At 40.5% G+C, this 56,592-nt stretch overlaps 5 protein-coding genes across 6 annotated transcripts; 2 read left to right on the top strand and 3 right to left on the bottom strand.

Moving 5' to 3' along the window:
• Nucleotides 1–11,539: 11,539 nt before the first annotated feature.
• LOC308388320 (uncharacterized protein) lies at nt 11,540–14,574 on the top strand. The gene has a single exon (XM_080868937.1). The coding sequence runs from the start codon at nt 12,061–12,063 to the stop codon at nt 13,753–13,755; it is 1,695 nt and encodes a 564-aa protein (XP_080725063.1). The 5' UTR covers nt 11,540–12,060; the 3' UTR covers nt 13,756–14,574.
• A 250-nt stretch (nt 14,575–14,824) lies between these two features.
• On the bottom strand, nt 14,825–18,660 carry LOC308388321 (zinc transporter ZIP9). The gene is made up of 7 exons (XM_080868938.1): nt 18,359–18,660; nt 18,079–18,184; nt 17,698–17,856; nt 17,534–17,602; nt 17,119–17,204; nt 16,901–17,035; nt 14,825–16,786 (listed from the first exon to the last, which is right to left on the bottom strand). Exons 1-7 carry the CDS (start codon nt 18,452–18,454, stop codon nt 16,526–16,528), a joined length of 912 nt encoding a protein of 303 aa, XP_080725064.1. The 5' UTR covers nt 18,455–18,660; the 3' UTR covers nt 14,825–16,525.
• Nucleotides 18,661–20,225: 1,565 nt separating this feature from the next.
• Nucleotides 20,226–43,900, bottom strand: LOC308388157 (CSC1-like protein 2). 2 transcript variants are annotated; one of them, XM_080868698.1, is made up of 24 exons: nt 43,551–43,899; nt 37,008–37,219; nt 36,650–36,729; nt 30,883–30,927; nt 29,681–29,771; nt 29,538–29,575; nt 29,299–29,441; nt 28,685–28,736; nt 28,467–28,575; nt 28,303–28,373; nt 27,759–27,836; nt 27,559–27,679; nt 27,018–27,151; nt 26,774–26,911; nt 26,138–26,291; nt 25,857–25,963; nt 25,651–25,737; nt 25,497–25,562; nt 25,137–25,299; nt 24,647–24,752; nt 24,286–24,453; nt 24,058–24,173; nt 23,868–23,939; nt 20,226–22,877 (listed from the first exon to the last, which is right to left on the bottom strand). In XM_080868698.1, exons 2-24 carry the CDS (start codon nt 37,197–37,199, stop codon nt 22,698–22,700), a joined length of 2,511 nt encoding a protein of 836 aa, XP_080724824.1. In that variant the 5' UTR covers nt 37,200–37,219; nt 43,551–43,899; the 3' UTR covers nt 20,226–22,697. The 2 variants fall into 2 exon arrangements, with proteins under 2 accessions (XP_080724824.1, XP_080724825.1); XM_080868699.1 differs by lacking the exon at nt 30,883–30,927 and having other exon boundaries at nt 43,551–43,900.
• A 217-nt stretch (nt 43,901–44,117) lies between these two features.
• mrpl14 (mitochondrial ribosomal protein L14) lies at nt 44,118–45,772 on the top strand. Its single transcript, XM_080868701.1, has 3 exons — nt 44,118–44,202; nt 44,399–44,501; nt 45,310–45,772. The coding sequence occupies exons 2-3, from the start codon at nt 44,422–44,424 to the stop codon at nt 45,674–45,676; spliced, it is 447 nt and encodes a 148-aa protein (XP_080724827.1). The 5' UTR covers nt 44,118–44,202; nt 44,399–44,421; the 3' UTR covers nt 45,677–45,772.
• Nucleotides 45,773–45,912: 140 nt separating this feature from the next.
• LOC308388158 (calpain-1 catalytic subunit-like) lies at nt 45,913–56,044 on the bottom strand. The gene is made up of 22 exons (XM_080868700.1): nt 55,880–56,044; nt 53,878–54,124; nt 52,119–52,188; nt 51,913–52,031; nt 51,697–51,830; nt 51,422–51,590; nt 51,241–51,324; nt 51,055–51,140; nt 50,054–50,128; nt 49,400–49,560; nt 49,110–49,279; nt 49,000–49,011; nt 48,636–48,847; nt 48,505–48,544; nt 48,334–48,399; nt 48,092–48,149; nt 47,867–47,931; nt 47,689–47,757; nt 47,534–47,612; nt 47,070–47,183; nt 46,908–46,966; nt 45,913–46,821 (listed from the first exon to the last, which is right to left on the bottom strand). The coding sequence occupies exons 2-22, from the start codon at nt 54,121–54,123 to the stop codon at nt 46,795–46,797; spliced, it is 2,115 nt and encodes a 704-aa protein (XP_080724826.1). The 5' UTR covers nt 54,124; nt 55,880–56,044; the 3' UTR covers nt 45,913–46,794.
• Nucleotides 56,045–56,592: the final 548 nt, after the last annotated feature.

Genomic DNA, 56,592 nt, shown 5'->3' with positions numbered 1-56,592 from the left:
TCTACCCGACTACCACAGGTAAAGAAAAGCCTGAATCTGTAGATCTTTTTCTTTTCTTTTTGTCTAAAACACAAGAAATAAAAAAGGCAAAAAAGCCAGGGAAACATAGGAAATAATGTTTTGTCAGGCAATGACTTGTTGGCACAAGAAGAGTGGTCGTTGGTAGCCATGACAACAAGGAGGTGTGTTTGTTGCTGGCAGGTAAATGAAAAAAAGCAAAGCAAAGAAAAAAAAGTCAGGGGAAGCCCAGGCTACGAGGGGTCATCCCTTGGAATTTTCACTCCAAGATCGCCCGCCTGGACCTCCCCCTAGCAGGTGAACATACAGAGGGAAGTGAGCCGAGGGCTCGAACCCGGGCCTGTATGTTGCTAGCCTGCTAGCCCGCCACATGTGGCCACATGACGGGCGAAGAGAATGGGGCAAATTGTTCTATTTAAAGAGCACTACGCGCACATCGTGCGATCAGCCTTTTCCATTAGCTGGAGACCACACATTTTTGCACTCAAAAATAGCGGCGGGGCCTCAGTCTGTCTGTGGGGCATCGGGTATACCGGCCATTTGCCCGGTGGGCCATGCTAATTTTGCCTTTTAAATGGCCCAATGTTTTGTTGTTGTTGTTGTTGTCTTTTTTTCCTAACTGTGTAAACAGTGAAAGGTGGCGGATTGGACAGATGCTGGCAGACGTGTAAAAATAACTCAGTTGTTTGGTAGTGGCTATGGTGGAGCTTTCACACATTCAGTCAAATTAGCAAGTGGTGGAGGCCAGCAGGTGGATGGGGGAAAGGACTGGAGGTGGAGAGACCCAAGGCGGCCGACTGTCAGGTGAAATGAGCTTCAGGTAAGAAGTTATGACCTGCAGTCTATCTGGGTCAAACCAAGTTTAGGTGGAGTTTATTTTCCTTGTGCTAACTTTTTACAGTCAGTTACAATAACTCGTACTGTGTACTAGCTAGCATGATGGAGTTTCTGTACAGTTGGGTGGGTGCTATGATGTTACTGGTGAACTTTATTTTATTCATATGGTTAGTTAGTAGAGCCAACCGTGCCATAAAAAACAGAATCCTCTGGTATTCAGAGTTAATATTATGCGTTTTGTATTGAGCTGAAAATAAACGCGATTTGTCCCGTACTTCAGCTACAATAAAAAAAAAGACAAAAAGCTGGAGTTATTCTGTGTCTTTGCTGCACAGCTGCCTCTTCTTCTCTCGTTCTCCCTCTCCTGCTGCTACTTCAATCATGAAACTGATCAATGATCAGCTGATCGGCGTTTCTGCCACAAGTCCCGTCTCTCTTGCTTGTTTATCTCCCGCTTTGCGCCAGAAAGAGGAAACTAGCAGAGGTCGTGTTAAACAGCAGAAGCGCCTTTAAACTTGATAAGCTGTTGTTAGAATTTATTTAATTCGGTGCAATTACTTTTTCATATAGGACCAAGTATGTTTGGATAGCTTTTTCCCCTTGAAAACTGCCGTTTAATATTAGACATTCTTGTCTAATATTAACATTTATTGATCTGAAACGTGTAAGTGTGACAAATATGGAACAAGATACGAAATCAGAAAGGAGGCAAATATTTTTTCACAGCGCTATAGTCTGTAAATGATCTTTTGGCTATAGTAGATCTTTGACTTGTTCCTTTTTTAATTGTTTGTTTAAAATAGTTTTCTCTAGGTTAAGGCGTACGGTCCAGGCCTACAGAGCAGTGGTCTGGCTGTTGGAAAACCCAGTGAACTCACAGTTGATGCCAAGCAAGGAGGAAAAGCTCCTCTGAAAATTATAGCCCAGGTATATCTGGCTTTGTATATGATCACAAATATGTTAAATATATTGTATGTACCGTATTTTTCGGACTATGAGTCGCACTTAAAATCCTTTAATTATCTCTCAAAAATCGACAGTGCGCCTTATGTATGAATTCTGGTTGTGCTTATTGACCTTGAACCGATTTTATGTAATACACGGCGCTTAAAAATCTGTCAAAAAATGTTTTAGTACGACTTTGGTAAGCTATGAAGTCGCACCGCTTGATGGATTGTCGGAGCATTACGGCTACGTAGTCAGGAGCCTGGCGGAGTGATACGTACTGTGCTGCAACATAATATTACTGTATTGTGTGTGGATCATGACCCCAAAATGCCACCTGTTAAGAGACATGCTGACGAAGCGGATTTCAAACTCAAGGCTGTCAGTCACGCAGTAGAACATGAGAATAGAGCAGCTGCGAGAGATTTCAACATGAATGAATCAATGGTACGGAAGTGGAGGAAGCAAGAAGAAAGAGTTGAGTAAAGTTTGACTTATCTGGCTGTTTTGTTTCGCTTAATGCGTTTTATAGTCCAGTGCGCCTCATGTATGAAACCAGACCTGTTCATCGACAGTGCGCCTTATGGTCCGAAAAATACAGTGTGTTAAATCTGATTGAACTATAATCCCTTGTCTTCTGCACAGGATGGTGAAGTCAATTCTGTGGATGTCCAGGTTAAGGATAATAGCAACAGCACATACACCTGCACCCCACGTAAGCCTGTGAAGCACACTGTGATGGTCTCCTGGGGAGACGCTAACATCCCTGAGAGTCCATTCAGGGTGAGTATGCACTCACACACTCTCTCACTTTCACTCTGGCATGCAAGGTTTGCCTTTTCTTCTCACTGAAAAGTCTCTTGAGTTTTGGTGTTTGTGCCCACAGATGAATATCAGAGCAGGCTGTCATCCAAACAAGGTGAAGGTCTCTGACCCTGGAGTGGCAAAGACGGGCCTGAAAGCCTTCCAGCCAACATACTTCACTGAAGGCGGGCTCTGCTGCAGATATTCCACTGGACATAGGCGAGCTTGACCTCAGCCAGCTGACAGCCCCTCTTACAACACCCTCAGGCCCAGAGGAGCCCTGCCTGCTGAAGATGCTGCGTAACGCTCACATTGGTGAGTGTCCGTCTGATAAGTGAGAAGTTTGCTAAACAATGAGACTCATCAGAATCCAAATACTTTATTAACCCTTAAGTAAAAGACAGAGGGGGAAAGTAATAAAAGTTAAAGCGTGGAGAAAGAAGCAGGAGCAACTGAAACGGGCTGCATGCACACACAAGAATAAGCGTTGTTAACATCTGTTTTGTCGGTCTGTCTTAGGAATCTCGTTTGTTCCCAGGGAGATTGGTGAGCACCTTGTTAACATCAAGAAGAACGCCCGTCATGTTCCCAGCAGCCCAATTGCTGTTATGATCAAGCAGTCAGGGATTGGTGACGTGTGCGTGTGCGTGGACCGTGGCTGACCAAAGCCAGGACTTTTCAGCCTTGAGAGTTCATCATTGATGCAGGTATATGCTCAGTGAAAGCATAAATACTGTGATATTTTTCTTTTTAAACATTCAAATAGAATATAATATGAGAATTTCGATGTGAAATTTAACCTTTAAGTGACTAGTACTTTGAGAACTGCCATCAATTACACAATGAAGTTCATTTACATACAGGTTCTTGTATTAGTAATGCTATATTGTACATAGAGACAGAATATGACATGAAGGGCTACTGACCACAGAAAAGTAAAAGGTAACTGGGCCTAAAGACTAACGGGAGAGAAACACGCTTTCTGTGATTCTATTTGTGCTTTTGTGGTAATCTTGGATATCTTAGGTTGTCTCATTACTGTCATATATGTCCTGTCATTAAAACACTGGCTTCTAACAACTAACAGTGTCTCGAAAATAATTTAATAAATAAACAAATAATATGGATGCATGACTTTTAACTTGTCTATTTTTTAGGCTGAACACTGCTGCTAATGTCACTTAGGTAAATGGTTTCAGGCTCTCCCCTCCTGAGTTTGACAAACGTTCAGGATCAGAAAATGTGTGACTCACAGGTGCTGTAGCGTATGGCCACAGCTTCACTCTGAGCTCCATCTCCATAGAGTGCAGACAGTGATATCTCATACTCCTTAAGACACAGGACAACAGTTTATTGAGATATTGTATTTTTTTTACTTCATAATATGTACTCCAACAATCCAATAGTTCTTCCCCACCTGTCTCAGGTCGCCTCCACTTAGTGAGGTAAGAAACATCATCATCAGCTGCAGCTTCCCAGCGCACTGTCATGTCACTGTCTGAGAAATTAGTTACCCTAAGGTCAGAAGGAGGAGGCACCTTCACTAGAAGATTCGTGCAAATTTGATATATTTGACTTCTCTGTTTTTTTTCTCTCTGAATTATTTTTGAAAAGGAAAAATAATAATTTGAATGTGAAGCAAAACATGTATGGTGCTCGGTAAAGATGACACACCGACCCACTCCTTTTTTGTTTTTGTTTTTTGTTTGAGAAAGTTTGTTTTCATATTAAATAGTGTCAGTGACGTCATTCTACCCGACTACCACAGGTAAAGAAAAGCCTGAATCTGTAGATCTTTTTCTTTTCTTTTTGTCTAAAACACAAGAAATAAAAAAGGCAAAAAAGCCAGGGAAACATAGGAAATAATGTTTTGTCAGGCAATGACTTGTTGGCACAAGAAGAGTGGTCGTTGGTAGCCATGACAACAAGGAGGTGTGTTTGTTGCTGGCAGGTAAATGAAAAAAAGCAAAGCAAAGAAAAAAAGTCAGGGGAAGCCCAGGCTACGAGGGGTCATCCCTTGGAATTTTCACTCCAAGATCGCCCGCCTGAACCTCCCCCTAGCAGGTGAACATACAGAGGGAAGTGAGCCGAGGGCTCGAACCCGGGCCTGTATGTTGCTAGCCTGCTAGCCCGCCACATGTGGCCACATGACGGGCGAAGAGAATGGGGCAAATTGTTCTATTTAAAGAGCACTACGCGCACATCGTGCGATCAGCCTTTTCCATTAGCTGGAGACCACACATTTTTGCACTCAAAAATAGCGGCGGGGCCTCAGTCTGTCTGTGGGGCATCGGGTATACCGGCCATTTGCCCGGTGGGCCATGCTAATTTTGCCTTTTAAATGGCCCAATGTTTTGTTGTTGTTGTTGTTGTCTTTTTTTCCTAACTGTGTAAACAGTGAAAGGTGGCGGATTGGACAGATGCTGGCAGACGTGTAAAAATAACTCAGTTGTTTGGTAGTGGCTATGGTGGAGCTTTCACACATTCAGTCAAATTAGCAAGTGGTGGAGGCCAGCAGGTGGATGGGGGAAAGGACTGGAGGTGGAGAGACGCAAGGCGGCCGCCAGTCCGACTGTCAGGTGAAATGAGCTTCAGGTAAGAAGTTATGACCTGCAGTCTATCTGGGTCAAACCAAGTTTAGGTGGAGTTTATTTTCCTTGTGCTAACTTTTTACAGTCAGTTACAATAACTCGTACTGTGTACTAGCTAGCATGATGGAGTTTCTGTACAGTTGGGTGGGTGCTATGATGTTACTGGTGAACTTTATTTTATTCATATGGTTAGTTAGTAGAGCCAACCGTGCCATAAAAAACAGAATCCTCTGGTATTCAGAGTTAATATTATGCGTTTTGTATTGAGCTGAAAATAAACGCGATTTGTCCCGTACTTCAGCTACAATAAAAAAAAAGACAAAAAGCTGGAGTTATTCTGTGTCTTTGCTGCACAGCTGCCTCTTCTTCTCTCGTTCTCCCTCTCCTGCTGCTACTTCAATCATGAAACTGATCAATGATCAGCTGATCGGCGTTTCTGCCACAAGTCCCGTCTCTCTTGCTTGTTTATCTCCCGCTTTGCGCCAGAAAGAGGAAACTAGCAGAGGTCGTGTTAAACAGCAGAAGCGCCTTTAAACTTGATAAGCTGTTGTTAGAATTTATTTAATATCACTTTCTAGTAACAGCTGATGTTTGTTGGAGCCACAGCTGTAAAAGCTGCTGGCCATGATATCGGTTTGGTTATCTGGTGAGAGGGAAACATGAAGATGAAACCAGGAGATGTCCTTACTGAATCATCAGCGCTGAACAGGTGATGGAGAAACAGGTTTACCTTTTAGGTGACATGAATGGGTTGAAGGAAAGCCATGAACTGTTTCTGAGAGACAACTTACACCTTTTCTATATAGCTGACAGCTGGTAACTGTGCAGGGGCGGGTCTAGCAAAGTTTTGCCATGGGGCCAGGTAGAGCATTAACAGGGAAAGGGGGCACAAAGAAATACTTTTCTTTCTTATTCTCATTTAAAATTTCTAGCTTTCAACAAATAATTATCCGAATCTTACAACCAAAGTTTTCATCCGATGTCAAATTTATAGAAATCCATTATTGTACATAGTAAGTTTTTTTCAGGGTCCCAACATAATTTCTTCAGAAGAAAGTACTGTACATGATGCCAGTATTTTCCCACATTTTCTAGATACTGTACTAGTACTTTGTGTAAAATGCCATCGAAAAGTCAGTTAAGTTTTATTCTTTCTCACCTGTCTTTCTGTCTCCTTTCACTTTTAAAAGGTTGCCATGTTAGAAAAAATATTTTGCCCTGCCATGCTGTTTATTGATGTGGTAAATAAATAGTTTATGAAAATATCACTAAATCTGTCATTTATTATTTTTAATATTCAGTAATGGTCATGTCTCACCTCTAGTCTTCTCTGTCTTAATTTCAGGTTTCCACCATATGTTGTAGATAGTTCAGGAAGTTAACTCAACCAAGCAGTCTTTGGGTTTCGGCTAAGTACTGCTTAGAATACCAGAATAGGGAGGATGGTGTAGGTTTAAGTTTATTAGATTGATACATATGTACCAACAAGACAGTGTACATCACTGTCACAACGACGTTTGTTTTCATTCAAAGGCTTTATGGTTTTTCCTATAATACCTGGTGGGCCGGTCTCTAGTCAAAATGCCCGGGCTGATTTTTTGTCCCAGTCCAGCCCTGCCTAAAATTAATGTATATTTATTAGGGAAAAAAACATAGATTTTTCCATGTGACAGTGAGAACATTGAGCTTAACAAGTAAGGTCCAGTTATTTGTTTTAACAAACATTTCTGGCACATCCTCCACATCCTAACACCAAGACTTTAATATTTGAGACTGCTGTTAAGCAGGTCAAGTCAGAAATGAAATTTCATGCTCATCTGAGGCTACAGATATACAAAACCCAATTTACTTCACACCAGCTCATTTCTCATATGTAGGAAAAGGTAAGTTCATTAAATGAAACTTAAAGGCTCTTTGGCTCACGTCTTCATCTGGATGGTACAGCATAACCAGGTTAAGACAAATGCGTCATCTCTACAAAATATATTTGTGAGTGTTTTTCAGTGTTTTCAATTATTTGTTTTAATTTTATTTTTCATTGTTCACTGTGGCCTGGTAAACATTTTATCAATATATATTTCACAAGGCCATCGTTAAATATTTACAAGAAATCAGGCATTATACAGTGTGTAAACCTCAATCCAGTGTGATTTGGATGCTCACCAGAAAATGTAGCCAGATATCAGCTGGGTTTAGATACATTTCAGATAAGATAACCTTTGTTAGTCCCAGAGTTGGGGAAATTCAAATTATTACTGTAGCAGAGTACACAAGGCAGGAACAAATGAACACATGCAGCATACCTGACATCAATAATGCTATGCAAAAATAGAAGAAATATAGACTAAGAAATAGATATGTACTTATATATTTAAGTCTATATATCTATATCCATCTATCTATATATATCTGTATCATTGATCTGTATACATACATGTACATATATATGATGCAATAATACAGATTACTATTAGAAGAAGAATGAAACATTTCATAGTGCAGTGTTTGGGTGTTAATAGTAGCAGGTATTTAGTATTGCACACTGATATATGTAAAGAGCCCAGTGTGTGTGCATATGTGGTGTACATTCACTGCTGTTGTGCAGTGTACAATTTGACAACAGCTAGAGGGAAAGGCCTCCAAAATGTCCCCTTTGCACACCGTGGGTGCAGCAGCCTGTCACTGGAGGGACTGCTTAGTGTTGTCAGAGTGACCTGTATGGGGTGGGAGCTGTTATCTGACAGAGATAACTACCTCCACTGGGTCAAGAGGGCATCCCAGAACAGAGCTAGTTTTCGTGATCAACCTTTTCAGTTTCTTCCTGTCCCCAGCAGACCACACTATAAAACATGGACAATACCACCAAAGAGTCCTAGAAGGTCTTCAGGAGCTCTCCCTGCTCCCTTCCAAAAGACTTCTCTGTTGCAAATACAACCGTCTCGTCTCTATCCTTTTGTGTACATGGACTCTCTGTTGTTACTCCAGATCAGTTTATTGGTCAGATCACTTATATGAGTCAGCTATCTTAATGCCCATTCTCTGGATGTTCACTGGTGTAGGTGGAGTCCACTACCTGCTCCTTGGTTTTCGGAGTGTTGATCTGGAAGTGGTTCTGCTGGCACCAGTTGGAAAAAGTCCTCAGTCAGTTTCTCTGTATTCCCTGTTGTCCTGTTGTCAGTAAAGTACACAATGAGGAGATGCTGTCATTGCCCACTCATTGTTTCAAAATAGAGATAGCCTACATAGTTCATACATATGAGAGACTGTTATGAGTCAATTAGGAGAAAGCGTTAAATGAGCTGTGGGCCACTGCTGGCACTGTCATCACATTGGAGGGTCACTTTAGTTTTCAAGTAGTATAAAAACAAACAAGAAAAACCCCACAAATATTTCAGAAAATGTAGTGTTTTGTTTGTTTGTCACTGAATAGTGTTGGAATAAAGTGTGAAAATTGTGAAGGATTAAAATATTCCAAGAGCTCAAATTACTTCACCAAAACATGTTTCAATCATATTTTATCAACACAAATTTCACAGGTTTATTGAATATGAATAACTCGTGTAATTCAACTCAATTGTTCGAGCTCGTGCCAAAGCAAAACATCTGTGTGCAACCAATGTCGACTATTAACGGTTGGCGCCGCTTTGGAAGCAGAAACTGTTGGTTTGAAAGCCTTTAGTGTCTCCTTGTGGCGGGACTCTTATACTGCACTGCAAGATGTCGAGCAGTGTCAGCCGTATGCTAGAAAGTGATACATTAAAATTTCTGGGGTCACCATGAAGAGCTTATGTCCTTTCTTGGTCAGTGTGTAAAATGTGGCACAGCAGAATGAAGAATACTGATGGGCAGGGCTGGACTGGGACAAAAAATCAGCCCGGGCATTTTGACTAGAGACCGGCCCACCAGGTATTATAGGAAAAACCATAAAGCCTTTGAATGAAAACAAACGTCGTTGTGACAGTGATGTACACTGTCTTGTTGGTACATATGTATCAATCTAATAAACTTAAACCTACACCATCCTCCCTATTCTGGTATTCTAAGCAGTACTTAGCCGAAACCCAAAGACTGCTTGGTTGAGTTAACTTCCTGAACTATCTACAACATATGGTGGAAACCTGAAATTAAGACAGAGAAGACTAGAGGTGAGACATGACCATTACTGAATATTAAAAATAATAAATGACAGATTTAGTGATATTTTCATAAACTATTTATTTACCACATCAATAAACAGCATGGCAGGGCAAAATATTTTTTCTAACATGGCAACCTTTTAAAAGTGAAAGGAGACAGAAAGACAGGTGAGAAAGAATAAAACTTAACTGACTTTTTGATGGCATTTTACACAAAGTACTAGTACAGTATCTAGAAAATGTGGGAAAATACTGGCATCATGTACAGTACTTTCTTCTGAAGAAATTATGTTGGGACCCTGAAAAAAACTTACTATGTACAATAATGGATTTCTATAAATTTGACATCGGATGAAAACTTTGGTTGTAAGATTCGGATAATTATTTGTTGAAAGCTAGAAATTTTAAATGAGAATAATCTGTTCAGCGCTGATGATTCAGTAAGGACATCTCCTGGTTTCATCTTCATGTTTCCCTCTCACCAGATAACCAAACCGATATCATGACCAGCAGCTTTTACAGCTGCGGCTCCAACAAACATCAGCTGATACTAGAAAGTGATATTAAATAAATTCTAACAACAGCTTATCAAGTTTAAAGGCGCTTCTGCTGTTTAACACGACCTCTGCTAGTTTCCTCTTTCTGGCGCAAAGCGGGAGATAAACAAGCAAGAGAGACGGGACTTGCAGCAGAAACGCCGATCAGCTGATCATTGATCAGTTTCATGATTGAAGTAGCAGCAGGAGAGGGAGAACGAGAGAAGAAGAGGCAGCTGACAGAGTAAAGACACAGAATAACTCCAGCTTTGTGTCTTTTTTTTATTGTAGCTGAAGTACCCAAAGTGTCGGCTGTAGCCCCCTGGGTGGGGTCACGTAATAATAGAAATTCTGTTTGAAATTACTTACAAGTTTGCACAGATACATGTTTAAATAAATGTATTTTATTTATATAAAAAGTGAGTTAAAAATTAAAAAAATGGAGATGGTTAAGATTGTGATGTTTCTCTTTACTCTGACCTACATTTACTGCTCTTGTAGTAAAATATGTGTCTCAATGATTGGACTTAACACTTTGCACATGACTCGGTAGCATTAGCGCTTTATACCGACCAGCCTGTGTTGTTTGCTTTTTGAATAAATTTTCAAGGAAAAGCATCAGTCTCTCTTGTATTGATTGCAGATTGGGTAGGTCCTTGCAGATTCTCTGGTTTTTAAGTGGACTTTTTATGTTTTAAAAATGGAGTTCATCATTTGGTTTTCTCTTACATATTTACACTGACCTGCTTACTATTGCTCAGGTTATCTGTTGGGAAAATCTGCTAATAGACTGGTTGTCTTTTAAAAGATCCTGGGAACTTCTGCAACTTCATGTAACGGTAAAAAGTGTGACAACCAACCCCAGTCTACCCCATACAAATGTGTGTTTTTTTTTAAAGATATGTAATTAATTAATTATTGGGATGTTTTTACTTTTTTTTTTTTTAATGCACAAGAGTCCATGAAATGCTTTTAGCTAATGCAGCATTACATGTCATTATTAAAAACCAAAATGCAGGTGAATAATATAACAATGGGTAGTCTGCTAGAGATTCAATAAAATAAGACAGGCGCACACATTTATAGCTTGGTATGTGAACGCAGAACAAAGAGGAAGTGGCACCTACCTGGCAAACTAGAAAGAATGAGTCTTGTTAAGGATAACCTTTTGCTCAGGGGGAAATTAGTATTTTATGACAGCACCCAATCCAAAATGCCTTCTGGGATGTTTATTCAAACTGTGGTGTATTTACCACAGAATATAAAAATCTCCTATATTCTTCAAAATCAAAAAGTCCAGGTTACAACTCACAAATAAAAAATTAAAAACTAAATAAGTCAACATGTATAAAGACAATAAAAAGTTCAAAATCGAATCTTACCCAACCCAGCACTGCTGGATGAGCGCATGAACAGCAGGCATGTAACTTGAATAGCTCTAATGTATTTCTACTTGATCTAAGTAGGTCTAGGTCATGCTATTTTCAGTTTTGGCTGTATTTTGTTGAAAAAATTGTTCTTTTCACTCCATACTAATTATTTGAGCTTTCCTTACTTGTTATTTTGCAGATAAACTGCATTGTCATACATACAGCGACGCAGGGATATATAATCATTTAAACTCATCAAAAGCAAACAGCAACAGCAAATTCAAAAGCCCATGAGCCACGCATCCGAGTCCCAGTTATATATAGTTTAGCATTTTAAAAGCTTTCTCTTTTGATAAACATGGTGGTGATTTTAGTTTGTGGCAGCAGCTAAAGCTTGGCTGAAGCAGACAGTGAGACTGGAAAAGAAAAAAAAAATCAAGACGTTGCAGTGATCCAGGGAAAGTAAACCTGAATGAAACGCTCTGGTGGGATCCTAAGTGAGCTGTGCATAAATAAATCCCTGTAAACCTCAACAGACTGACCCTTTTTTAAATCCATGCTTGACTGCAAGCGTTTATTTAACACGTTCCCGTCTGCTTAAATAAAGTTGGGTTTTTTTGTTTATTATTCGGCCTGTCATTGCTCACAGTTGAGGTAAAGACGGTTAATGAAATACCGACTGTTATTTGTCCGCGAGGAAGTAGCTAATCCCCTGCTGACCTCTCTGTGCTGCAGACCGTGCGGAAGCGCTGCTCGGTGTAGCACCTGTGAGCCTCAGGACCTCCGTATCTGGCATCCATTAATTTAGCTTTTTAGTTTTAGGATGGAGGAGCTGAGGTGCAGCTCCCCTGTGCTTAAGTTGGACCTGAACAACTTCGACTCTCCCGGAGCAGAGAGCAACCGACACGTCTTAACGAACTCTCGTTCGCTTGAGTCTTGCGCTCGGCTGGGTGTAAAACCGGTTCAGCTTTTAATTAAATCTCTAAACGACTTCACTGCTAAGCAACAGGACACGCCGTTTGAGACAATGAGAGTCATGCATGAATCTTATGAAAAGGAGAGGCTGAAGACTTTACAAAAGTGCGGCCAGGAACGGCGGAGGATTATCCAGGCGGCCGGGGACAGGCGGCCATGCAGCAGTAAAGCCTCGGGCTTGGAGGTGTTGCCTGACACCAGACTGGAAGAGCGCTCAACAGAAATGCCCTATGCAGATCTCTGCTCTGAAGAGAAGGCTGTTAGCAGGTCCTCCTGCTCTGCTCCTAGTAAAAGGGATCCAGAGAGGAGCACATTGTGCAGCTTCAACCTGGGAGACCTCATACACTCCCCAGCTACCGAGAAGAAGCTGAAGAGGCTCACCAAGAGCATCCAAAAGCAGATGTGTGTCACAGTATCGGAGAGAGACCAGAAGATAGCTGCTCTGATGCTGGTGAAGCATGAGGAGGAACAGGCTCGTTTGAAGCTCAGCCAGCAGGAGGAATGGGAGCGACAGGAGGCCCGCAGGCAGGAGGAGGCCCAGCAAGTTCAGGCAGAAAAAAAGAGGAGGAAGAAGCTGAAACGGAGTATGAAACGCTGGAACGAGGAGCTGGAGGCCCGCAGGAGGCTGAGGGAGCATCGAGAAAAAGAGAAAGCAGAACAGCTTAAGCAGGAGGTGCTGCTGCAAGAAGACCGATGGAGAAGTCTAAAAGAGGAGGTGGAAGTGTACCGCAGGGCAAAGATGGAGGGTACACAGGAGGAGGCGGAAGAGCGCAAACGCTACCAGGAGAAGCTGCTGACCGAGAAGGAGGAGGCGGGGAAGAGGGAGCGAGAGAGGGAGAGACAGGTGGCAGCGGAGAAGGAGGAGAAGGTCCTGAGGAGCAAGATGCTGAAGGAGAAGGAGGAGCGGAAGAGGCTGCAGGAGGAAAACCATAAAGAGCTGCTGAGACACATCTTGCTGAAACACCAGGTTGAGCTGCAGGGGGAGGAAGAGGAGGCGCAGAGGAGGAGCACACTGGAGAAGAAGTTGCAGCGCTCCTGCCAAAGGCGTGCCAAGTCTGTAGAGGCACGACTCGAAGAGCTTCGGGAGCGGGCTGCCCGGGAGGAGGAGATGAGTCAAAGAGTGCAGCTGAGGGCCGAGCTGCAGAGCGTCCAGCAGCTCACACACAAGCAGATCCTGGTCCAGCTGAGCCAGAGACGCATGGAGAGAGCCGCCCTGCACGCCTCAGCGCAGCACAGACGCAGAGCTCAGAGAACCCGGCAGAACAACAAACACAGGCAGCTCTGCCACCAGAGGCTCAGAGAGGAACTACAGAGAGAGGAGGAGGCGGCGAGGAGAGTCAGAGAGAGCCGCATTTCCACAAAGGAGCAGAAGAGGGAGCAGCTGAGAAGGCAGCGAGAGCAGATACAGGAGGAGGCACAGAGGCTGGCTCGGGCCTCCTTTCACATGAGGGAGAGAGTGAGGCAGCAGACGCACAGCCGGACCTTTGATCAGATGGCGCTTGAGGCTCAGCTGACTGCGTCTTTAAACCGCATGAATCTGTGAACTCTATTCAGACTCTGTTTTGCACCTGTACACTCACCCAGAGCTGCTTAGAAAAGGATCTGCAGTCAAATAATAGCTCCAGAGACTTGCAGAAATACTGAGACACATCACTGTTCTCTGCACTTTGAATGTAAATGAATTTAAATTCATTATAAATGGTCCCCGAGATGCAAGGGCCCTTGAACATCATATCAGAGCTGTTCTTAAAAATCATTTTTGGCCATTGTAATGACAGACACATGAACATTTGGTGATTTTAATAATCCAAAAAGTCAACTTTTTATTTGATAGAGTGCAGTAGCTGGGATACAGTTTCAAAGACTTCCAAACGGTTTCATTTCATTTTATTTAGTTGAGGTTAACTGCTTAGATCAGCAAGACCTCTGAGTGACCTCCTGTCAGGGTAAACTTTACAGGCACCATTGTTTCCTCAACCATTTGTGTTCAGTACTTCACAGCAGTGTATTCATTTATATTTGACCCCTGGCTAGTTCTTAAGCCTGAGATGAGATTGATTGTGTAGCAACACATTATATGCAACCCACATTCAACTAGTGACAACAAATATAACCATCCGGCACTTAAAGATTGATGGCTAGAGCGTTTAGCTGTTAGTAGACTGCAAATAAGAGGGGAGGGGATAGTCTGCAGAGGTTGGAAAGGAAAGTGCAGTCCTACTGCAATGCTCTGAATGAGCTATGAGGACACGAGGCAAGAGTTAATGTTTGCTAGACCACGGTGTTGCCTGTTTTCCTGTTAGTCTGACTACTGTGTGTTATAAAATCTTTATACCACTTGAAGATTTTTATTACGTGCAAGATTCAAACAGAACAACGCTGTATCACTTTAATGCTAGGCCATAACAGATGTTTGATTTCACCATTAGCAGCGTGATCATGTGTGCCACATTTTTAATAATTACATGAACTGTAAACGGGAGCACTTCCTGTATTCAAATTGGGGTCACATGTAGGACAAATCATCAAAGAACTCCAAGGAACTCTCTTTTCAGACAATAGTAAAGAAATCTTTATTCTCATGGCATGGTGTTCAACTTAAAAAAAAAAAAAAAAAAAAACTCCAGCAAATGAGCCCTGATCAGGGAGTTCATAAAAACACTGGATTTTATTCTAGTGGTGTTCCACCAATGGCAAGCTTCCACCGAGGGTCAGAGTGGAATTTTCCACCAGTAGGAGGAAACAGGAGTCATCAATATTTATCAGACAAACAAAAATTTAATAAGCAACACTAGACAGCATCAACCACAGACAGTGATTTAAGGCATTCTTGAAGACAAAGTTTTTTTTAAAGTAGTTAAAATCCAAGTCCTCGGTTGAATCAGGGTATTTGGTGGCCTGTCATTTATAAACCCAAAAACCTTCCTTTTGGCTAATACTCCTTTGTCATGTCTTCTGTGGTCACTTCCAAAGGTTTGTAGAGCAGATGGGTTACATTTATGCAAACCTAATTGGTCTCTAACCTGTGCATGTGTTTTCATATGGGTTCATACATGAACTGTGTTTAGAGCTTAATGAATAAAGGACAAATTTAAGTGTAAAATATCTTAACTTTGGTTTACAATACAAAAACTATTAAATTAAAATTCAATCTCAAGATATTTAGTGTAGCTGTTAAAAGGGGAATTCTGCTCCACACGTTAAACATAAGTAAACAAGCTTTAGGTCAGTCGATGCAGCAATGTACAGCGTTGTGTGACGAAAACAAAAAAGAATCAAGTATAAAGTAAATAAATAAGCCATTATAAAACCAGAAGACATTTCACGTGTTTCAATATTTCACATGTTGCACACACTAAAGGAGCTGAAAGAAGGAAAGTAAAGGTAAAAATTGCTCTAACTGGCAGTGAGTCAATAAAACATCTGTAACCTCCAGAATCTGCTTGATAGTTCTTGATACGTACCTCACCTGCTGCCAGGAACCCGTCTCCGTCTAACGTATCACCTAACATGAGAGTTGCTGGACCAGTTTACCGGTTGGTCTTCTCATTTGGCTGCAGTTATTATCACTTCACATTGAGAGGTTCAAACCTTTGCCCCTTTTCTGTGTTTGGATGTTCTCCGCGTGTCCCTGGTTTTGTCCCAGCCTTATTCCACACTGCACAAGCATGAATGCTCAGTCAGAGATATGATTCTAAATTAGCGTTAGCTGCAGCTGTGAGTGCGAACAGTTGGCCCGCGCCTCTGTGATAGCAGACAGACGGTAACCTGTCCAGGCTGCCTCTCACTCAACACGATCCCCACCATAAACCAACTCAGACAAACAACATTATAAAAAAAACTTTGTAGTTTGTGTTATTGCACATTTATAATCTGAAAATCCGGCCATATTTTCAAACTCTTAGCCGTAAAATATAATAATATAAAGTGTACGCCCTAGAGACCTTATTTTCTAGGTGAGAGAGTATCGAATTATTTGGTTGTTCCTGTAAATCTATTCACCTTTCAGGATATTTAATACCTCAACATACCTTCAGCGGACCGTGACAACAAATGAGAACTGTTTCTGCTTCCTCTGAATGGAAACTCAATTCAGCTATGAAACTATAGTTACCCGATTCTTTATCACCTCCCGGAAAGCTTTTTGACACCCAAACAATAGCCTGACACAAATCCAAGTTACACTGAAATAAGAGGACCAAGGTAGACTCTGTCAAAGCCTATTTTGTCCTCTGATCATTGTGGCATACAGTACAGGTGCTCAGAGTTTTCCTTTCACCCCCTTTTAAAATAAATTGCCCTCATGTTTTCTTTTAGTCATCGTGCAGTCCGAGGGCCAGCAACATCGGAAGCCCCACACCGATGATGAGGGTGAGGCTCTCCAGGAGCCCCAAGTGTCTCTGCTGGTGGGCTTCGGCTCCAGACTGCTGCTCGGAGTCCAAGGGCAGCTCATCAGTCCTGCTGCTGCTGATCTCAGGGAGAACATGCACCGTGGCCACATAGAGAAACGTCCCCGCTGAGAAGAGCATTCCCACTCCCGTTGCACTGAGCTGATTCTCAGATGAGCTTCCAGACTGCAGACACAGCACACATCAAGTTAAATAACTCAGACCCAGCAACCGTCTAGTCACTGGGATTTAATGCATCTCCTTTCAAGCAGACACGACAGTCAGATTGTGCTTTCTTACTGCATATAATATGAAGTAAGTGGCAATAGCAACTATAGGCGCTGCAGCTGAAAAGGCCAGTAAGTGTCCCTGAATGAACTTCTTCTCGAGGCCTCCGTGCATCAGAAAGGAGACCAAGCCAAAAGCGGCGGGCGCCTAAACAGGAGACGGGAAAGACGGTCAATGGCATCGTGCTCGTCACCCAGACATCTGTTCATTTCAATGAGCCGTTCTCTCACCTTGTGCAGAATCACAGCAAAAAACACTACAACTTGTACTGTCACTTGACCTGTAGCCACAGCAGCACCCAGAGCAAATCCATCAGCTAAAAGCAAACAAAGAGATTATTACTCTATGGTACAGCTACTTCTTTTATGTGGATTTGTATAGGTCTCCGGTCTTTAAGATCTGCATCATGGATGATTGTTGTTTGATTTGTGACTGCTGTCAAGCTTGGTTGTCCCCGTTTAAATAACTGTAAAGTTAGATCCTGCAGGCTGTGCTGCAGAATCACATGCTGAGTCACACGGGGGCATAAGGAACGTTTCCTTATAAACTTTCCACCCCTGTGACCTCGAAGCCAGTGAAACAGTGCGTCTCAAGCAAAAGCAAGAGAATAAATATGCAGAGGAGAGGTTTGGCTGTGTCACGTACCTGCAGCGTGAATAACCAGGCCCAACGTGGCTGTGAAGTGGACGCTGTTGGACAAACAAGTCGTCTGGTCTGAAATTAGACATCGCACACGCTGAGGTGGTTAACAAATCTGTGGAGGCAACACTCTGCAATGTAAAGCTGGCGTGAGAGTTCTGATAACTTGCCGCGTGTGGAAAGGTAGCTTCCTATCTGATCGACGACAAACATGAAGGTGAACCCGAGCGTCAAAGCCACCCCAATGAGGAACCGAGGTGGGCCTCTCTCTGCCACGGTCCCATTTTCTTTACTGGAATTTAGACCGGATGACACATCAGAGGATGACGCTGGAGACGGAAGATGAAGAACAGAAAGAGCTTTTGATGAGCTTGTTTTTGTTGTTTTTACAGAGAGCAGCTTTTTCATCTGCCACCTGCCTCATCAATCATCTGGAGGCTACAATCAAACACATGCAAATTTGGTGGGTTAGCACACCCACATAAACACAAAGCTTGCACAGCAACCATTCTGCTTCGTTGTCATGTGCATGTTTGAGCTTTCCTGCTCACCTTTCCACGAGTCTTCCAGCAAACCCACTCCCTCTGGGATGGTGATGGCCAGCGCTGTCCCACACAGCAGACCTGCCCCCAGGATGGAAACGAACTGCAGGCTTTTCTAGGGTTAAGACACGTGATTTCAGCAGATGACTGAGATTCCCCTCACAAGTTCTAGTTGTTCAGCAAGTTTCCAAAACAACAGCCTTGCACATTATGAAGGCACGACAAATAAGACAAGATGAAGTAGATCCAGACAGTCCGCTATAAACAAAGACTGTGGGAAATCACTTACCTCAGACAGTCTGAACAACAGTGGGATGAATCCGAGGAGAAAGGAGCCTACAAACATCGCCACAGATATAAATGTAATAATCAGCCCTCCGTCCATGGCGACGACTTCTTCCTAACACAAGTATTTACCCGGTTCGCCCCTTTGCTTTCATTTCAGCGTTAGCTCCTACTGAGATCCGGGACGGTGTGCGTTCTCATTGGGTCGCTGGAGTTTAATCTCTACCATCAGACAACACCAGAATGCTGTTCTGCCTTTCCACGTCGCACCGCCGTGGCCGCCCCCCTCGTTTGCTACACAGCTGCTTCCCAAGCAGCAGCACCAAGTGTCCGACAGCGAGAACTGCAACCTGAGTGGAAGCAAAACTCCATTCCTCTGTGCCCCAGTTAAACATAACCCAGGCCGGTTTTGACAGGGTGGGTTAAAAGGTATTTTCTGGAGAGGTTTTACGCGCCCATCCTACACTGTAGGACAACAAAGGCGTTAATTGCATCTTTTAGGGCTTCGATTGCGCAATTGTTCACCACCCGTTTTCAGTTTGGAGTAAAATCTCAATCTCAACAAAGTACTCCCAGACCACACTAAGTGGACACTATAAAGAGCACAGTGAGTGTGTTAAAGACGAATTCCTTCACAACGCGAGGCTCCTGATGGAAGAAGAGGGAGTGTAGGTCACTGGCAGGACAGGTTACATAAGAAGTCGATACACTCCTTTTTGCATACCACTAATATAGTTTAGTACGTAAGTAAAGTTTGTAAGTTTTATGTCAATTGCTATTAAAATAAAGCACTGTGCAACAATTAAAACACGCTATCAAAAGAGAGAGTAAAACACAAGAAAAATGTATAGAGGGCCACAAGTGCCAAAATAAATTACATACAAATTAAAGAATTAAATTTCATTTATTCATTGAAATTGGAAATAATTCTTATAAATGAAATGAACAGATGTTTAATTATTTAAATATTTATTCATTTTCAATTTAAATTAATTCACTACACATTTAATTAATATGTTATTTTCTGTATTGGCCTGCCATACAGTTCAAAAGTGAGAAACAGATTGAGACAGAAAGGTGCTTTAGTTTGAGTGTTTCAGAAATGGCTGAATAACCATCTCTGGGGTTTACAGAAAATGGTCAGAAAACGAGAAGTGAGCAGCAGTTCTCTAAATGAAAATGTTTTGTTGATGTCTGAGCTCAAAAGGAGAATGACCAGGCTGCTTCGAGCTGACAGGAAAGCAGTAGCAGCTAAAATAACCACACGTTACAGCAAGCACAAGACCAAAGTGGGCGTCACTTCTGTCGGCTAAGAACAGGAAACTGAGGCTACAGTTTGCACAGGCTCACCAAAATTGGACAATAAAAGAAGGAAAAAAAAAAAAGTTGCCCGCTGGCGAGTCTTGATTTCTGCTGAAACATTTGGATGGTAGAGTTAGAATTTGGCATAAACAACGTGAATGCATGGACCCATCCCGTCTCATATCAAAGGCTCAGAGGTGGTGGTGGTGGTGTATTTTTTTGGGCACACTCTGGTACCAACTAATCCATTTAAACAGCACTATCACGTCAACACGGACCAAAACCTTTGAGTAATGTTTCCAGCACCTTGCCGAATCTGTGCTACGAAGAATTAAAGCAATTCTGAAGGCAAAAGGGGGTCCAACCCAGTACCAGTGAGGTATAACTAATGAAGCTGCTGCTAATTGACCAAATAAACCTGCAACAGCAAAACCCCGATTGTATAGAACTGAACACAAATCCAGCTTTCATGTGCAACTGAATAAAATAAAATTATAATATCAGAAAGATATTACTTTAAATTCCTCTACCACTGGACGATTGAACAGAAACTCTTATCATCAACTAAGCTGATTAAACACATTTATTGTTGAATGAACTCAGGGGAAGTACAGAATATGTCTGTACAGACAGACCAATGGAAAGAATGATAAACGAGTAAGTCGAATGTTGAGATATGCCATTGTTACTCTCAATATCTAGAATGATCTAAACCTAAAAAAGGCAAAGCACAAACAGAACAAACAAAACATTGTGACTGTGCACTTTTTGAGATGCAGAGACAAACAAGCCCACAACCTCCGTTAGAGATCTGCTGTTTAAAAAAAAAAAAAATTACAACCCCATTATTTGCATTAAGTTTATACAGATCTTACAAAGATAGTACAAAAGAAAAATCCATCATTACAGAAATCACTGAAACCATGAGACTAACAAACGTAGATCTATAAGCAAATTAAATACAAGAGCACTGGGCTGGACAGCAGTAAGGTTGAATACAGTATAAAACATCTGGCTTAGTGAGAGAACCGTCCCATTAAAGTTGCTTAAATACAGAACCACTCGTATCCTACCTTTATCTCACCAAATACGATATATTTAACTACATCCAGTGCTTAGTGGAGACATGGAAATGTTAGTTGAACTGAGATTAGAGTTACTGGAAAAGATGTGTTACCTGTGCTGACACATTCAGACAGTTCAAGCCAGCTCAGAGGTATATTTAAAAAACAAACAAACAAAAACCAAACGAAATCACCTAATCGTGATGCAAAGAGCACAGGAATCAGCGGTGTCATACAATTGTCTTGTTAGTACCATGATGATGAACCTATACGTGGTACAAATACACCAAGATGTGCCCTTCTCCATCAGTCATACAAGTGGAAGATCAGTTAGCGCACATTTATTTTGTCTATGGTTCCAAAAGCTGGTACAAAACGTGTTTTAATATGATCCCATATCATTAAGTCAACAGACAGCAGTTGTGCTTTGCCTTTTATCATAAATGTTCTTCATTTTTTAAATATTTCATAGGGTAGCTCGTAGTGTTGCAATGTTGTTAAAGTATTCTGATTAGAGTTGCTGCGTTTCTTGATCAAATGTGGTCTTTTAGAGCATGTCTATATGCTCACAGACACTTCTGGGTCAAACTCGATTCCTTCACAATCCCCTCTTTCCTATTAAAGACAAGTACGACACAAAAAAAATAAATCTGTAACTGTTATAGTTAAATCTTGCCCATTATTTAGTGTTATCGAAGAAAAAAAAAGAAAAAAAAAAAAAAAAGAACAGTCTACACCCCTAATCTCTCCTCATTGACTACAGAAACTTAAAATAAGCTATCGGCATGATAAAGTGTCTACATAAACATTGACATTAAAGAGGGCCTGACAGGACAAAAGAAGAAAAATGGCAGCCACCTGAACTAAATCTTAATTTCAAGCAACTTACAGGAAAACGTAAACAAAAAGGAAACGAGAACAACGCGTACAGAAGCACAGTCAGCATCATCTAAAACTGACCCGGGGAAGGGGGAACCAAAAAGGCCTTTCTCTCCTTCCTCATAGCTAGACCTTCCACAGGCTCTCAGCTCTGGTCCTTCTGCAGCAACCGTGCAAAGGTTTCCCCCCTTTTTATTTGGAGGCAGCATTAGTAGCAGCATTCCAACTGCAGTCCCAACAAAAGGTTCAGACCCAGAAACTAAGATCATTATCAGTGTAGTGTGCTGAGACATGAATTATCTTCTTCCACAGCTTAAAGGGTGTGTAAAGCATGACAGCGTTAAAAACTCCATGCCTACCAATAAATACATGTCGAAAAAAAGGCTATTTTACAAATCCAGAGATTTTTTTTTAATAGCTGTACAGTGTCAAAGCTTCCTGGAGTGTTAAGTAGCATTTTTTTCCCCAGTTTTTCAAGGCTTCTATGGAACTGGAAGAATCATGTGAGACCATCTCATCTGGACTGATAGCACTATCTGGCATAAAGGCTGCTCCCATCATCTCATGCGCTCATCTCTCCTAATCTTCTTATTTTCTGAAAACATCTAGTGCAGTTAGCAATTATGGGAGAAATCTCTCCACGTTTTTGAAGCTGCATGCCATACTGCAGTACCTTAGTGAAAGTGGAGCGTACTGGTCCTGTCATTCGGGTGCAATACCAAGGTAACTCCCCTTACAAGACAAGGCAATGATTTCCTTATGCATTAATGTCTTCTTTCCATTGGTCCAGAGAAAGCGACTGGGGTGTGCCTCAGTTGCGTCAGGAGCACGAAGATGTTGCTACCCTTTCGATGCCAGAGTAGATTCCTTCTCCAGTAGGTACACATAGGATGCGGCCTGGCGAGGCCCAGTAAAGGAAATGTGAGTCTTTGTGCGACAGTCCGTTTAATTCTTAGTAGACAGGGCAGGGTGCTTATGTTAGTGGAAGGTCCCCCAAGGAGGATGAGATGTTTCGGAGAACCGTTGGTTCAGTTCCTCATTTAATTCACTCATTCAGTGGGCTCCTAAAGTGACTTGGCTTTCTATTCCCAGGTGCAATCATTGCCGCACTTCATTATCAATTAGGCTGTCCTCACCAGACTGAAAGGCTTCATTTAAGCCATTGTCAACACTGATTATTTCCTCGTCTTGTGAGGACCCCTGGCCGTCGTCCTCACCGCTGCCAGAACCAGTCTCATCTGAATTTGGCTCTTGTAGTACCTCAGCAATGTACATTTGCTGTAGGGGACAGTCAGAAATAAAAGAGTATTACAGTTTGGTACTCATCTTTATGTTTCTCTACAAGGTTTTTTGTTTTTTTAAGGCTTGGTTCTACAGGTTCTACCATATGTGTGTGTTTTTCCTAATTTATCCTTAACTGAAATGTATTGTTAAACAAGAAGCATGCTGATTATACTCCCTTTGTCTCTTCCGTTTAACCTTGTCAGGGTTGTGGGCGGGGCTGGAGCCCATCCCAGCTACTATAGGGTGAGAGGCAGGGTACACCCTGGACAGGATGTCAGTCTGTCGCAGGGCTAACACAGACAACTATTGGCAATTTAGTGTTTCCAATGAACCCATCTCCACTAACTGCATGTCTTTGGACTGTGGGAAGAAGCCAGAGTACCCAGAGAGAACCCACGCAAACAAAAAAAGACCCTTGCCTGATGGTGGAATTGAACTCAGGGCCTTCTTGCTGTGAGGCAACAGTGCTAACCACCATGCTAACACGCTGGCCTACTGATTAACTGTACCCCACTAACTGCATGTCTTTGGACATGCAGGGGACAACGGGAGTATATCTCTTTGGCAATCGTGGTCTTGGATAGGTAGGTTTCTTAACAGATTCTGTTTGATGCATGCATCTTGTCTTCATATATGGATGTGTTTTGCCATCATTAAAAATACTAGCACCTGCCACTGCCACCCTTCAGCCTCCTAACAGATATAGCTACAGTATCAATTTCAAAATCAAGCAAGTTAGATAATTTTGGTTGTACAGCCTGCTGTAGTGAAGTTCTTCACAATCTCACCCCATCCATAATTCATCTGTAAACTAACATTGCTCCACATGCACTGAAAAAGCACAATTGTGCATTAAAACTATATGTTACCCATCTTTGTCCTTTGTTTTTGACTTCAGCTACTAAAGGCTTTGGCAGAGCATCCTGCTTTTTAACAGGATGCTCTGAGGTTCATGTTGACATTGATAAACCACTGAATACATACCGCTGCCTTGTTGGCAGCAGAAGGACACGCTGAGTCTCCATTTTCCGATCCGTCCACAGCCTCTGTTTCAATCTGACAGAGAAAACACACATTGAAAGTAGTTGAGCATGAGACTAGAGTAAAACACTAGAATGGCTAATCAGCATGATTCTAAACAGCAATACGCTATAAAAAGTGACCATCTACCAACCTTGTAGTTGTGAGCGCTGAAATATTTAAAATACCCAAAGATGACGTGACAGAGGCAAATGATGATTGTGATGATCAAAACCACAAATGTAAACATGGATGTTGCGGCTGAAAACCCTGGAGGAAAGAACCGGGAGAGACATTTATTGCACTGGGATCTGTCTTTCATAAATAACACCAGGCATGTGTTAAGGACCAGAGTGGCCTCTAGGTGGAGTCGTCTTCCTACCCGAGCGAACAGTGGAGAAGAAGAGAAGCCAAAACAGGCAGAGGATAGGAGCAGCCACCACTTGGTTTACAGCTCCAGAATGGATCTTCTTGTCCAATTTAGATGGCAGATATGCATAATACATGTTGTATCTGTCTGCTAGGTGTTTTAGCAGCATGTACATCAGCCCTGCACAGGGAACAGAGGCAAGCCAATCAGTAAAGCTAATCCAATTAGGCCTGCCGATAAGCCACTGTATAAAGAACTGAATCACTGCATGCTGTCTGTCCTCTACATGTTTATCCTGCTGTAATTTAATCAGCAAACCATGTTAAAGTGAAACAGGAGCAAGCTAGCGGGGCTATTAAACAGCAGAACTCACCGAAAGGGACTATGATTGGGCAGGTTATGCTGTAGGTCATAACCACAGTGAAGACACACATCATCCAGGCATAAGCTGCCCCAAACTGGAACTCATAAGCCTGGTGCTATAAAGAGACAACAAGCCAACTTAAAACAAACATTTTAACTACCAAATGTGGCTTTTTTTTTTTTTTCTTTGAGTAATAATCGACAGTTGTTATAAAAAGGTTGGATTACATAGTTTTCACCATTGTATTTCAGCACACAGTACAAACATAAAAGTGGCAGTGAAACAACCGCAATCACACCAGGCGATTTAAAATATTACTCAAACATTTGATCCAATATGAAAATTGTCAGAGAAAATTTTTCTAACTAGTCAAGTATCTCATGTCAGCAATACTCCAAAAGCCCAAGACATTTATGTAAATATCTTTTCACATTAAGAGCACTGCACATAGTGCATCTACCCTTCTGTGCCCTTATTCCCATCATATGGTCTCACTAACCCTTTTGACATTCTTTCTGTCAGCTGCAGAGCGAGCCAGACAGAGGCGGATCATGTACATCAGTAAACCAGGAATCCTCAGCAAGTCCATGGCATTACCGATGAATGCAGATGCTATGACATAGTTTACAAAGAAGGCTCCATTGTCAGGAAGGAAAACACACCTAAAAAGCAAAGAAAAAAGAAGCAATCATCAAAAATACTAAAATGAGCTTTGAAAATTATTGCAGGATTCAGTTTCATTACAGATTAATTCAAGATGTTTTTGGTATTGCTAAAGGACTGATATAAATATTAAATACATTCAAATCACATACTGCTCTATATATAATAGCATAGCACTGTGCCGTACACTACTCACTCAAATCTTATTTTAGCTTCCTGCAAGAAACTTTTGTCAAAAAGCCACCGGAAGAAAACATCCAAACTGCAAAGAAACAGGAAATGAAATTAATTATCTGAAATATTTCAGATGCTTGTACTGCTGGGCAGCGCAAAATAAAAACATACTTTACCTGGTGAGTCCAAGAGAGGGCAACAACAGGACCATAAAGATCAAGAAAGTGTAGCATTTATGCATCGTAGTCCTGTTTTCTCCTGACCTATATAACCAAATAAAAAAGTGAACACATTAATTTATGCAATACACCAAATCACTTTAAACTTAAAATAAAGACTACATAACTCAAATACTGTTGACCGCAGAGAATTTAAACCGTACCGGGTCCAGTGCCTTTCGAAGAAGGCAGAGTAGTAGACGACAGTAGGAAGTAAGGCAGAGAAAGACCACAGGAGGAGGGTGGGGAAGAACTGGGTGATGATTGGATTCTGAGGAACAGATCAGACAGACGAGGATATGTTTATGTAACTAAACAGGTGAATTCATGTGCTTCTGTATTAGGATGCAGACTTGTTATGCCTTGAACTCAAATGCTAAGAGAAAAACATGAATATGCTTATAACTTAAAATTTAATCAAGCATTCAAATTTTGGGACGCTCACATTTAAGTACTCCACTGGTTTGGTAACATTGAACTTGTCCATGGTGGAGATGATAATGGCAGGAGTGGTGAGAAAGAAGAGGAGGATGAAGAGGATACTGTTGATTAACAAGCAGCGGAGCCACCACTTCAATCCTCCCAGTGACAGATGATCCCTGTGGGATAAAGGTTATACAGCGGTTAGACTGACACAGTCTGATGACCTGCAGTTACGGACACAGCTGGCTGGTAAACTGATACTGCAGCTTAAAAAACAATAGCTCATCTGGAGTGAGGTAGTATTTTTTTTGAAAAATGGACTCATTACATCCCAAGCAGCCCTACTGTGGTTTTGCTGTGTGGGGGTGTTGTGTAGATCTCACCCCACTAAGCAAGCCACAGTTGCTTAGTAGCAGATGTGCCTTGGCTGATTTTCTTAGAGTAGAACGGCTGATAAAATAAAACCTCAGTTTTAGTTCCCTTCCACCCACCCTGTCTTTGTGACTTCTATTTCACCCAGAAACCTTATTATTACTTCCCCATATCCCGTCGCCTTATATGGGTAAGTAATGGTACTGAATCAAATTAATCAGTTAAGAGCGTTATGAATAAACAGTTACGAACAGCAGCAGCACTTGTTACTTAAATGTGTTCTTACCAGTAAACATTTTGTGGATCAGGGGCATAGGCGATGGTCCATTTTTGTGTATGCAGTTTGCCGCTGAATATAGAGCTTCTGGGCTCACGACGGCACTGACAGCCATGACACTTGCAGGCATTGAAGTCCTTTAAAATTCTGGGAACAGAGATCGTTGGGTAATGAGCCAAAGAGCTTGTCAGTTCAAAAACAATGCAGCAGACACATATACATTTTTTTTTCCCATGAGGGTAAGCGTACGTACATTGCAGCTGTGCCTTCATCCTCGAAGGTGACAAAAGCCATTCCTAAAGGTTTCGAGTTGATCTTCTCCCTCTCCTTCCTGCATTGTTCTTTTAAGCTTGCCTCCAAACGGGTATAGAAGCTCACTGCCTCTTCCTATGAAAGACAACAAAAAAAAAAAAGTGATGATATTTTTTAATGGTTTACTGGGATACACTGGGATTACTGTGTGAATGGGTGGATGACTGAATGTGTCAAGCGCTTTGGGGTCCTTAGGGACTAGTAAAGCGCTATACAAATACAGGCCATTTACCATTTACCAATGTGAAACTGTTGCATTTAACCAGTAAAAGCCATTTAGTGTGTTAAGGGGTTACACAGTCCCATAGCTTCATGAAGGAGCAGTGGAAAAACCATGAATTTTTAACCTGATCAAAAAGATTCAGTTCATACCCATACCTATTCAACTGATCTCACTACAGAGTCCACACTTCATACATTATGTTTCGACATAAGCTACACCAGTATTAGAATGCACTGTTTTAAGGTAAAGTTATACTCACCTGTTCACACCCTTTAACGATACAACAGCACAGGTGTCCACAGGGCTTTGGGTTGACCATGGTAATCTTCCCCTGTGTCTTCAGGTCAATAAAGAATTTCTTACTGCGTTCTGTCTTTTTCCTGAAATTAACGCATCAGCAATTAGGATTACTGAAGATCTTCAAACACGCAAACACATATTTGGTTAAAACATTGTTACCTTTCAGTGCTAAGATACATCAAATTGGCTACATCGTAACAGAGACGAGTTTCCAGTACACGACAATTATATGCCTTCCTGTGAACCAAGGGCAGAGAAGGAGACAAAATGAGTCCATTTTAAAGTACAACGATTCATAACACATTCCTTATATCAGCACAGGGACTTTTCAAATATTACAATAGCATCTGCAAGTCAAAATACCAGGGACACATATACAATTGCAGTTAATACTGTTTGGTCAGGTAGGATCTGAGCCAAACCACCCCAATCTCAATCTTAAACCACTGTGGCACGTGTCTTACTTAATTCTGCTCATCTGCCTTCTATTACGGAGAATTACACATACAGTCCTGCCATTGTCTGATCCTAACCTTAAAAGCCATGACGATGCAACTCTTAACAGAAAAAGGAATGGTTCTCATCTAACTTAATAGAGTTACTGCAAAGCAGCCATGACACCAAAGTACTGTACCATTTATATACACAGATAAAGTCTCATTATAGTTAAAATTAACCGTGGAGCTGGGGGCAAAATCCTTACTCAAAGTGCTGGTTTATCTCCTTTTCTTCTGCATATTTGGAGATCCCATTTATGAATAAAGTGCGTTTAACCTACATGGAGATGAAAAAAAAAAAGCAACAATCACTAACACCACACAGACTGACGTGTATCCAAACATGGTTTTCTGAAACCGTGCCACCCACCAGGTCATCCTCCTTGTATTGCATTTTGGATGTGTGCCGTCTCATGCTGTACACCGTGAGTAACAAGTAAAGAAATGCAAAGATGGTGTGCAGCCACAGTAGTGCGTTACTTGAAAAACAGAATGTAAAAAGGATTTGATTAGTGGCACAAAGGGAAGACCCAATTAACTTCTTTAATAGCATTTTATGCTGTATAAAAGGGACGCTCCGTTACTCACTCTGCTCCGAGATTTCCTATAGTGGTTCGCCCAAAACTATAGGCATTGTTTTCTGTGGAAAGAAAACGCGAAGCAAGAGAATCACTTGATTGAAAAGCAACCTCTGCACAGAACACAGCAAGGAAATGTGGAAAGTGGTTTTAATTGGGAGAAAAGTAAAAGGATCATTTTTTTTGTAGGAAAAAGAATCGTTTGACTACTGACCTTCCAAAAATCTAAAAAGTGCTTATACCCTAGTAACCAATTACCTGTTAGTTTAGCAAATGACTATCCTCGCACAAGTGAAAGAACATAACTGGTAACACACAACATTGGTCTGCAGTAACATATAACACCAACAACTGCATTGGTTCTGTGCATTATAGGTTTTCTAAAACAGTCACAGAACTGCGCAGATCTATGCAGCAGAGAAGGTTGTCAAAAGGTCAACCCCGCCCCCCAACAAAAAAAAAAAACCCCAACAAGAACCCCAAATCAGAATAAAGATAAAATACCAAAAACCAAAGGAAAAGAAATAAAATAAACAAAAGCAGCAAACTGGTCAAACATTTAGAGAAAAACTATCGTAAATATTTAAAATAAAATGTAGCCTCTTAAATGTTACTCTTATTCACCTAGCAGATTTCCAGAAAAGTTCACTGGCAAGATGATGCCAACAGAGAGCACGCCCACCACTACTAACAAGCCAATGATGTGGCGCTGAAAGGACAAGTAATACACTGCATCGTCACCGCACTTTTCCCTTATCTCGTCTTCCCTTTAGAAAGAAAACAGGGGACACCTTGATCATTATTCAGAACAAAGAAAATTGCAACCTTTTATATAAAACAGACTTTAAAACAGGCTGACTCACTTGATCCGGAATATAGAAGTTAACCAATCGCAGAACCCCTAAAGAAGAACAGCACATATTTCACAATGTTGTACCAGTTTTCCTGTTTTATTATTGTTACTATTATTATCATCAAGATTATGCAGCAGCAATAGCACACTTACTGTGTCTCTATGATCAAAATCCACCGAGCTAGAGACTGATGTGAGGCGCTCATAGCGTTCATGCATGTCAGATGTAGTAGGAGAAACCATGCTATATGAAAAAGACACAACACACAGCATTTGCATGACATTACACAACTACCCAACATCACCATATACCATACAAGGATATTAGCTCTAGCTTTCAGGACAAAGGATAAACCTTCAGTATGGCAAAGGTAATGACACAAAGCAAACACGCTGTGAAATGATCTGAAGAGATTGACCCAAGGTAATGCTGTGTGTGGTTCACAGCAGATTTAAGGTGGTAAACCAGTAAACCTCAGAAACAATCTCTGCAGCCACATCTCATGCAGTGTTAGGAGCTAAGCGCTACAGGTTATTTGCACCGTTGCTGTCAGAATAAATGGTGCAATAAAAATGACACGGCAGAAACCATTCACAGAGGAAGAAACAGAAAGCAACAATCCAGAGACAGACTTGGGGAGTTCTTCCAGCAGAGCCATAGGTTGTCCTTGCTAAATCTATTTACTTTATACGAATTTAATGCATGCCCCTGAGAGGAAATGGCAATTGATTTTACATATATCATTATGAAGAGAACTCAGACTCTGCTGGAATTATTATTTTACTTAGAGTTCAATACTACTGTAAAAGATGACGTCACCCGGGATTCTAAGAAATCTGATGGAATGAGTAAGGAGCCTGACGCTGGAAAAATCAGTCCTCTTGCACATGCCAGGTCTAGTACACAGGTTACACTGTAGGTGCTCCATGTTAGGGCCTGTCTATGAATAACCACAGATCAGGGAAGTATTACCTTTCCCCGCAAGCATCCTGTGTGTCTTGCTCATGCGGTGTGCTCACACAGAAGAAGCCCGTGCTTCATAAAGAGGTCAATACACAGATTAGCAGACAAAGATCCGATTAGGACAGTGAGAGAGGACAGGGACACCCAACGGCAAAAGCATGAGAGCGACAAAGAGAGGAGAATGAGTCGGAGCCTGGTGCTAGGAAATGCCTGAAGAAGGAAAATGCCAAACCATCAAGAGTTTAAAAAAAAAAAAAAAAAGAAAAAAAAAAAAAGAGGAAAAACACGAAGAAACCAGTGTACCCTGAGCAGAGAGTAATTATGAGTAAGACGGTCTACAGAATGTCAAAAGGAAAGAAGAAAAACTCAATGATAATGAGAGATAACATACAATTCCTGTTCTTCCAGACGACTGTAAAATGTATCCCTTTTTCTTCTATAATAAAAAAGAAAAAAAAAGTAAATCAAAGCCATTCAGTTTAGTTAAGAGGAAATCACTCTGTTGGGGAAAAAAACAAGGGAACTGGTTTAGAGAAAATCTGGGTAGGCATATTACACCACAAACATACCAATGAAGGTTTCTGTTCACACTAGGATACATTATCCAGCCATACACACGTGTTCAGGACCTGGGCCCTATTTCAGGAAGCTGGTTTAGAAAACTCAGAGTGAAAAACGATACTCAGGGTTGAGTAACCCCGAACTGTCCAACTCGGAATATTCGGTTTCAGAAAGGCTGATAACAAGTAGTTCAATCAACGCGGAGTTGCTTTAACCCCAAGTTAAACGCGCGCACGAGGATACATAAAGCCCTGATTAGTGGAGCACAGATTAAGCGAGTCACCATGGAGACGGAGAGAAAGAAGGTGCGGTCAATGTATTTTACAGCGCTTGAGGCCGAAATTCTGATGGCAGCATATGCCGATAACATGCAAATTTTGCGGAAAAAAAGTAACACAGCCTCAGCTGCAAAAGAAAGGGAGCATGCATGGCAAAACATAGCCGACAGAGTCAATGCGTGAGTGTTAATATAAACATTGATCTAGGGATTTCCACCCATTTAACACGTTATTTTATTATTTTTTATTTTATTTTTTATTTCATACATTTTATTTTGTGATGTGATGTGAGCGCAGGTGCAACCCAACAGGCCCCAAACGTTCCTGGCAGCAAGTAAAAATGAAATATAAAAATATAGTCCAAACAGGTAAGGTGTAATTGTATTATGAGCCACAGTGCTTGGTCTGTTTGTCCGATGTAAATCAATTGCAGTTAGAGGCTACATTAATTTCCCCTCTGTAAGCACTTATTGAAATTATCTGAGCACATTACAAGTACATATTTGCTTACTCTGTATGCTCAAATGTGACCCGTTATAGCCAACAGAAAAAAAAAGCGGAGGCCCGAAAAACAGGTGGGGGTCCTCCACCACCACCACTCACAGAGGCTGAGGAGTTGGCTTCCATATTTGTGATAATGTAGGCAGCATCACATATGATCTTCACAGTGCAGAGAACACAAATTAGCATCCATTACTATAATGAAATAATTTGTTAGTTTGAAATGCTACAGGGAGCTATGTACCTGTACATTAATGCTGTGGAAAGACTTCCTGTTCACATAGTCTCCTTCATTTACTGAAGGAGCAATGATTGGAATGTGAGTGCCATCTATACAGCCAATCACGCCTGGGAACCGTGAAAATAAATGTAAAATTTAAGTAGTAGTTCAAGTATCACCACATCATAAATTAAGTTTCGTTCATCCTGATACCTGCAATTTTGTGGAATCCCTCTTTGATAAATCTTGTGGGTCTATGACCGGGGAACACCACAAACGAGTACAGGAGACGTTTCAGTGCAACTGTAACATTCCTGACTGCCCGACAGACGGTAGCCTTGGAAACGTGCTCAGCGTCACCAATATTATACAGAAAGCTCCCGTTTGCAAAAAACCGAAGTGCGATACAAATAATATGTACAGAACTGAGAGCATGTCCGCGATGTGTCACATGAGCAATATTAGGCCTGAAGATGTTATTCAAATAAATTATAGATTGTGCTGAAAAACGGTAACGTTCACACAGGAAATCATCAGGAAATGATAAAATGTCCAAACGCGCTCTAATCACTCTCCGGAGAGCTCTGCGGAGAATTTGGGCTTCAACATCTACTGGCTCTTCAAGGAAGGGGCATGCCATGTCTGACACTTCCTACAGTCAGGTTTCTGACAAAGAGGTGGAGAACGTCAGGGTTAGTTGAAGTAAACCTGCTAGGGGGCAGGTTAGCTTCACGGAGTGTTGTCATAGTAACTCACTCAGAATTAATCTAAACTCGCTTTGTGAAACCGAAAACCCAGAGTTTTCGTTAACTCAGGGTATACTTACTCAGAGTTTGCACTAAACCGGCTTCCTGAAATAGGGCCCTGGGATGTAGTAACCACTTTGTTTTTGCAGCTGTAACAAAACATTCATCATATGTAATCCCCGTTTTTGATTGTCCAACTTTCCTGGAGAGGTAACAGCCTCTTTTCAAAACATGAAAAAAAGACAATGATCTGAAGTCAGCACAGTGTCGTGGGACAACAAACTACATTTCCTGTCTGTTACAAAAGTGTTCCATGCTGCCACCCCCCTCCCATCCTCCCACCATGCTGCAACCTCATCCTCTGCTCACATGCAGCTGCAAAAATAGTCTAGCTGCAACATCACACAAACACAGCAGGGGGGACATGGGTAATGGAGCACTGTGTCATGTAGTTCCCAGAGTTCACAGTCAAAGAGGTCTGAATTCAGTCTCTTAATCCGATCCATTTAATTTTATGGTGTAGCCCTAAAATCATTCTTTGTTAATAGGCATCTATTTGGCTGCTTCCAAAACTTTTCTAGTTAAGCATCCTAATTTATCTGGCAATAATACATCATCATACAATAGCATGAACTACAGTCTTCCGGGCTTAGATGTGGACATTAATGTTGATGAACTAGGGGTACATAAAGTACCAATAGTTTAATTATTTTTTGCTTCTTTGTCAATTTCAGGCTTTTTCCTTATAATGTCAAAGTGGATAAACTATGTATTGAAGTACAAACCATCACATGGCAGACTGAAAGGGTGCTTTTCAAGGAAAAAGTGCTGAAACTGACTTCCTGTCTGGGCTAAAATCTTCACGATGTCTGCTTCTGTCAGAGGAATTAGCCTCCTCTTCGGGGTCAAAAAACATCCAAAAGGAAACGATGGCAGGACTTAAATTACGACCCTTGTAGGGCTAAATGATATAATTAATATTTTTACAAACAAATCAATTCTCTGTTTTCAGGCCTAATCTATTAGGTTATTTTATTATGATTAAAATTAGTTTAAAAAAAAAAAAAAGCTTGAAAACTAGTTTGAAAAGTTGTAAAATGTAAAAATCAAATCAGCAATCCTGCGGAGCAGGTGTGTCAAACATAAGATCCAGGTGCTAGAATTGACACGGCCCAATGGAAGGCTGGAAATGTGAAAGATGGCAAAAGGTTTTGGACTTTTATCTCCATTTTCAAAGGTTTTGCAGCTTTTCCTATTGATAGAGACCTCCCTTTATTCACGATAAACCAAAGGGATTAAGATACACAATTATGTGACAATAAAGTTTCTGTCTATATAAATCTTTTTTTAAACAGACATGCTGTTGAAATTTTACTATTTTTTCCTTATAGAACCACATTTCATGAATTGAATGTGTAGTTAAATATCTTTACACTGATAGAGTGAGCCAGACACAGTATTACACTCGGAGCTGGGCCAAATGTCTAAAGGTAAATAAACCGCAGATAAAGAAAGCTGGATACACAGCAGAGTCAAATCTCTTGCAAATTATCCAGTTAATCCGTGCCCACAAACACACATCGTCATGATTTCACCATTTAAAAAAAGGCAACATTACAATCCAACTGTGTACACGGATAACCAAAGTCTGGCAAAGTCCTAAGTTGCTCACACCTACGCTAACAAACAAGCCTTGCATGAAACTTTGGTCCAAACCCCAGCAGAAAAATCAGGCTTGCTGTTTGCCATTTGTAAAGTTACACCTAATTTAGTATAAATATTTGGTGCATAAAATATAGCATAACCATACCAGTATAAATAATTTTGTAGTTAAATAAGTGTAACACAATGAGTAGGTTAATAATTTAAAAATCTGTAGTTTAGAGAACGTGGTAACAACTCAAAGTTCAACCCTGTGAACAATGTTTTCAGTCTGTTTTATCCACCAAAAGGTAATGAATATGTTTTTCAGCTCTGAAAAACATGAATGTGAATACATGAATGTTTTCCATTATCAACTACATTAAATACTAGGGGTGCAACGATACACAAAATTCACGGTTCGGTTCGGTTCGATACTTTGGTGTCACGGTTCGATATTTTTTCGATACAAAAAAAATGTTCATGCATTTTTAATTTGTCATTTATTAAAATTATAAATATATATTTTAACTCAAAAGTACAGTTTTTAAATTTAACCCTAACCCTTGTGCGTGTTTTTTTATTTTGACAGCGAATGCGCACCTGCGGACCACTTATGTGCAGCCCTGGTTATTTAGCTCGTCATATTGCAGCCACAGAAATTATTTTGTCCATGAAACCATAAAGCTGCACTTTCTTTTTGCCTTATAGTCTGATTTGTCATAACTTCTCCGTTTTATGGTAAGCTTTTCTTTGGCTGTCACTTCTTCACCCTGACCTGTCTTATTTGGCTCAGCAGAACTGAAATGCTTTTACACACGCACTCACATAAGCTCAGCGATTCTCTGCGCGATCAACCTCTCACATGTTTAAGCTTGCTGTGGGAGATTTCACTTGTCATGTTTGCATAGTAAGCTAACGATTAATAAGACGATGTCAGAGGAATTGGTGCACAAATTATCATCACTCACAGATCAGTGCTGTCGCTCTCTATACACAGTTCGCACGATTGCAAAGTGAAAGCAAAAAAACAAGCGCAAATTCAAACGCGACTTCAATATGTCACATATTGACAGTGGCTCACCGATGCCAATGACATAATTACCCAGCTACATTTCTGAAAGAATGCAAAAGCATTGACATATATTTTTCCTACAATAGCCCGACGGGCAGGGCAGAGATAGATTTTGGTAGCCCGACTGAAAAAATCGCTAGCTCCGGGACGTCGGGCTAGCGATATTGCAAGCTCTGTATCTGATTGAGGAATCACTCATCTTTGGAAAAGAGAGTTTATTACAGAGAAATGTCTCTTTCCAAAATAAAAGCTATACTATCCGCTTCTTCTGGGCTATATTCTCAGCAGCATAAGGAGAATCATGCTGTCTAAATGACTCGGCTAAAGTTAGTAGCATGCTTGTTGTTTTTGTCTTTGCACTAGGATGATGTCGGCGTAAATGTGCAGTCATATTCGTTGTGTTCCCACTAGTGCTTTCAGGTTAATCTCGTTGAAATAACCTTAACGCCACAACACGGCAAATCTCCGTTAACGAGCTACCGCCGATCGCTCCGTGCATGGGGCTAGACGGCCAACACGTTAATGAGCTAACTGCGCTAACACACTAGTTCCCACCCATGTAATTGAGCATTGCATGGCACATCCAACATACTGTTTTACTTTAGTCCATGACTCGCTTACCTTCAGGGTCATACTCACATGAAAACCAAAATAATTCCAAACGCCAGATCTGAATGAGGGTCAATTTGCCTGTTGCAAGGAGAGCTTAACTTCTGTCTCGCTAGCTTGCCCTGCGCTCTTCCTTCTGACTATGCTGTCTGTGTTGAGCGCTCAGTGGATCTGCGCTGGACAGTGCAGCCTAGGCGGAGTAGTCGAACACAGATTCACTGAGCGCTCAACACAGACAGCATCGTCAGAAGGAAAATTGATAAAATAAATTACAAATGTTGTATTGTTCGATACATATGCGTACGGAACCGAAAGCACTGTATCGAACGGTTCAATATCAATACGAATATCGTTGCACCCCTATTAAATACATATTTTTAGAAGACCATCGTAATACCTGGTTACGTCATCCAGAGATATGAATAACCATTACCAATCATGTTAATCCATTAAATGTACGATAAAATGAGGTTAACAGCTTTGTTGCTAGACTGGTCCAGTCTAGCAGACCAGTGTGTTCTTATTACCTTTCGGCATCAGTCACTAGAGCGAGGCGCCCATAGTCCCATGCCACTTTTCTCAAGATAGAGAACACAAACAGCAGACCCTAAAAGCACAAGAGAAAGAGCAGGTCAACACCTTCAGTACCTTTATTTACATTACAGGGACCTACTGAACTAAAGTTGCATAAGTGCTTCGGGCTATTTATAGTTTAAAAACACTTTCCTGGAACTATTTTTATTTCAGTTCTTAGAATTGTAATGACAACACAATACACAATATTGAAGAGCCCACATGTGATGATGAGGATAGCATTATGCCTTACGTAAAAAGGTGCTCATAAATAGTAATGTTATGGTCCATATGAGTGACAGAAGTACTCACCAAGAAGCACATAAAGTCAAGGGCAAGGACAGTAGGCACCCCACCAAAGGGCAAACCCTGGAGTACAGTACTCCTAATTCGAGCAGAGTAACACATTTCCGTAGATTTATTGCGGGATGGTGCCGGCGATGTTCCAATGCAGTTCACTGTCACCCCCCAGAAGGTTAGTATTAAAATCAGTACCTTGTACATCACTGCAGCATGACAAGAACCTGTAAAAAGAAAGATTAATTTTAATTTATTTATTTTTTACACAACTACATACACTGAAATCATCGGTCACGCCGTCCGTCTATGTCAGCTACTTTCAGAAGACGACATCAGTGTCTGCATACCCAGTAAATGATCAGAAATGGAAGGGGGACAACCAGAAAGGCCCTGTCACACAAGATAATGTCATTTTATTTCCCATTTTAATGACCAGCTGGTGTTTCCGTCATGTCAATAATCACATGTTGGAGAGGCAACTTCTGACCGCACAACAACTGAAATCCTGCTTTTAAAACATAGTACACTTTCTGTTCCCTCTTTACAGACACTTTTGGTGTTAATGACACATATTTAACTTTGTACTGAATTCATGGGAAACAACTGTGGTAAGCACAAATTATACTCTGCGCATCTTGGCAGTCAGCTAGCAGACATTTCCTTTTCATTCCAGCAACAGTAAAGAGACCAACACTGTAATCGCACGAGAGAATTGTTTCTAGACAACATCAAAGTCAGCGTTTACGTCATTAACATGAGTCCAGTCAGGCTTAAAAGATCTGGCCTACTGGGATAAGCCTACCAGTAGCAAAATTTCTCTAATCCATTTCAGAAGGAAACAAACAGCTGACTTAAAAATCTACTTAAAGGATAATGATGAAAAGATACTGACATGTTTAAAAGTCTGAGCGTTATAATGAATTATGGGAGAAGTATTTCAAATCCCAAAAAGGATTTTACTACAAACATTTCAAAGTGAGTTTAAGTTTAGCTTAATTTTCCTCTCTAGCACACAGAAAAATGATGGATTACTTCAGACTACTTAAGGTAAATATTTGCTGACCCAGAAAAAGGATAACATTTGTCTGGAAATAAAAGTAAATTACTACTACTGTATCAAATATTAGGGCCATCCTAATAAAACACTAGCCATCCATTCAGTGCTTTTACCCTCTGAGACTTTAACATATAGAAGCTCTGGACCCACCATGCTACAGAGTCGTCATATAAATGTAAAAGTATTACAGCATTCTGGCTGGCAGGGAGGACACAAAACATCATTTTTAAACCTAATTAAACAGGGCAACACATTTAGAAGACTCGTTATTTCACACATACTAACCAAAAAGCTGTTCTGAGAAGAGCTGGAGAGGGCGTTTTCATAGTTGGACTGCTATACTTGTGCCCTTCTACCCACTATTATCAGCAGCAACCACAATGCTGCTCATCTGCCATAACACTAAGTCATTTATCCGCTCCCTGGAATGCTGTGACTTCACTCAAGAGGGACGTAGCCGGAGCTGAACAATACGCCGATAGAGACCACAGAGTTCAACTGGACCGGTCTCAACCCAATGAGGACACAACGCACATGCCCACGGTACATTCAGCAACACTGAACCACTGCAAAAGCAGACACCAGCAACTTAAGTATATCAAGAAGAAGAACATACTGTAAGACCTGATACACACATTATATTATATATTATTTGTGATAGTAAGCCTAACAAATCAAGTATTAATTGGATTCTAGAGTGATGTCATCCACCATAATATACAAATCCCACAACTGTATAGATTTACACATCTGACAGTTTAACCAAGTACCGAATGTATTTTGTTATGTAATGTAGTTTAAAATAATCTGAACTCATCCAGTTGTGGGTTGAATCAAATATTGTTGGAAAATGCAAAAAGTTGACAGTTTTTAAAAAAAAGCTTTGAAGTAGAAAGTTGTTGTTTTTTAACAATACAGTAAAACTGCAATAAAGAATTTTCTTTTTATGCTTATTTTTGATTATACTATACTAAAAAGGTATTTTGGGGTTAAAAAAAAAATGTTTTAATGGTGTTACTAGGGGTTCACGCCTGCCTGCCTCCCCCCCCACACACACACAATATTTTGGTCGCTACCGTCATCTTGTCTCCTTAAACCTGCTTTCTTACCCAATTATCTGCATTCACATCACACTGAGGTGTCTGTAAACATAACTTCCCTTCCATTTAGTATTTCTTGTTAAAAATGCATTGACTACACACTGGAATTTCATTGCATTACGTTTCTTATCAAGCAAAAAAAGACTGATGATTACGCCGATATACATATTTGAAGTGCATTTCTACATTGCCTCTAGAGACGTCAAAAGTAAAAAGAAATATTAACTTATCGACAAATGATCATCAAACATCAAGCATTTTATGTGTATTAATTGCTTTTAAATGGATTTTAATGTCTGAACGCATTGTAACAGATTTTTGGCTATAACAGTTGTGATTGATATGGAGAAAGGATGTGGCGCTCACATGTATTCCATGAGGTCATCGTCTTAATCTTTATTTTCCACCTTCCCTTTACTGTAAACAGTGTGTAACATTAGCTAACACCAGCTTAGGAATACAGTCTGTGTACATCGACCAGCAGCTTCTTCACATTAGCACAGTGAAACTTGTGGTTGAAAGTTCAAAGGATCAGTAGCATCAGTAATAAAGTGCTTGTGTTCTGTAGAGAACATACAGTGTGGACATTTCTTACAATGATAATGCAAGGTTACTTTTTATTTCATGAAATCCAAAAAACCCCAAACAAAAACAAAACTATAACTGGCGCAATTGTTTCAAACCCAACATGTTACTTAGTAACCCAAGCCATTTTACAATCTGCATTAGGAATGTGCACTTACTCATCCTTGCAAATCACTTCAAGTCATAACCTAGCCCATCTATTCTGTTTAGGATCTATGCTCAGATATCCCATGAAGTGAAGTTCAAATATTGGGCACTGTGAGGGCCCAGTTTATGTTTGATGGTTCATGGGTGAACTACTAATACATTTTAGAGTGCAGCCTTCCTTTTAATGTCAGTATCTTCCCTAATGACACAGTATTTTCATCTGCAAAAACAGAAAATTTCCATCCCTATGATTAACAAGTACAGTACTGCTTCCTATTCTCTCTAAATATACCTTTGGCAACTGTGGCCAAAGGGCAGCATTTTAACTTATCTGTATAGAGCACTCTTTCCAGACCATCCTGTGTTGTTTACAGACATATGCGGTTTTTTTGCTCTGCCTCACAGGGATATTTTGTTTGACAGCTCTACTGCAGACATTTCCTTCAAATTTGTTACTCATATGAATGATTCAAAGAAAACAGAAGCCTAAAATTGCCTTTTTAGACCAAAACTTGCGACACCAATCAATAATAAGAGTTCCGTTTTTCCTGCATGGAGTCATTTTTGGCACAATTTGTTAGACCCAAAGCAAATCAGCTCCATTGTAATAATGTTTTAACCAGTTTTATTAATATAATGTATAGATTTCAGTCAAATAAGCAAACAATGTGTCACCACTACATGGTCCTTCCAAGCCAAACATTTAACATTGATATAATTTAAGCAGAAGACATTGACTGAAAGAATGACAGATAAATAAACTATAATGAAGATGATATACAACCTCAAACTTAATCCAAAACCTGGAGGTTTGTTTAATTTTTGTTAGTAAAAAAAAACTAAAAACGAATTATACTTGGAATACACAATAAGGAACTTTAATTTGCAATATTTCCTTAACCAATAAACCAATGAAATTTTCAATTAGGGCTGATTTTTCTTGCTTTTGGATTGCAACTAACATCAAATCCAAAGAGCATTTGAATTACTTAAAATTTGAACAGCGCCATCACTGTGTGATCATAGCATGACTCAGCGTTGCATAAATATTGTACAACCTTTCCACCTGACGCTAGTTGTCATGGTACCATCAGTCTGGCTTGCTTCCTCCAACTACAAATATGAGGAGGGTGAATGTAATGGGAGGATAGTCAAAGCTTTTCCATCTGAAGCTCGATGAAAATTCACTCTAGACCATTTGTCGCAGCTTAAAAGAAAGAAAAAAATTCTTTGTTTCAATTTCTCAGATACTATAGCCATTTAATTAGTCAGCAATAATCACAGGAAAATCTCTACTGCAACAAATGAAATGAAAACAGACAAACAGACTTCCTAATTCAATTTGATGCCTTAATACAGACACATACGCACACCCTTTTTTTTTTTTTTTAAAGGCCACATTCATCTTAATGCACAATGTTGCAAAACTCTCATATTTTACATGTATAATTAGCAACAGCACACATATTTATGCCATTACCGCATGCAAGTCATTTCTTCTTTAACCATCCTAAGTCAAATATTTGAACAGGCTTTTTTTTCCCCTACCTGTGCTTTAAAACACTGGGTTAGGTCGCAGATTTGCAGCTGTCAAGTAACACTGGCTTACTTTGCCAGCTAAATATAGTGAAATATAACACATGGTGGACACACATGAGGCGCTTGCAGGAAGCTGAACTGGTTTTGGTCAACTCACAATAAGTTGCTATGACATGTGACTTGAAAAAACAAAAACTGTTATTTCATTTGTATTTTTTTACGAGTGTTGGTTCAAAGCAGTCACCTTGTAAATTATTTCCTGGCGCTCATAACAGCAGCACTCAATGTATACAACCAGTGAACAAGTACTTCTTATGCATGTCATTCCAACTGACTTTCTGCCATCAGCTTTCAAACACTGCGTGATAAACTTATCAGCAATGTGAAACTGGAAAAACAAAGAATCCGTGCACACCCTGTAAGAAAACTGCCAAGGGAACCTGGCAGAGACAGCATTTCCACAACTGCTCATTTATTCAAACTCTACTTTTGAATCCACTGATACTTTTTCCTCTTTGTGATCAAAAAACCTCCTTTACATTTTAATGAATTTGTGCTCTGCATTAAGACAATTATCAGACTTCACAAGAGCTTTCCAATAACGTTGATGGCTGATAATGCAGAATTGCATCTATTTGAATTGTTAGCCAGTAAATCATTGACAAACACACAAAGGCTCAGCTTTGATTATCACAGATTTTGACAATGTCAGGCTGATTTCATAATGTCTTCAAGCATTAAGTTACAGTGAAAATGCATAAATTCAATAACAAAGATAATTTGCTATCCTAATAAAACTAGACAACAAATTGCAGCTGATGCTATATTATAGAAGACTACTACACAGTACAACCGAGCCTTAAGAGTTACATAAATCCAATGAAATGCATTATGCCTGTAAAAGTAATCCAGCTACTGTAATTTAATTCCAATTTAAATAAAAATGAAAGGAGGCACATGTTCCAATCTACTAAATTCACTGATAGGACAGAAAATCTGTTTTTAAAGTTGTAGTGGTTGTAATGAGGTTTAATGCAAAGGGAAGGTTATCCATTTCAGTGTCATTATTAATTCAAGACTGGGCAGCTGGATGGAATTTAAGGCATCCATTTGCATTCAGACTGAAAGGTGCTTTTACGTATATTTTTCATATTTATGGAAGCAAGGCCTGGCCAAAGAAAGGCTTGTATTTCACAAAGCAGTTAAAATAAGGCATTTAAGAAGGAGAAGAAAAATGGAAGGGCCCTTTGTTTTGCAGCTTATATGAAAACGGTATCAGTGGCAACATGTCAGAGGTATACTTTTTCAAAGGTTTTCCCCATTTATGCTTATTCATGCTATTGCACCACATTATGAGCAAACAATACGCCTGGTAGCAGCCTGTGCTTTCCCTGTATAGGCTACGCACAAGTATAGCATTTAGTTTTATATCCAAGCTACCACCAGCCATCAGTTCGTGAAGAAGCCAAAGTCAGAAGAGCCAGTAGATTTTAGCTTTTTACTATGATGCAAATCCCAAGACAAAGCGATTAAAACCACCTTGATGGACATCCGAGTAATGTTCGGAATTATTGATCTTCTATTGATTAGCTAAACCCTTGTCAAACTACTGCCTTTGAACACGCAGCTTAATGTCACGACTGCAAATTAAAGCTTCATTGTCCAACGCCTCCAAGCACAAGCAGTCTCTGCGTAGCCATGAAATTATAAGGAACTCCAAATATTCTTAAAAGCTTTTATGACGAACACTCTGGCATGTCTCCATTGATCCACCAGATCGTGGAAAAAAAGAAAAAAAGATCATTAAGAAACTGGCTTGGTCTTGGGCGTGTAGTGCGAGAAGGGCAACTGAAATAAAACCAACCTTAAAGCACATTTTTTAACAAAATAATAACTATCAACGAGGTTAATTTTTGTTTCATAACTTCCATGAACTGTGTAAACAACCAGCTCTCAATACAGCTGAGGCTAGTTAGCCTGACGCTAATAGTAACTGCATGTTTACCCTCTTATTGTTTGACAGGAGCTTACGATGGGCTTTCGATACTGTAAACGACAAAGTAATATTTTTATTTTTTATTTCTGCGAACTGCTGGTATAAGTTTACTGATAAGAAAATCAACTTACCTTGATATGCTACGCAGAAGGGACAGGAACTTTAACAAATTGCTAAGGTGAGCTAGCAATCAATTCAGCTAACGTAGCCCCGTAACGTAGCAAATAACAGGTGGAGAGTGTCCAGCATTTAAAGACCGTCGACTGATTTCGACCCAGTGACTGTGTGCCCACCAACAGCCAGCTGGAAGTAGTTTGTCGAAGTGTCAGTACTAAGACAAAAGTTACTATCACCGTCTGTGAGCCGGTTAAACAACTATCCCTAACCCAACCAGTTACACTGGAGGCAGCCCGGGTTGGAGCGTGTCTTATGCAGAAGTAGATCACATAGGCATAGTCTCCATAAGGGAGCGCTTCACCGTGTAGCTTCTATTCTGTTTTATTTCTACAATTCCGCTGGCGCCTCTCTATGACGTAAATCAAATGACAAACAAGCTCCGTTTTTGTGTTTAACCTTTTCCTTTTTGTGAGGACTGTCTGTACGGAAATGAAATGGTTCGCAGTAATACGTATAAAACTAAATAAATAAAAACATATTTTCTTAAGTGCAATAAGAATTATTTAACAACAACATGATAACGCATATATCTGCTAGGTCGGTTGGTGGTCGCCTGCTGATGACGCCATACTTTTGACATTGGCATGGGGCGTAATTAAAATATAGGTAACGATTAGCGAGACATTTGTTTTAAACTTAAAGCTTCTTTCTATAATTATTATATGTGATATAGTATTTGTTGCAAAGACTATAAAGCAAGAAGTGTTCGGCTCTGTTATAAGCTTTAGTCTGGCTTCCATGTGATTGTTAGCTAATGCCTTTAGCTTACTAGCTGCTAACTACACACTATTTCTCTTTTCAGCGGACATAGTATTTGCTGTAATTATGGCTCTTCCCTGGCTCTCAAGATCCCTTTCTGGGCTACTCATGGAGACGGCGTCCCTAAATTGTCAGAGGAATTTCAGGTAAAATTCTTAGAAATGTTGTATTGTGTCCATTGTTAGACCATCTAAAGAAACCAATTCAGCAAAAATAATCCAGTTGACCAGAAAACGTAGCATTTTTATTGCAGCTTTAAATATATTGCGTAATGTGCGTATGTGACACCGCAGTGCTGTTTTTAAACTCTTATATATTTAAACTGCATTTACTGTAAATCTAAGTTTAAGACGTGGATGGAAACCCGAATAAACTTTTGAATAGTGAATGTCTAAAGTCATTAGTAGTCAAGCTGTAGTGCTGGGTTTTATGAGCTGATTATTTTCAGACATGCGGGAAAAAAGGATGTGAGGTTTGTTTGTTTTTTGTTTTTTATTATTTGAAGGGAAGGTCCTTCCATGTGTGAGTATTTTTCCCTATTCTTCTAAAGTCACATGTAAACAGTTTTCCTGAAATATATGCAAGAGCTGGTCTCATAGGACAGGCTGAACACTTTCATTTTACAGCAGTGACGTGCCCCTCAGCCTCAATGTCCTATTATACAATTGAATTTTCTAATTCAGTTATCCGGTGCAGTTTGTGTCCTAAATTACCCCCATGAGCCAGCCCTGAATCATTTCTTTATTAAGTGCTTATGGAGCAGTATAAGAGGCAACTTGTTCAATTTACAATATCACATGATATTTAGCTTTATATTTTAGTAGAAAAGTGGATTACTTGCATACCTGCTGACTGAGAGATCTAAGTGACTGTCATGGTCAGTGATGCTTGGTAATGAGTAATGAACTTAACTCCTTAAGTTGGACAGGACTAATATACTCTTTGTCTTGTCAGTGTATCTGCTGTTGCTGCAGCCATTCAAAAAATGACAAGAGTACGTGTAGTGGACAACAGTTCTCTTGGAAATACTCCATATCACCGTCCTCCGAGAGTGATCCATGTCTACACCAAGAACGGCGTAGGAAAAGTTGGTGACAGAGTGTTACTTGCCATTAAAGGACAAAAGAAGAAGGCGCTTATCGTTGGACACAAAATGCCTGGAGAGCGGATGGCTCCACGCTTTGATTCTAACAATGTTGTACTCATTGAGGACAATGGGAACCCCACAGGAACAAGGATTAAAGTCCCTGTACCCACACATCTACGTAAACTAGAGGGAGATTACTCTAAAGTATTGGCAATTGCTAATTCATTTGTCTAACTGTGTCAAATATGTGAACATTTTGTGCTCAAGTTGTCTTCAATAAACTTTAAACGAACAGATGTTATTGCAATTGTTTTTGGTTTTTAACTTGGTACTGCAATTAGGTCAAATCTTTATAAACATGTCTTTTTTACAGAAGCATCCCAAAGCTTACAATAAATACAGGCTTTACCTTTAAAGCATAGACACTTCTTGTCCAGTAGCCAAAGAGAATGTGGGGCAAACTTGTGTTGTGGAAACAATGGAAAAACATCATGAGCCTTTGAATATTTATTGATGGCACGAAATACATTCGTAACACATGACTGGCACATTTTACTGGTTGTTCGTACCATGATTTTTTTTTTCTGTGTGTATAAGGCAATCATCAGTATCATGTGATTCCTGTAAAGGTCACTAAAAGTGAACGGATACATTATTAATGTGAGGCAACTTCTCAAGCAGCTTCAACTATAATGCAAGTGCAATTTAGTAAAGAAAAAAACAAAAAAACCTAAGAGGTGAGTGGCTTCAATTCATCAACGTCATGTTAAACAGGTTCAACTCAGTACATATTAAATGTTTCAAGTTTGTCACTGACATCAGATTGGCTCCGTAGTGACACCTACAGGTGTAAGAGTGAAACTGCTGACTCAACACTAAAACTAAAACAAGATTTAAACAAATGAATGCACAATTACTGAGAAACTAAAGCACTTTTAGAAATAGCACAGAAACAGATTCTCAGACAGACTTCAAAGAGTGAAATTGTCAGCAGAGAGTGACATCAAAATTAAAACATGTAAAACCAACTCGCAGTAAACATTGCAGCTAGTGATTTTCTACATGCACATGGCCATGCTCTGTAAATAAAGATGACACATTTATATCATATGGTGACGGCTACATGCTGTAGCTTTGCATAGATCCTAAAATATGTCCAGGATGCACCACGTTGGCTTTGCTGGACTTTGGTTTTCTGTTACACAGCTATTTTGCAACTTTTATTTAAGCTGAGGTGGGATGTGTAAAAGGATCTGAAGGTTTCTAGGGCGAAAGGGTCTTCATAGCTCCAGCTTCACGGCAGTCTGCAGGCACTGTGCCCTTACTCGATACACCTTAACAGAAGGTTCTCTTCAACCACACATGGTCAGATAAAGCCACTAGCAAGGTAACAAATAAAGTTAGACAAACAGAAAAGTTTGACAAAAGGATACTGGATACATTTTCTTTTTAAAACAGCACTCACCTCTGTCAGGGTCATCTCTGCCTCTCCTGATCCTGCCTCGTCAAATTTTCGGAAAGACCCTATTAATTCAAAGTTTTCATCATTTATTGCCACTGCATTAATAATGAAATATGGTGCCACTATGCTGCTTTTATTTCTAATGTGTCTGTCAACATTACTTACTAAACATGGCTTCAAGCTTAACCAAGCAGCATATGAAGCTGTCAAAGTCAATCATCTCATTCTCTGCATACCGGGCCACCAGAATCTGGTGGAGTCGATTATTCAGCTTGAAACCTACATAGAGTTTAAAACGGGTTAGTATTCACTTAGTGGTCAGTGTTACGTCCCTCTGCAGACTACTTTATAGCATAATTAGGTATGCCTTGCTACTGCCAGGTTGGATCTGCTTTTGCCTTCAGAGTTGCTTTAGTTCTTAATAGCACAGAGTCAAAATGCTTGAAACAATTCATCAGAGATTTTGGTCAAAGAACTTCTGCTCACTGGATATTTTTTTCTGTTTCTGACCATTCTCTGTAAACCTCAGAGACGCCATGTGATTGGCTGTTAACCTATACTTGGTTTAACAAGCAGGCAAGCCAGTGTGTAGCTGTGTCAATATGATGCTTTGATATGAAAAATTATACCTGCTGCTTCCACAGCAAGTCGCATCTCATATGAGCTCATGGCCCCTGACTTGTCGAGGTCGAATTGTCTGAAAACGACCTGAGAGAAGGAGACGGTAACATAAATAGAAATACAGACAATCTAAGTATAACGTTCCTGTTTTAATCGCTCTTACCAGCCACTTTCGGATCTTGTTCCAGAGGATCTGAAACTCCACAAGTCCTAAACGAGCACTACCATCTTTCTAGGAAACATTTTGTCAAGGGGCCAAACAAATCACATGCTAAAGGCACAATTTAATGCCTAAAATAGTCAGTTTTGTAAGATTTAGGTGTGATAACACCAGAGGATACATCCATCAGGTTCACCATGGTCCTACAAGACTCCATACTGAAGCCATCGGTCTTCAGGTCTTTGTCTGAAATGACAAAAAAAAAAAAAAAAAGACCTTCTTCAAACCATCTGGCTAAAAAAAGACACACAGTTAAAGGGAATGGGCACTACAGTGGAATCTAATACAGTAATGGGAGATGTATTAGTAATATGTGAATTGCACCCAAAATAAAGAGAACACTCACGCCGGGCGACGACTCTGTTTAGAATAGTCCTCAGCTCATGAATAGAAATCTCCATGTCCTGCAAAACAATGAAGGACAACTAAACTTTGCAACTAAGAGCAACTTTACTGGCTTTGTTCCTATCATGAATACTGCAAACGCAACTATTACCACTACATATGGTGTTTTATCAGATAATTATATAAAAGTAGTATGTAGGTGAAAAGATGCTAAGCAGTAAGAGAGATCTTTTCAAAACCTACCTCTCCTGCAAGTTGAGCAAACATGGCCTTAAAAGAGTCATCAATGTCATCTTCAGTTATTTCTTCCTGTAGGAAAGCAAACCATGGTAGGTACAGGGTGTAAAATCAAAAAGCCATAGCATTCTTGCAATACGTGTAATAATTTAAAATTTCCAACTGATGTATACGTACATCCTCTCCCAAATCGGCAGAGACTTCATCATCCAGCTCTCTGCAACAGACAAACTCTATTGGTACAAGGCCTCCTTTTCCACACATTGTAATGGGTGAAAATAAATAACAAAATACAAGCGTAAACATACTCTGTCTCTGACTGCTTCTCAGTGAACACCCTTAGGACAAAGTCGGCGTCTTTACCGGCCTCAAAGGTGGAGGGAACGATGAGGTACTCTCCTGGAGGCAGACGGAGCCGTGTGCTCACCTCCCGGAGGTTGATGAAGGTTTCCGAGCGAGCACAGGAGGAATGGCTCAAAAAGAAATTCTTCTTCAAATGGACATTTTGGCAGCCTCTGTACTAAAGGCAGCAGCAAGCAGAACACTGGTTCAAATACATATGCAGGCTTTTAGCTCCATTTACTGTAATCACAGACACACATGGTTCACATTACACTAAGAGTAATGGTAATGAATTTTTTTTAAAAAGTAGTAAAGTGATGCTCTGCTTACCTCTTCTGGAATCTGCAAAAACAGGGGAAAGAGTTTAAGGAATGAGCATGAGGATCCTTTTAAACATACAAACAAGGCAAAGGGACAATACAGATTTTCTCTGTTCGCACCTCATACAGAGCAAAGCCAATGGTGTGCATGTCTTGACCTTGACGTCGATATCTGCGCCGGTCTTTCTGCATGAGGGCTACTAAAAAACTGCACGCCACCTCATCGTCCTCTGGGTCGTCGTCCTCCTCCAGCAGCGTGATCTTATACTGAGGGTTGATCCAAAACGTGTCTGCACAGACGGGACATTTATGTTAGCCTGCTTCATGGTCCAACAGTCACTCACCTGCGGAAACTGTGTACACTTGATTGTAAAAGTCATGTTTGTGGGGTATACACAGTTAGGACTCACTGGGATGGTTCCTGCAGCCCCCGGCGGTGCTCCCTCTCCTCCACGTGCCGTAGAACTTGATGGTGTTCCAGTGGCTCAGGCTGTCGTCACTCAGAGCATCTGGAGTCAAGTTGCAGATCTCTAGTCGAGAAAACTGCCTGATGAAATCACTGAAGGACATCCTGGAAGATGTAGTTGTAGCTTTCCTTAAACAGCTAGTTCAACACTGTGCTTTTTCACTCACTATAAGAGTTTGATGATCAAATTTGCAGCACTCTCATATCTGTGTGTTAATGATAAACCTGAAGCTGGGAAACAGTAAGCCTAGCACTATAATAGATCAGAAGGAAATAATTAACAGCACATTATACTCGTAATTACAGCTGTACAAACAAACCAGCTGGGTTTTTTTTACAAGATAACACTCCAGCAGCAAGTCACTGCTTTTAAGTTGTTTTTGGATGGAATAAAATCACATTTATATCTTTACAAAATGGATTTAAAGGCAAAGATTTTCTATCTATGGTCAGAGTCAGTTTAGTGTTTACTCTTAAACTTTGATTGTTTATGCTGAGTTTTTGCTAAAAGCCTTGTTGTAGCTTATTGTTAAGACAAAGACACAATATTCTCATCCAGGCAAAAATATCTGTCTGTTTCTTTAAAATCATCTAGTACCAAAACTCGCCATCTTCCATCTGCAGATGCAAGTCTTCTCGTTCAGAAGGGTCGATCTGATCCCATTCAGGAGAACTACAAATGACAAGAAAAGCAGGCGAGAACAATTAGTGAAGATGGTGCACTGTATTTGACCCTTCCTGATTTGTTATTTCTTTTAAATATCTGTCATGTTGACATGTTTCAGATCAAACTAAGTTAAAACAAAATGCCATTTTCAAATCATGATTTCGTCCATTAAAAGAAAAAATGCTGCCTGGTCCTTTGTGAAAAATTGCCCTCCTTGTTAAATCGTGAATTAATTGTGATTATCCACTTTTTTTGGAAAGCTGAGTTCAATTTCATTAGCCACACACCGGCCTGTTTGCTGCCAAACCTGCTGAATCTAGAGACCAAATAGACTCGCTGTAAATGATAGAACCATGAATTCTGCTCTAACTGAGAATGTGTGGCCATCAGTTCATGCTCTAAAAATCAAGCATACTTGGATTATGCACCAGGACAGCAATCTGAAACACCTCTGAATGGCTAACAGAAAACAAAGTGGAGTGGCCTATTCAATGTCTGGACTTTGAATCAGAGTGAGATGCTTTGGCATGACCTTAAACAGGCTGTTTATGCTCAAAAACACTCCAACGTGCCTGAATTAAAGCAGTCATGCAAAGTAGAGTGGGCCAAAATCCTTCGCAGTAATGTGAAAGACTCATTGCCAGTTATCCCAAAGGCCTGATTGTAATTATTGCTGCCAAGGTCAGCACAACCAGTTACAGTTTAAGGGGCAATTACCTTTTTACACAAGGTCAGGTAAGTTTGAATGACAAAGTTTCAGTTTCCATAAATGAAATCATAATTTAAAACTGGATTTTGTATTTTCTCAGATTATCTTTGTCTAATACAACAAAGTGTTTGATCCAAAACATGTAAGTGTAATAAATATACAAAGAACTAAGAAATCAAGATTATTATCATTATTAATATTACTCATATTTGAACACACTCACTTGTCACTCCATGCACCAGTCCACTCCACCTGGCCCCAAGGGTTACGTATTCGGATGAGGCGTTCGGTGTTGCCATGGAAATTAACCTACATAACAGCAGAATGACAGAAAAATTAAAACCACAACTTTCACGGTCAGGCAGAGACTAAAAACGATGCCCAATCCAGCAAACAACAGCAAACAGACCTCCTTCAGCCCAGTGACTGAGTAGGCGTGGCCTTTCACAAGCTTCTTGAATGTAACAGCCTCCATGTCAAAGGCACTGGTGATCTGTATTTATATAAAACATGATTAGTGCATCTCAGTATGAGCCTTTTAGCATGGAAAGAAACAGGGGTGCTTTTAATAAAATGTGTTCAGCACTTACATCGATGGAGCAGCCCAGCAGGGAGCCTCTCTCCAGCGCTTTGCCAATTATCCTGTAGAGATCTCTTGGAGCTCGGCGGAGCTCATACATCTCAGACACACCACCAGTGAAGTCCTCAAACCCTTCAGTGGTGCTCCCTCCAGACAAAGCCTCATAGGAGCCATTCAGCCTGATAGCACATCAAGAACACACTTCACATTGATTGCCGTACACAACAGCTCTTCAGATTATGGCTTGCTGTTAAATGCTAAGCGATGTAGCGGGCAGACACCTACTTAGCATAAGCTTTCTCCAGGAGTGCACTCCAGAATTCATTACCCTCAGCTGAATGGACAAACATTAGCTCCCCATCCTTTACTGGCAACCTGTCATCAATCACGACATCTACCCATTCGCCAAACTGCCAGAACTGCAACACAGAGCAATAATCAAGAACTCCATCCAAATGAAGTGCTTGCAAAGAGAGTTTGTAGAAGATGATGTGAAATTACCTGAAAGTGGAAGATTCCTGCATAGTCGTCTTGGAAGGACTGACCGTGTGGGACAACCCGATGAAGAAGCTTCTCATTCAGCGTGAGAGAAGCAATGGCTGCTAAGAGCCAGCAGTCACCTGCAATTTAAAAAAAAAACAAAAAAAGCTTTAGGAACCTCCATCCATCTGTGGCGTCCTGGTTTTCATTCAGCATTAATGACTCACCCAGTGCTCCCTGACAGATGTCTGTTCTGGTTGCACCACCAACGATGAACTGAGGGTCTTGTGTTAGTTCCTATGGAGAAAAAAAGAAAATAAGTTGTTCTGAGAAATATTTTTGGAAATCAAAAATCAAACAGTCAAAGATTTGAACATTTTTTAATCTACAGTCATTGTATAAAGAAAGCACACCCTCTTTAAATTCTGAGGTTTTTATGTATTGGGACATAATAAAAACAATACAGCCTTTAGCATGTCTGAGAACAACACAGAAGTTGACTGTGGAAAACCCTTACTGCTTCACTGAAGCAAGTGTGTTAAAGATAATGCTAAGCAAGAAAGATACAGGTGCTGTTTGTCAATCTGGGAAGTGTTAGAAGGCCATTTCCAAATGAAATGTAGGGCATCATTCAACAGTGAGAAATATTACTCTCAAGTGGCAAACATTCAAGGCAGTCACCAATCTTCCCAGGAGAGGAAATCTCGCCAAATTCACCCCAATGTCAAATCATGCTAGTTAAACTGCAAAAACAAAAAACCCCAAGAGCTACAAACTCTACTGACCTCAGTTAGCATGTAAAATGTTAACATTCATAACAGCACAATTGGCAAAAGACTGAAAAAGTGTGGCTTATTTGGAAGGGTGGCCAGAGGAAAATCTCTTCTCCGAAAAAACAAAACAAAGGACGTGTCAGCATGGCTTAAAATTGCAAAGTTGCATTTGAACAAATCACAAAACTTTGAAACAATATTCTTTGGACAGATGAGACCAAAGGGGAGATGTTTGGTCTTGATGCACAAACCCAAACACAGCATATCGGCACAAACACTTTGTAGCAACTGTCAAGCACGGTGGTGGAGGAGTGATGATTTGGGTTTGTTTTGCAGCTGCGGGACATGAAGCTATCTGTCTGACTGTTAATGCCTGGCCCAAACTGGATCCAGCAACAGGACAATGATCCCAAGCACAGCAGCAAACGTCCAGACCTCAACCTGACTAAAATGCTGTGGTCGGTCCTTAAAAAGCTGTGCATAAACAAATACCAGCAATGAACTGAAGCACTGCCATAAAGGAAAGTGGGACAAAATTCCTCCTCAGTGATATGAAACTAATAAAGTCATAAAGAAAGCAAAATGTTATTGCTCCTAAAGGTGGCACTACAAGCTAATGAATCATGGGCAGTGCTTAGTTTTTCAAACACTGTTTCTCCGTAACGGCGTCATCTTTACTGAAGAATAACATTGTGTAACGCATTGCGTGTTGCTGTTCATGTGAGGATGTATTTATTTAATTCCAAGAACTGGAGAGGACTAGATAATGTTTATGTCCTGATATGTAAAACCTTAGAAAAGAGGGTGTGTTTTCTCGTTATCATGACTATAATGTTTGACGCATCATATCATTTATGTGCCAACTTCCTGCACTGTAAACAAATGTCCCGGGGAGGGAGCGGTCAGAGAATGTGTTACATGCCAACAGCTGCTGTGGTCAGAGAAGTCCCTGTCTCTACTTGTCTTATTCTGTCTGAGCTGGCAGACATGAAATGAGAAACTGCCATCGATATGTTTGCTGGCAGGTCCAGTCATGTCCAGCGACAGACAAAACAGCACACAAGTTGTGAAATATCATATGAGATGGGCCAAAAGCAATAAACTTTTAATTGTCTTTATATAAATGTCTGCAAAATAAATGTTATTTTTAAATTTCAGACTCTCATATAAGACTACAGACTACGGTGCCTGTGCATCCTCTCGGTTAGCTCACCGTGGGCCTCATCCACTCCACATCCTTTGTTTTAGAGGAATAGGGGGCAAGTTCCTTAAAGCCCAGAGATGGAGGCTCGGCAGGGAAATAGGGGTCTTCAAACAGGCAGCCTGACTCCAGACATTCCTGCTTCAGTGCCTCGTAATCCTGGCCCGCAAAGTGCACAGCTTGGTCCTTGGAACCCATCCCTTCCGCCCGGAGCCTGTTGGCATATATGCTTGCAGATATCCCTCCAACTGAATACATGCTGGTGCAAGATAAAAATACAGAGTTGGTGGTTGGGTATGCACGGTGTCATCTATAAATAGCAGCAAGCTAATCTGTGACACACTCATGTCTAAGAGTTATAATACAGCAATCAAAACCTGCATTCAGCTAGCTGGGAACCCTTTGTGACGCAGAAATTCAGCATTATGATGTTAGCTTGCATCTAGCATAAAAGTGAAGGCTGTAGGCTCTGAGAACACTGAGGTCTGTCAAGTCATTTATTATTATTATTATTATTGTCCCTTATAGGTAATGTAAACAACTTAAAAAATAGGCATTTCAAATTTTTTTTTTACATTTCATATGCAAAAAAATAACAATTCCTTCACTTAATAAAATGCATTTTTTCAAAATTTTTCAAAATGTTTAAGAATTGTTTTTCTGAGTGTAGTGAGGTGCAAAGTGACCAGATTTATGACCTCAGTATTTCCTCATTCCAGGTTACGGCCCCACAGAAAGCAAATCCTGCGAGTTTCCCTGGTAAAATCTGTCATAACTCAGTTTTTTCATTCTTAGTTTAGCTCCAAGTTCATTTTGTATTATCATGAAAACCAAATGATAAGTGATGGCATTAACAAAGAATAGTGACTATGGGTAACTGTGTTATAAGAATCACCACCCTGAACCCAGAGCAGCAAAAGAAGAAATGTGATACCTTGTCTGTATTTGCAAGCTGAGAGGGGGAATCAGACAAAAACAGAGAGAAAGGTCATTCACATAAGCTGCTTTTTTTTCTTCTTAAATCAGATACACAATACAAGGGAAATGCAGAGTTTAAAATTGATTGGGGGGGAGGGGGTGTCTTATTTTCCAGGCTATATTCAAATCTTCAAGGAAAAGAAAAAAACCTATGCAAGGAAATCATGAGTTCAAAAGACGTAAACTTCCCTTAGACTTGAATTTGGTACCTCATGAATCAGTGCTGACTAGATCCTTTGGCTCTCTACTTGCCTCAAAAGGAATCCAAATGAGCCAAGTTAGGTAAATAATCTGGGCGCTGAAAGTTGGAAGGGTAAACTGGGCTGGAGCTGCAGTGGTGAGGGGGCCAGGACATTCGTGAGAAAAATGGTTAGGTTGGAGAATGAGCTGGTGTGCAAAAACAGGCTATGCTTTTGGTAAAAACAACCCGCAGATAGGAACATTGTTTAAAGGGCCATCGTGCCCCCGCTCTGAGGCCCCACTCCCCATTGAGCTGCGGGAATTCCTCTCTGCTCTTTCAAAGACTGCTGATCACAAGGATCTTTTTATTTCCTCCAAATAAAGTAATCAATAGGACTTCAGCAGCACCCTAACAAAAAACAACAGTCTGTCAATAAAAAAATAAAAACAAAAAACAGAGGAGCAGTATTAGTGTCTGAGTAATGCACGTTTGCTCCTTCAGTTCATTTGTGATTTCACAGGCCCCAGACTTAAAAGTGACATTATGTCATTACACAAATGGTTTAGAGCACCTGTTCAGAAGTGTGCTGCAGGCCTGTCTTTACGCGCACCCGCTTTAAAGATTTCTGGTAACAGCAGAGCACATTCACACTCTCATTTAACCCTGGATAACGCAGCTGAATTAAATCTGTGATCTCAGAATTAGACGGCTGTTATTTGTCTTGACTCTTGCGAGAGATAAAGCATGCATTAAATCAAATCAAACAAACCGCACTGTGGCCTGCACTTCACAAGGCACCGTTAACTTCAAGCTCTCCAAATAACAAAGAAATAAAACGCACAAAACGACACTCACCGCCGCTTTCACGCTAATTTCCAGCTCCTTGCAAATGAACTGGATACAGTAGTAAACTGTATAAATCTGGTGGAGACACTGGTTCCGTTGGATCGCAGGTCCAGGCCAAGGTCCAACCCCTCTGCACCGTCCACACTGCTGCACCGCCCACGCCCCTACAGGAGGAGGGGCCACCGCTCACACCCACCACACACTGCCGCTGGAGGCGCTAAAGATGGCAGTTAACCATGAACAAAACACTTACATTGGTCAATATCACGCTATGAAAATATGAAAGGCTGAAATTACAACTGACTGCAACATTATTCTGTAATACTGTATAACACCGTCAAATTTAGGCCTAAATAGAAATCTTCTTGATTATTGTACCTGACTATTTTGAGCTATTAGCCTAAAACCTGGTATATTGGCACAGTGTGAGGTGGGTCCTGACAACCTGAGGGCAAAAGTAGAAGTGGCAGGCCTAAAAACTATCCTTGGGAGAAGAACAGTATCTGAAAGTCATCTCTTTAAGAAATAGGAAAAGGTTAATCAAAGACCTGAGGCAGGATTCATCTGGCCCTTCAGTTAAACCATCTGTTTTCTGAAGTTTTATCAGAAAATTAAGTTTTTCCTGTCAAGAAAAAAGAAAGGAAACGGAGACAGAGGCTGAGATATGACAAATTACACAAGAACTGGACTAAAAACCATTAAGAATGGAGTGATGAATCCAA

This window comes from Rhamphochromis sp. 'chilingali' (genome assembly GCF_963969265.1).
Source record: "Rhamphochromis sp. 'chilingali' genome assembly, chromosome: 20".
Classification (NCBI taxonomy): Eukaryota; Metazoa; Chordata; class Actinopteri; order Cichliformes; family Cichlidae; genus Rhamphochromis; species Rhamphochromis sp. 'chilingali'.
The sequence above is the reverse complement of the archived record's forward strand: the minus strand, read 5'-3'. Positions and strand labels throughout refer to the sequence as shown.

What these genes read in the sequence shown, in the direction of transcription:
- LOC308388321 (XM_080868938.1), bottom strand. Translation starts at nt 18,454, where the DNA reads ATGGACGGAGGGCTGATTATTACATTTATATCTGTGGCGATGTTTGTA. An exon ending in GCTGGAAGACTCGTGGAAAG is followed by an intron (nt 17,857 to 18,078) that starts GTGAGCAGGAAA and finishes TTCCGTCTCCAG; the next exon opens with CGTCATCCTCTGATGTGTCA. An exon ending in TTGCTGTGATTCTGCACAAG is followed by an intron (nt 17,036 to 17,118) that starts GTGAGAGAACGG and finishes TCTCCTGTTTAG; the next exon opens with GCGCCCGCCGCTTTTGGCTT.
- LOC308388158 (XM_080868700.1), bottom strand. Translation starts at nt 54,123, where the DNA reads ATGTATTCAGTTGGAGGGATATCTGCAAGCATATATGCCAACAGGCTC. An exon ending in CAGTCACTGGGCTGAAGGAG is followed by an intron (nt 51,141 to 51,240) that starts GTCTGTTTGCTG and finishes GCTGTTATGTAG; the next exon opens with GTTAATTTCCATGGCAACAC. An exon ending in AAACAGAGTCGTCGCCCGGC is followed by an intron (nt 47,932 to 48,091) that starts GTGAGTGTTCTC and finishes TTGTCATTTCAG; the next exon opens with ACAAAGACCTGAAGACCGAT.
- LOC308388320 (XM_080868937.1), top strand. Translation starts at nt 12,061, where the DNA reads ATGGAGGAGCTGAGGTGCAGCTCCCCTGTGCTTAAGTTGGACCTGAAC.
- mrpl14 (XM_080868701.1), top strand. Translation starts at nt 44,422, where the DNA reads ATGGCTCTTCCCTGGCTCTCAAGATCCCTTTCTGGGCTACTCATGGAG. An exon ending in AATTGTCAGAGGAATTTCAG is followed by an intron (nt 44,502 to 45,309) that starts GTAAAATTCTTA and finishes TTGTCTTGTCAG; the next exon opens with TGTATCTGCTGTTGCTGCAG.
- LOC308388157 (XM_080868698.1), bottom strand. Translation starts at nt 37,199, where the DNA reads ATGTACAAGGTACTGATTTTAATACTAACCTTCTGGGGGGTGACAGTG. An exon ending in CTTTTCTGGAAATCTGCTAG is followed by an intron (nt 28,737 to 29,298) that starts GTGAATAAGAGT and finishes TTCTTTCCACAG; the next exon opens with AAAACAATGCCTATAGTTTT. An exon ending in CTGCTGCCAACAAGGCAGCG is followed by an intron (nt 22,878 to 23,867) that starts GTATGTATTCAG and finishes TGTCCCCTACAG; the next exon opens with CAAATGTACATTGCTGAGGT.